General features: G+C 38.6%; 4 protein-coding genes across 11 annotated transcripts; 2 read left to right on the forward strand and 2 right to left on the reverse strand.

Moving 5' to 3' along the window:
* Window positions 1-3,384: 3,384 nt before the first annotated feature.
* On the forward strand, window positions 3,385-24,995 carry tyms (thymidylate synthetase). Its single transcript, XM_035519872.1, has 7 exons — window positions 3,385-3,741; window positions 16,808-16,881; window positions 19,014-19,188; window positions 19,527-19,628; window positions 19,805-19,980; window positions 24,480-24,551; window positions 24,632-24,995. The coding sequence occupies exons 1-7, from the start codon at window positions 3,516-3,518 to the stop codon at window positions 24,767-24,769; spliced, it is 963 nt and encodes a 320-aa protein (XP_035375765.1). The 5' UTR covers window positions 3,385-3,515; the 3' UTR covers window positions 24,770-24,995.
* Window positions 24,994-34,079, reverse strand: enosf1 (enolase superfamily member 1). Of its 3 annotated transcripts, none has more exons than XM_027013155.2 (15): window positions 33,933-34,079; window positions 33,584-33,686; window positions 33,200-33,315; window positions 33,028-33,114; window positions 32,801-32,827; window positions 32,615-32,687; window positions 32,460-32,498; window positions 32,131-32,213; window positions 31,574-31,696; window positions 31,320-31,454; window positions 30,973-31,014; window positions 30,754-30,883; window positions 30,501-30,600; window positions 30,140-30,221; window positions 24,994-25,279 (listed from the first exon to the last, which is right to left on the reverse strand). In XM_027013155.2, the coding sequence occupies exons 1-15, from the start codon at window positions 34,014-34,016 to the stop codon at window positions 25,160-25,162; spliced, it is 1,344 nt and encodes a 447-aa protein (XP_026868956.2). In that variant the 5' UTR covers window positions 34,017-34,079; the 3' UTR covers window positions 24,994-25,159. The 3 variants fall into 3 exon arrangements, with proteins under 3 accessions (XP_026868956.2, XP_026868955.2, XP_026868954.2); XM_027013154.2 differs by having other exon boundaries at window positions 31,559-31,696; XM_027013153.2 differs by having other exon boundaries at window positions 31,553-31,696.
* A 1,529-nt stretch (window positions 34,080-35,608) lies between these two features.
* On the reverse strand, window positions 35,609-52,397 carry LOC113579325 (tyrosine-protein kinase Yes). Of its 2 annotated transcripts, none has more exons than XM_027013164.2 (12): window positions 52,246-52,397; window positions 48,278-48,562; window positions 47,998-48,097; window positions 45,436-45,534; window positions 45,155-45,258; window positions 43,078-43,227; window positions 42,580-42,735; window positions 41,913-42,092; window positions 38,737-38,813; window positions 37,726-37,879; window positions 36,458-36,589; window positions 35,609-36,147 (listed from the first exon to the last, which is right to left on the reverse strand). In XM_027013164.2, exons 2-12 carry the CDS (start codon window positions 48,552-48,554, stop codon window positions 35,957-35,959), a joined length of 1,620 nt encoding a protein of 539 aa, XP_026868965.2. In that variant the 5' UTR covers window positions 48,555-48,562; window positions 52,246-52,397; the 3' UTR covers window positions 35,609-35,956. The 2 variants fall into 2 exon arrangements, with proteins under 2 accessions (XP_026868965.2, XP_026868964.2); XM_027013163.2 differs by lacking the exon at window positions 52,246-52,397 and adding an exon at window positions 48,702-48,747.
* Window positions 52,398-60,177: 7,780 nt separating this feature from the next.
* On the forward strand, window positions 60,178-65,276 carry adcyap1a (adenylate cyclase activating polypeptide 1a). Of its 5 annotated transcripts, XM_027013136.2 has the most exons (8): window positions 60,178-60,226; window positions 60,414-60,623; window positions 61,057-61,152; window positions 61,892-62,026; window positions 62,439-62,543; window positions 63,057-63,191; window positions 63,667-63,787; window positions 64,847-65,276. In XM_027013136.2, exons 3-8 carry the CDS (start codon window positions 61,061-61,063, stop codon window positions 64,853-64,855), a joined length of 597 nt encoding a protein of 198 aa, XP_026868937.1. In that variant the 5' UTR covers window positions 60,178-60,226; window positions 60,414-60,623; window positions 61,057-61,060; the 3' UTR covers window positions 64,856-65,276. The 5 variants fall into 5 exon arrangements, with proteins under 5 accessions (XP_026868937.1, XP_026868940.1, XP_026868938.1 ...); XM_027013137.2 differs by lacking the exon at window positions 60,178-60,226 and having other exon boundaries at window positions 60,289-60,619; XM_027013138.2 differs by lacking the exons at window positions 60,178-60,226; window positions 60,414-60,623 and adding an exon at window positions 60,665-60,835.
* The last annotated feature ends 6,486 nt before the right edge of the window (window positions 65,277-71,762 follow it).

Genomic DNA, 71,762 nt, shown 5'->3' on the forward strand with positions numbered 1-71,762 from the left:
CTGAGCGACAACTCATATTAGAGTGCGCATCTCTCATGTTCTTGTCATCATCAGACATGGATTGCGAGACATTCCATGGTGGGTATTTAAGTATATAATATAGGTTGCTATTTCATTTTGATATGCATTTTATATTTAAAATCTAATATGGATTAAAAAATTAATACAGGACAAGTGTAACATAATTAAACCGAGGGCAAATCCCAGATCGTGAAGTCTGTCGTGAAATGTGATGGTGAAGAACGTTCAAAAGATTGATGGGGCGTGAAATGGTACAATGGTCATCAAAATATTTAAATGAAGTCTAACCACTCTTCATATTTTAAAATAATTACTCACAGTAATCAATAATTTGAGTCAGAAAATTAATTAAATCATCTAGGCACAGTTCTAGGAACATTCGTGTTCCAGATTCGGCCAATGTTCTGATGTTTAACTCTGGTTTACCCATAGACTGTACATGTAAACCTTATTGAAAGCAGGTTATCTTCACAGTGAATGTTTCCGTACGAACTAACCTACACTTATTCCATGTTTTTGGCATGGAAAACCCAGAGTTACCAAGAATGATATCTCTGCAGACCAGAGCCAGCTCTAAATGGTCACTAGAACTCCAAATGGGCAGTACAACTCCAAATAGGTGGGACTGGATGCAAAAAGGTTGGACATTACACCAAGGGGCATAGCCAGCATGTGCTAGCATATCACGTTAGTGGATTATAGCGAACTTCAGCCTGTTCAGTGTGTTTGGCAGGCATCATACGAGTTGTAAGTAGTGAGTGAAATTGCATGTGGTTTAGCATAACTAACGACTAAACATCTAAAATAGTTTATTAATGTCAGCTGTGTATATAGTGTGTAAAGTACGATCAATATTCTGTTTTTTTTTTAGTTAACTGTGTTAATTTTAGGCTAGCAGTAATATTGATCTGGAATGTAGCTGATTTAGCACACTTGAAAATTGTACAAAGTTAGTTTTTAATGTTTGTTGTTGTTGTCATCTTTATGGGGATGTCTCGCATAATTTCTTATTAAAAGTCATGTCAAAGATCGACTCAAGCAGGTCACTACATGAATGTATTACAATCACACCTTCAGTGGAATATAGCCAAATGCCCATTTAGATATGTGTGTGTGTGCTTGCATGTACAACATCTTATTCTTTATCAGCTATCTCTTCAATAGGTTCTATGACTGTGCCACGGCAGCTCCTCTCCTCCTTCCTCCAATAACTCCTATGGTATGCATAGGTATGCTCTCGCGCTGACCTTGTTGGTGAATAGGAAATATTCATACTCCCGTGATAAAGTATGATCTAGACTGATCAAAATTTGACTCCTAAGGCACTAATTCGGATTTAGTATTTATTTCTCATTTTAATCTGGGTTATGACTGAGATGATCAAAATCTGATTATAACTCTGATTATAACTCTAATCTTTACTCTCCGATACAGAAGCCAGCATTTGCATATGCTATTGGTAGACAGAAATTGGATGCTGTTCTGTGGGCATATGACAGAGATTTACAATTACATTTATGACATTTAGCAGATGCTCTTATCCAGAGTGACTTACAAAAGTGCTTTGTCATTTTATCAAGTTCAAGTTCAAGTTTGGTTTATTCGTCACATACATAGCCATACACAGTATAACTCACAGTGAAATGGTGGAGAGTGCTCTGTCCAAACTGAGGAAAAGAAAACAGGGGTGCATAGAGAAATATAGATATTCTCTATATGTGAAATATATATATATGCAAGATAAATATATATATTCTATGTATGTACAAAATATATTAACAATGTACGTACAATATATGTATATTATGATTATATACACAATGTACAATGTATATGGTTGGGTATATATATACACAATCTACAGAATGTACAGATCCATTTCGTATAATAACATATCTACAGTTGTTGTGTAACAAGGTAATTGAATATAAATATATATATATATATATATACACAGATGTACAGATATACAGTTATGTTACATGGTGGTGGTGGTCCCCACAGTTTATCAGTTTCCCTGATTCAGGGCCAGAATGGCCTGTGGGAAGAAGCTCCTCTTCAGCCTCTCTGTCTTGGTCTTCAGGGAGCGAAAGCGCCTCCCTGACCTCAACAGAGAGAAGAGTCTATTGTTGGGATGGGTGGGGTCCTTCACAATTCTCCTGGCCTTGGTTTGGCACCGCTTGTAGTAGATGGTCTGCAGGTCAGGAAGTTCCGTGTGAGTGATGCGCTCTGCTGAACGCACTACCCTTTGGAGTGCTTGTCTGTCCTGCTTGGTGCTATTCCCAAACCAGACTGTGATGTTCCCTGTGAGGATGCTCTCGATAGTGCAGGTGTAGAAGTTCCGCAGTACTTTGGAGGGCAGTCTCTTAGGCGTCTGAGGTGGTAAAGACGCTGACGAGCCTTCTTTGCCAGGGAGTTGGTATGGCGGGACCAGGACAGGTCCTGCGAGATGTGAACACCAAGGTACCTGAAACTATCTACTCTCTCCACCGTGGTTCCACTGATCCTCACAGGTTGGTAGTGCCGCTCCTGCTTCTTGCTGCAATCCACGATCAGCTCCTTTGTCTTACTGACGTTTAGGAGGAGATTATTTTCCTGGCGCCAGTTTTCCAGGTGTTTAATCTCCTCCAGGTAGGCCCTCTCGTCGTTGTCCGAGATCAGACCCATGACAACGGTGTTGTCAGCAAACTTGACAATGATGGTGGAGCTGGAAGTGGCTGTGCAGTCGTAGGTGTACAGTGAGTAGAGCAGGGGGCTTAGGACACAACCCTGAGGAGCTCCAGTGCTGAGAGTGAGGGTGGATGAGGCGCAGTTGTCCACCCGTACTGACTGTGGTCTGTCTGTTAGGAAGTTGGAGATCCAGTCACACAGGGATGTATGCAGTCCTAGATCCCCCAACTTAGTAGTGAGTAGGGAGGGGATGATAGTGTTAAATGTTGAACTGTAGTCGACAAATAGCATTTTAACATAATTTCCCCTCCCTTCGTCCAGGTGAGTCAGTGTAATCATTGAATACATGCAAGTACAGTACAGAAAGTTAGCATTCAACATACCAGTGAACTAGAATACTGTAGAATACAGGGATCAGAGACACAGACACAGGGCACGGTGTCCCTCACCACACATCACCAGAGCTTTTGTTTCAGACTGTTCTCTATATCTTGATATACAATTTAAGAAATATTAATCTACATTATTTATTTATTTATTTTTTACTACATTGCTACATCTTTGTATTTAAAGCAGTTTATATTTGTTGTCTGTTTCTTGTTCTAATAACTGAGTAATTGTATCGTTGGTTTATGATGCCAACTCCGAGTTAACAGTTCCGGGTAACTCAATGGTCATGTGCCTCCCAGCTTATTGTAAACATCCACAACGACGAAAAACGCGCGAAAATGTCATTTCCGTATAGGAAAACACTCGGACGGAAATAAACTACGTTCTTCTAACAGAGAGATATTTGTAGCTATATTTTATATAGTTTTAACATAATGCCGTCAACATCCGAAATTCAAACGTGCGTGTCACGTAAGGCAAGAGAAGCCGAAGGAAAGGCGCTCCGTGAAGAGAAAAAAGTAACAGTCTCCTTGTTTATTGACGAGCACGGGTATCTGGACCAGATTGAATACATTTTGCAAAATGGGGTAAGAAGAGGAGACCGTACAGGAACAGGAGTAATCTCCGTGTTTGGTCTGCAGGCCAGATATAACCTCCGAGGTGAGTTCCTTGAACGTTGCACGGTCTTTTTCGGCTTTCTAGGTTAGACACGTTGTAGCGAAGCTAGCCAGTTAGTTTTGCTTTTTATTGTTCAGATCCTCTTTTGCAATGTGCAAGAGTGACCACGGCCACAGCATCTACACACAAGTTAGGTTACGCTGTCCACGCGGAGGGTTGAGTGCGCGCCTACGTAATACATGTTTTCATTTCTTTATTTTTGGTGTGTTAGTATGGAAGAATATCAGTACCAAATGAAAATATAATACGCAAAATTTCGATGTATTCCTACATTTGAATTTAAATATTACATTCATACATGCAAGTTTGAGCTCAAAATTCCAATTCAGTAATTCCATTTACTTTGGCGATTTGGTGGACTTCTTTTGACATTTAACATTTCTCAGTTTGAATTAACATATTTCATGTGATCATGCAACAAAATGATAAATAAATGTCATTCAGCTAATATGCATTTGCACTCATTGACATCGCATTTGAAATGTAATTTTCAAACTCACCATGCTAGAAAGATGGCAAAATTCAACTGTTAAAGGAGAAACATCACCTCTCCTGTGCTCAGTCTGCATCAAACACTTTGATAAAGTGCAAACCAAGGTTTGCCACCTCAGTCAGCTAAATAGATTGCACATCTTTCCACCTCAGACAGCCAATCAGGCTGGGACTACAGCATACTAAGTAGAACAGGTGTCTTGTTTTAAAACATGGAGGCTGAAGTGTTTATTACAGTAACTCACCGAGTAGTACATGAGGTGGATGTTTAAACTGACTTAACCATAGTCGCAAAAACGCAGTGTTGACGTTGTAAATAAATATATACATACATGCATGCATGCATACAGCGTATCTCCTTTTCAGCTTGAAAATGAAAGAGATTTGGAATAATCCGGAATACGACCATCATCTTCCACAAAAACATAAAGACCTCAGGTACATTTTTATACACCTGATACGGCACTCCATTAGGCCCTGATGCAGAAATCGCCTTTATATGACGTGCCACGTCTTGAACCTCCCTCCACTTTAGTGGTCTAACATCCATTTGTCACTCTTTCACCCACTGGTGGAATATGTAGTGGCAACTTTCATCTCTTTTGACTCATCATTATCTGTATATAAATACCCTCAAAATACTCCTCTAATTCCCTTTTACCAACTTTTAAACTCCTTGATTTCTCTTTAGTAAATAAGGTCTTTACATTATTGAAAGGATTCCTAACGAGGACTGCCCTAGCACGCCGCTCCTCCTTCTTCCTTTTCCTCAAGATCTCTGCTCTCCTCAGCACCACCAGCCTATCCAGTCACCATCTGACACTCCCCCATTGGGTTACACTTTAGGGGTCCTCACGATGCATGGGGCACTCCACCTATAAGCTGAGATCCAGTTCTGTCTGATTTTCACCTTTTAGATGGATTGCCCCATGCAGCAATAGGCATAGTGTATCTCCTTGGTATATACCACACTTTAAGAGCTAACGTGAACACAATTGCCAGATTAACATAGTGTTGTCCCCCCAGTGTTCCACTGAGTTCTGGATGAAGGCCCTTATGGTCTTATGGACTTTATACAGGCTAGGAATTTGATTAGCCAGATGTGTCGCATTGAGTCATATGTTTTCATGTAGAAAATCCAGACAACGGGTAGATTATTTTGTCTGGTCTTGCAATTTTGGTGGCCTGCTCTATGTGCCAGTAGGTGGTGCTTTAAGGCTAGGTGGTGTTAACAGTCCCCTTCTGGGCAGTGCTCATGTGCTTGCACAAAGGCTCATTTATCTTGGTGGCTAGTATTCCTGACAAGATGGTTCATGTTGTAGACAGGCAGGTTATTGGTCTGTAGTTGGATTGTGTTTGGCCTTGTCCTTTTGTTAGCCAACCCAGATGCAACCCAGTTCATTTGTTTTGCTAGTCGGCCATGCAGAGCTATTATTTTTTTTAGCCTGTAGATATGGATCATGTCAGAGCTACAGGCTGCCAAGTTCATTTTTCTGACCTGCTTTTGGACATCATCTATTGTAATGTTGTTTTCTTGCTTTAAAAGATTGTGGTTCTCTGCTTTGAGATCTCATAATCATTGAGCATTGTCATTGAGATGCTTCATTCTCCCTTATGATCTTCCAGTACTGTTCTGTTTCAGCTTTGGGTGGCTCCACAGTCAGTGTTCTGTTGCACTGCAACTGAGAATACACTTTGTATGGTTCAGTGAGAGAGGCATTTACTCTTTTGGCTGCTGCTTTTTTGTGTATATCTGCAGTCTATATACCAGTGTTGTTAACTTATGTTTATCAGGTTCTATAGCCTCACGTATGGGCTAACAATTGTATTTCTTCTGTAGCCAGGCTCTTTCTTTGACCTTTATGCCCTTCCTCCTGCCCTTCGTAAATGTATTGAGTTGTCTTTTAGCTTTGTTTTCAGTGTCTGGTTCCAGTAGGCACAGTGGGAGTGGCCTGTGGCTTGTATTTTGTAGCCTAGGTTCTCAAGCCTTAATCAAGCAGCGACATGTAACAGTCTGTTGGTTTGTTATACTTGTTGTTGTGTTTATTGCTGCATTCATATCTGCTAGCATATTGTCTCACGGTAGCTTGCTACTAAGCCGGGAGAGCCTACAGCAATGGCTGACAGTATGGCTGTCTAAATTGTTTCTCCATTGCTGTAGGTATTTTGTCTAGGCGGTAATATTTACCCTTCATTTAATCAATCACCAGTGATGAGGCATCATTTCACAATGATTAGGTGCTAGTTAACTAATTGCTTGTATGAGTGTGGATGATGGTCTTTTTCTTAACAATAGTCCCCTAATGCACTTCATGTAGCCTCTTTCATTGGGTATGCTGCCATAGTAGCATTCTATTAGATCCATGTTGTTCAACCTTGTTGATCTATGGTTTGTTCCAGTAGCTCAGTGAAAGGCATTTTGGAGTACGGGAAAGTGTTGTTTGAGAATATAATGGTGTGATCTGAAAACGGTTTGATCTGTTTATTTTATAGAGCTTCAGAAAGTGATATGCTTAAACAAATATACATTTTTAACTGGATTTTCCCATCCTATTACTCCAAATTATTTCATTTTTTCTAATGTAGGATCATATCATATGCATACAGGGCAAAGTGTTCTTCAAGAATATAATTGAATGTCTTGATGATAATGATTTTGATATGTAAATTTTTATAGAGGAGCGAGAGAGAGAGAAGTAGGTATTTCATAGTTCTTTCCAGTACTTCAAATTTCTACAGTAAAAATACTTGAAAGTCATATTATGAATACATGGGAAAGTGTTCCAGAATATTTTGGAATGATTTGTTAACAACCTGATTTATTTTATAGAACTTGGAAAAATATCTACCGAATAGACATTTTACAGGATCCCATAACTCTGAATTCCTACTGTAAAACGCTGTGATCTTGTGAGTAGGGCAGTGATGAGGGCAGTGGTGGCTCAGTGGTTAAGGTACTAGTAACTGGAAAGTTGCTGGTTCAAGCCCCACCACTGCCACCTTTCCACTGTTGGGCCCCTGAGCAAGGCCCTTAACCCTCAGTTGCTCAAGTTGTACTCAGTCATAATTTTAAGCGGCTTTGGATAAAAATGTCAGCTAAATGCCATAAATGTAAAATTATTATATTTGAATGTGTTCTCCAAAAATATAGTGGAGTAATTTGAGTATAATTGAGTTATGATTTTTTTTAAATGGAATTTTAAGATGTACCACAGTGAACTGATTGGCCATTTGCAAAATGTAACCATAGAATTTCTATACATTTTCACAGTAAAAACAAGAAAATCTTCAGCAACTAAGAAATTGATCTTTAGAAATATAGTGGATTTAACTGAAGAGAGATTTCTTTTTAACAGGGAAGGTTTGAATTTCCAACATATTTTAGACTTGGGTTTGTTTGCCCCCTTCCTGATTTTTTTTTTTTTTTTTTTTTTTTTTTTTTTTTTTTAATACATGTTTCACGCTTAATGTTTCAGATCATCAAACACATTTTGAATATTAGACAAAGATAACACAAGCCAACACAAAATGCAGTTTTTAAATGAAGGTTTTTATTATTAAGGGAAAAATCCAAACCTACATGGCCCTGTGTGGAAAAAGTGATTGCCCCCTAAACCTAATAACTGGTTGGGCCACCCTTAGCAGCAACAACTGCAATCAAGCGTTTGCGATAACTGGCAATGAGTCTTTTACAGTGCTGTGGAGGAATTTTGGCCCACTCATCTTTGCAGAATTGTTGTAATTCGGCCACATTGGAGGGTTTTCGAGCATGAACTGCCTTTTTAAGGTCCTGTCACAGCATCTCAATCGGATTCAGGTCAGGGCTTTGTGTAGGCCACTCAAGTCTTCATTTTGTTTTTCTTAAGCCATTCAGAGGTGGACTTGCTGGTGTGTTTTGGATCATTGTCCTGCTGCAGAACCCACGTGCGCTTCAGTCTGAGGTCACAAACAGATGGCCGGACATTCTCCGTCAGGATTTTTTGGTAGACAGCAGAATTCATGGTTCCATTCACCACAGCAAGTCTTCTAGGTCCTGAAGCAGCAAAACAGCCCCAGATCATCACACTACCACCACCCATATTTTATTGTTGGTATGGTGTTCCTTTTCTGAAATGCTGTTACTTTTATGCCAGATGTAATGGGACATACACCTTCCAAAAAGTTCAACTTTTGTCTCGTCAGTCCACAGAGTATTTTCCCAAAAGTCTTGGGGATCCTCAAGATGTTTTCTGGCAAAACTGAGATGAGCCTTTATGTTCATTTTGCTCAGCGGTGGTTTTTCGTCTTGGAACTCTGCCATGCAGGCCATTTTTGCACAGTCTCTTTCTTATGGTGGAGTCATGAACACTGACCTTAACTGAGGCAAGTGAGGCCTGCAGTTCTTTGGATGATGATGTGGGGTCTTTTGTGACCTCTTGGATGAGTCGTGGCTGTGCTCTTGGGGTAATTTTGGTCAGCCGGCCACTCCTGGGAAAGTTCACCACTGTTCCATGTTTTCGCCATTTGTGGATAATGTCTCTCACTGTGGTTCGCTGGAGTCCCAAAGCTTTAGAAATGGCTTTATAACCTTTTTCAGACTGATGACTTTTTCACCAAAAAAAACGGCCATGTAGGTTTGGATTTCTTTCCCCCCTTATTAATAAAAACCTTCATTTAAAAACTGCAATTTGTGTTTACTTGTGTTATCTTTGTCTAATATTTAAATTTGTTTGATGATCTGAAACATTTAAGCGTGACAAACATGCAAAAAAAAATATCAGGAAGGGGGCAAACACTTTTTCACACCACTGTATATTTTTGGTGTAAGATATTTTTAGTTAAGTTGTAATCAATCTTGCACTGAAAGTGAGAAACTTTCCTCCCTACCTCATTTCACAAACGGGCTACTATAATACAGGATGTGGCCGTGTAATCATACCTTTAGTTCAGATTGCGACTAAAGCTCACCAAGTGCATTGACATAACAGTGGTACGACAAGGAGGATGGCAGTAATACTGTGGATTTCCATGGGTACGGGAACAAAATTAAAAATAGTCCTGTGATTACAAAGGGAATGGGGATAAGCATTCCCGTGAAAACCTTATGAGAGGGGACTTCTACATAGTTTAATCCAAACATTTTTTTTTTTTATTGCATCCAGTAACTGACATAAGTGGCAATAATAAATGTACAGCAGCCGTATAGAAGACAATATTGAATGCAAAGAGGAATGTAAAACATAAAGGCTAGACAAGTGCCGATACAAAATTTTATCACGATAATTACCTGGCATTTTATCATGGTTTACGATCTCACAATATGGTAAAAATGAATCAGCCAAAGGGGAAAAAAAGAGTATGCTTGAAAAAACCCTAATTGTATTACTTCCTTTTGTACAGCACCACTGTGCTAGTAATGGCACAGCAGTTCTCATTTGTTTTCCAAAATCCCGGTTTTTCAGCTACTTGAATGGCCATCACTTTGGCAATAAAGTATGCTACTGATTGATTGAGATGGTATGCAGTGTTATTTAAACTTGACACATAACTAACAGCCACTGTCATGGTTACATTTAAAGATAGATAGTTGCTGGACATTTAACTTTTCTTAGTTAAACAGAAGTTTCACAAAAGTCCAATGACTTATGTTATCTTACTGTACTGTAATTACTATGTTTTTAAATAGGCTACAGGACAATGAACAGTAGCATTAGCTACAGTATACATACATCTTAACAATACACAGTGGCCTATCAGCATAGCATATGATATAAATCGTATCTGAGCAATTAGTGGTATAATGAGCTAATATAATGAGCTATGAATTTTCACAAACTAAGAACATGTTTTGGGGGAAGATAACAATCCACAGCTGACAATTTCATCAGTTTCTCCTCTGAACTACTGTTAGCCACTGTGCTAAAGTTTCTTGCCATACCACTGTTACCCACAGAAATATACTTAGCTAGCTAGCTTGCATGTTTCAGGTGAACTTGACAAGCATGGCACAAGGATCCACTATGATTTTTCCACCTACATCCACCACTGTTCATAAGGATTCATTCCTTCTTCATTTACCATTTACCAGTGTTTACAGTGAACTAATTGGAGATTAGCATGACATTATACAGGCTGCTTATTGCTCTTTTGCTGAAGTGCAGGGAGATTTTTAGTATTAAAAACCTAGCTAGCTAGCTATAGACTATAATATTACTAATGATAGTGCATACAGGACAGGGAAAATAGATGCACAGATGAATATTCCTTGCAATAAGCGCGTAACTACTAGCTAGCTGCATAATATTTCAAGCAGTAGAACACTCATCCTAGCCTGACCCATAGCCCAATACCCGTCAACCCCCATTGGGTTTGGTCATGTTGGATACCTCAGATTCCAGCTAGCCAGAACTTTTACACATAACATTATAATTGGAAAAATATAACTTTTAAACCATTGCCATGCTGTTCAAATGGGATTGCAAGGTTACCTTAAGTGCACTGCTTTGAGTGATTATCATGGAGTTGTGCCATCATCCTGCTTGTGTTGGCTAACTTTGCTGCATTCCACACATGGGAAATTGCTGCGATCACTTGTCTATTTTTTTTTTCCCCATACTTCTGATTTAAACTTTTCTGATAGGGGGAAAAGTTCTGCGATCACGCCTTCTTCCAACATGCGCTGACATCTCTCTCTCTCTCTCTCTCTGGGTCCATCCAAATGCTACACAGTGCGCGAAAGCAGTACACAAGTACAGGTAGAGTGTCTGAAAATGTAGTATTCATTAAACAATATGCGAAAAAAAAAACCAGATAACACACTTAATTGGGAGACATTTTGAAGTTAGCGACCACAGCACTCAGTCCCCTGACTCTACTGGAACAGCAGAGGCCTTCGAACAAAAAATGGTGGAAAGATTGGAGTCGGCTGTGTACAAATGTAAGTAAGACACAACCAGAAAAATAAAAATGTAAAATGAAGAACTAAGGACTACAATGTCTAAAAAAAAATATTGAGTTATTGATTAACTCTGGGATTAAACTATTAAAAACAAATTGTGGAAACATTTTAAGAACTGTAATGAAATATCTTTAAAAAAAAAAAAAAAGTGATTTTCAAGTACGGACACTACATACAACAGTTTTGATCAATTTTGCACCATTAGTATGATCTCAGTATAACCAGTGAACCAAGAGCAAAAGTTTCCACTTGATATCATCAGTGCTCATAGGAAACCTGTATGCAATAATGAACTGGGAGCCAGTGTAGGTTTATTAACTTGGAGTTATGTGTTCCCATGATCTACTGTGCATGAGAACTCTTGCCGCTGAACTCTGCACGTGTTGGAGCTTCTTGAGAACTTGCAGGGAGCCAAACAAGAACTTTTGGAACTGCAACTGAGTTGCAGTAATCCAGTCTACATTTAATAAAAGCATCAGTTAGTTTCATCTACAGAATTGGGGAGAGAGGGATACAGCCTGGAGATATTTTTAAGGTGGAAAAAGAATATGAGCCTCGAAACAGTGTAGAGTCCATGAAAACACCAAGGTTATGAACTTGAGTCACAGAGGACGTGATTAAACCCAGGATAGAGTGGGTTGACCTTTTTTTTTTTTTTTTTTTTTTTTTTTTTTTTTTTTTTTTTTTTTTGAGAGAGAGTATAAGGGGATGCTATGAGATTGGCTTCAGATTAAGTGCTATTTAGTTTGAGGAAATTCAAGACCATCCAGTTTTTAATGTTAACCAGGCAGCTAATCATTGAGTCAGGAGGCAGTGAATGGGCTTGGTGCAGATGTAGATTTGAGCATCATCAAACAAGTAGATTATGAAAAGAACTGAACTGTGGGACACCATGAAATATCTGACTTGAAGCTGCCTGCCAAGTATGACACTTTGTTGCCTGTAGGTGAGATATGATCTAAACCATGCAATTGCTGTGTTTGTGACACCAGATCAGGTAACTAACCTATGCAACAACATCATGAAAGACTGTATGAAACACTTCAGTAAGATCAAGGAGGACAAGGATGTTAACTAGACCAGCATTTGCTGCCAACAACAGATCATTCATGACCCTTACCAGAGCAGTTTCTGTGCTTTGATTTACTCTGAATCCAGACTGAAACGGCTCAGAAAGGTTGATGGGAAGTCAGATGATCGTGGAGTTGGGCAGACACTGCATGTTCCAGTATCTTACTGAGGAAAGGTTAATTGTTATTCTTAATTATTAAGATTATGGGGGTCAAGGTCTGACTTCTTCAGGAGTGGGGTAATAGCAGCTACTTTTAAGTTGGGAGGAACATAGTCTGAGCTAAGTGAGGAACTGATGATCGTGGTGATGAGTGGGCAAAGTGAGGGCTGAAAAGCTTTAATCTAAGATACAAGTAGTTGCTTTACAGCCATTAATAAGCCTGGCTACAAAACTCTCATTGACCTGGTGAAAATTGGAAAGATGGTTAACAAAAGGGGGTGAGGCAAAGTGAGATCTAAGGGGCCAGAAAGACATCTGAAAATTTGAGTAAATGTTGCTAACTTTCTTATTAAATAAAACCAAGAAGTCATTAAAGACGGCTGTTGAAGGGGTTAAAGAGAACCTGCAAGGAGGCTGCAGAAACTTAATTGTAGAGGGCTCTTGGATTACTGCAGCAGTTGGTAAATTTGGTGGAGGGAAAGTCTGCCTTTGCTTTTTGTAGAGCAATTTTGTAGAACAATTTGTTCTTTATAAGCAACTGCATGAACTGTCAGTTAGGTTTCTTACTAAGGCACTACAGTTGACAGCCTCTTGCTTTCATTAACCTGAGCGGTGATGTAAACCACGGAAGGTTGTTGGGTAAATGGACACACTTTGGGCCTTATATATAGAATGGTGAAGAACTGGTATGTGTCTCATCCACATACAGAAACCCAGGATGTCGCTTCATTCATTGCCCGGTTGCTATATAAGATGAACTTCGTGTTCATGTGTATGGCAGAGACAGGCAAAATGGACCAGTCAGCAGTTCTAAGGAGTTGTAGCAGTAAAGAATGGTCAACTGACCACTGGGTAGTAGAGGGAACAGCAATTTAAGCTTCATATGAGCAGTAGTGATGCAAGATGGTTTCCCATGAGCAGGAGCTGGATCAGTGCACAGACAACCCCGATCCTCAAGTATATACCTTCCTGTTCTTCAGTAATCTTGTTTCATGCACAGACCCAGGATACCAATCAAAAATATCTAGAAACTTTCCCTGGTGGTCATGGATTGCTTGCAGTGGAAAAGCTTCCTGTTGATGTAGCACAGTGCGTTGGTGGATGGGGGTTTCACGCAGGTGTGGCATGTGTCGATGGCACCAGCTGTCACTCTGAAAGATGCAGATCCAGCTAAGTAAGCAAACACTGCTCCTACCTCTTCTAGTTCATCCTCAGTAGGTAAGGTGAGGACCCTCATGATCCCACTGACAGTCTTACTTACTCTGTGCACAATGTTGTGCAAAGCTGATTTGGGTTTGGCAAAGGCTCGTGAGACCACGTGATGGGACGCTGCATGTGCCAGCCAGTACAGGAACACCAACACCTCAGTGACCCTGCTCCACCCATGGTCGGTCTCATGCCTTAATGTAGCAGTTAGTGGGGCAGTGGAAAAACTGAAATACAGCTGTGTTCAGATGACAATATGATGTCAAGTTTTGTGAATGCTGTGAATCAATGTATATAGTTTTGTTAATTTATGTTTACTATTATGTCTTTGCTTATGTTTTATCTAATTATATTTTTGTGGTTGTTCTTATCCAATTTATCTAAAAAATTATTTGAAAATAAATTGCTTTGCATGTCCTCACTCAGAAGCTATTCTTTAATCTTTCTAATGGAGTTATTAAATGTGACTGTCATTTTGGCATTTATTTTTACTGTATTACTGTCAGGGAACCAGCCCACATTTGCACCATATTTATTAGAATCAAGGATGCTGCACAATGGAAGTAAACAGTAGTACAAATGTAGCAGCATGCATACATTACCTGTGAGTATTTGTGCTGTTTTTACAGATGTTTGTCAAAAAAGCAAGCATGGATCAACTACTGGTGATTATGAATAAATTATATTTGTCACAGGACAAGAATGTGCAGGAAGAAAAATAAGGAAGCAAAGGCGAGTCTCCAACTGAAGAATTTAATTAAATTCAGTAATAAATATATTAAACAAGTGTTACAAATAAACAATGTTAATAAAACTAATAAAACTAACATTGAAATAGTCATGGAAATAACGCTACGTATAGGCTAATTGATAATGCAGTCAGCATACCATCATGGTTCATGTTGAAAAACTTGCTATTCTTTGGTTCCAGCTGGGAACGAACTTTAATTATTGTTGGTGGAAATGTGCTGAATGGTTCAAAAGTAGGGGTGCGTGCGTGCGTGCGCACGCACACATATGTGTTAATTGTACTGTTAAAGACATTAGTGGTACCTACATTTATTCCTTATAATTTGTCTGCTCCAAGCTACTGCTAGACACTGTTTAGGTGTGGAGTTGTGATACTTGAAAAAAGAACAGTGCCACAAAAAGAAAAATGGTACAGAAATGCTGGCTAATGGGGTTTTTAATGAATAGAGGGACTTTTAAGGTGGTGGTGCACCGTCATGTGTAAGACGGACTGCACATTCGTGTACTGAAAGAGTATACTGCTATTTTGGATGCAGCCTCTCCCTCTCACAGCGGCTTGGAAAGTGACACATGATCAGAGTGTCACACGTAAGTGCTTGTGAGAGGTTGTTCAAACAGGGCGGCTTTCTGTGTTTGGCACTACACAGCTTTTTAAACTGCAGTGATGGTATTTTGAAGTATCCACAATAATCTTACCATACAGCTTTAATATCGTGATCTACCATATTACTGTATATTGACACATGCCTAATATAGTCTAAGTTAGTAGAGGAAAAGATGCAAAAATATTTAAAGTTTTGTGGGCTTTGCAGTGTTTTCTGCACTTTAGAGTTTCAAAATACATTAGATAATTAGACAATTTAGATATATACTGAAAAAGAGTTTGGTTTTACAGTTTTGGTGGTATGGATATAGTATTTTGCTATAAATAAGAGAAGATTGATTATAAGCAGTTTTTCCTGGTCATTGGATGTTATTCCAGAAATTGCTCGATATGTTATTCCAAAAATGCTCGATATGCATTTTAAAATGAATTTTGGATTTTAAAAAAATCTGTGCATCCATTTTAATCCATCCCTGTCAAATTATAGGGTCAATGCCAGTGTTTTTTTTTTTTTTAAAGTATTAAAATATTTTATTTGAAAATTTAAACTTGGTTATCCTATATTTTGTTTACTTGCTAGGTAAAGGTGCCTTAGAATGGAAACTGTATTTACCTTGGCATAGTAGAGCAAGTAGTTAGCTAGTATAGTTAATGTTAGCTATTAGCAAGCCCCAAGTGACTAGCTAGCTTGCTAACTAAATAGTACGATGACCTCGCTTATTTACATGGAGGTTCATTTTGTTTTCCTGCCTGTGTTCCATTAGCTTCTCCATCACTGAAGTGGAATTGTCATTTGACAAGATATCTTGTCAATCTGTTACAGTTTTGTTTGAGAACTGAATTATCTTCAGATACAGGTTCAAACATACAGTGATTCACATCTCTGTTATCGATTTAATTTTGACCTATTGGCTGTGAGAGCCCTCAAGGTGCTTCATCATAAACCAGCCAATCAGAGCTCATTAATTATTCACAAGCTCACAAAAAAAGCTTCATTTTGTGGCTAAACCATAGTTGTAAATGGGAGTGCATAACTGCATTTGGAATTTTTCGCCTGACCAAAATCACATACCTTCTATGTAGCCATCAAAGAACAAGTTTAATGTTTAATGTCAAACTATTCTGCATGCTTCCCAGTTTAGTTTATGAAGCTCAGTCACACTTTTATTTTCAGTTGTATGATGCAGGAAATGCATTATTCATGCCCACATGTGGCCATCTGAAGAGGAGGTATGCGTTCACATCTGTCTTTGCTCCATACCAGCATAAATGCACCATTAATGGCTTTGCCGCTTATCGGATACGTATCAGATTCACTCCCAAATGTGCAAGTGAAACTGAAAATCGAGAATTGAAAATGACAGATTCATTGTGGCTTTTGCTGTTCACACTGCTGTCAAAATGAAAACGCCATCAAATCTTGTTGGAAAAAATGAATAATGCCAAAAGTCATTCCTGGACGTAATGCATGTCGTTGAGCATTAAATTATATATTTCCAAAGATTATATGACTATATCTAGTATTCTATCATCAGTTAAATGCGTTTTCAGTGTTGGCGGCACACACATTGCTTACATACATTTGATGCAGGAGTGCAGGTTTGAGCTAGTGTTTAAGAACTACATGTCTTTTTCAGAAATAGTGAGAAAATTCTAATGTATTTGTAAAGAAAGTGTTCCTGTATATTTGAGTGCTGTATCATGAGTAAACATGGGGTTCTAATGGTTATAAAACCAGCTCATGGGTGGGCTGTGGACAATTTCATCTTCATGTAGCTCTTTTTAATGTGTTGGTTCTAACACAATTATTTTTTGTAACCTTTTTCAGATCAGTTTCCTTTGCTAACAACGAAGAGGGTTTTCTGGAAAGGTATTTTGGAGGAGCTGCTGTGGTTCATAAAGGTAAGTAGCTAGCCAGCTAGTTAATTATGGTTACCCAACAAATATTTTTTATAAGCCTATTTGTAACACTTATGTTCCATTTAAATTAATTTAAATGTTATTTTAATGTGTAAATAAGTCAAATTTATCATCGTATAGTATTGTGAACAGTGGCACATTGAACAACAGTGCTCACAGAAATAAATGAGAAGAAACCCCAATGAGATGCTGAAGTCTGTGACAAGGGAGGCAAGGCAGGATGCAGAGACCAACCATGTTGCACACGTACACAGACATTTAGCACATGTAACAAAGTGAGCACCATGAAGCACACAGCTTATGTGGGGTCAAACACCAACAGGACTTTATATACATACACGGCAACAATGTAAAACTATGAACAGGTGTGATACATGGGAAGGGCATGGCCATGCATACGAACACACACTCACACAGACAGGGAGGCGTCTGTGAGGAGGGGGCTATGCCGTGGCAGAAACATTATTCATATTTAATACCTCAAATCTGCCTGGCAAAATGGTACCATGAGCAATAGATCCTAGACAAAAACAAGAAATAAAATTGCAGAGGGATTTTGAAAGTCGGACTGGATAAATGGCAAATCACCATGAGAGAACAAGTCTTAAGTAAAACTTAGTTTTAGTCCAATAATGATACAGTAACTTAGAACTACATGGCAATCTAGAATTTTGAGAAATAGTGCACAGAATTGAATGGGTATCCTCCTGAAAAGGAAACTTGGTTTTAGTCTTAAAATTAAACATATCTGTTTTAATTAGTCTTAAAAACTTTTCTTCTTTTTTCAAAATTATTCCATGGCCCAGCGATGCACAACTGAGTGTTTCCATACTGTTCCTCCGAAAGAAAGAAATGGACTGAATGGTCTGTCTATGCAAACTCAGATCTTTCACACTTTATAATAAAGACATTAATGGCTGACAAGACACAAAAATGCAAGTATATTGGTGGGTAGTTTTGAGGTATTAAATCATGTTGGCCAGATTTTAAAATAAGATTTCCATACAGGGGAATGCTTTTTATCTTGTGGATTTGCCTCCCCTAATATGATTAGTGCTTTTTCACTCCTCTTTGGAATTTGTGCATCTTGTTTGTTTAATTATTTTACCTGTGTGCTGAATGTGCACTACTGCCAATGTGCCAGTGTCATATAGTGCTACGTTTTAATAATTAGCACATGGATCAGAACACCTTTTTATTTTAATTACTAATTTTGTCAAAAAAAAATCCATGTAATAATATAATCAATAAATATATATGATCATTAGTTTAGTTTGTACAAGTAGGATTTTTTTTTATCAGCTCACAGTAATTGCACCTTCTAGAGGTGAAAGATCATACCTGCAGCATTATTTAAAATAGAATAGGAATTTTGAATAAGAAACAAATTTTAGCCCCATACTCCAACAAGTAGTAGCTCTGGATGCTGCTATGCCCTCTGAATCATGCACACATTTTACAAACTTTGGAATGAGTCTTTGAACAACAGCGGTGGGGAACCTTATCTGGGAAGGGCTGCAAGCATTTGTTCCAATCTGATTCCCTTTATTTTAATTCTTGGTGTGTCTTCAGTCAATTGATCAGTTGTACTGGGTGTGCTTTTTTTTGTGCCCAAATGGATATTTAGATTTATATTCATTTTAACCACAACTAATAATAAATATTTATTTAAGATGTACAAAAAAAAAACCTTCCATTGTTGGAAATGCAGTGGATTCAGACTATAGTAGTCATTACTTAGAATTAGAGGTTAACCTATAATTAAGTTGCATGCTTCTGCAACATGCATGAGCAACAATGAAAACATTGACGTAATTAGTGGCATGTAGTATGTCTCAAGTGAGACTAGTCCAGGAGGATGGGACACAGACTGGATTACAGTGATATTTATAAATCCTAACCATCAATAAATAGCAGCAATGTACCAGCTGTTGGAGTGGGAGCAGGCCTAAATTTTATTTAGTGTACATGGCTGGAATGGTGTTTTTCTGACAAGCATATATATTTTAGCGTTGAATGCGCAATCAGTATTGTACCAGTCCCTGCAGTGTAGCTATTGAATTGTTGATAAAATCTGGGTGACTGCCCTCTGACACTGGTGATATTACTTACAGGGTTCAACAAATGCCAAAGAGCTTTCGAAAAAAGGTGTGAAGATTTGGGATGCGAATGGCTCACGAGATTTCCTTGACAAGAATGGGTTCACAGAGCGTGAGGAGGGAGACTTGGGCCCAGTGTATGGTTTCCAGTGGAGACACTTTGGTGCTGAGTACAGTGACATGCATGCTGGTAAGCGTGATCTATGTAGAAACCCTCTGTTGAACACTACAAAAAAACCTAGAGTTCATCAATTGGGAATAAACAATTTAAGTCCAGGCTCTGCATGTGACCCTGCACAGCATACCGTGTTCTTAAATGTCCATGGGAATTCATTATTTATAAAATCTACAAATTGTGCAGCCCAGACACCATGCCTGGTGTAAAGAAATTACATGCACATTCACTGTTTGAACTCTTGCCTTTTAGCACAGCTTCTTCCAACAAGAGGCAATATTGCACAACACTGCCATCACTTCTTGAACATGTCTGCATGTTTGTTAGTTGTGATTGACCCATCTCATTGACAGATTATACTGGGCAGGGCGTTGACCAATTGCAGAAGGTCATTGACACCATCAAGACAAATCCAGAGGACAGGAGGATCATTATGTGTGCTTGGAATCCTAAAGGTACTGGGGAAAACATGCGCAATGCACACAAACTCAATACAATACATGAATTCTACACATGGTGAGTGTAACAACTGACAGACAATCCTGTCTTCATCTATGCAAGCAGTCTACTTTCCCCATGGTGTGATCAGGGCAGAGGGTATTTGAAAATGAACTTTCTTCCTTCTTTTCAGATTTGCCCCTGATGGCCCTGCCCCCTTGCCATGCTTTGTGTCAGTTCTACATCTCAGAGGGCGAGTTGTCATGCCAGTTATACCAGCGTTCAGGAGACATTGGTCTGGGTGTGCCATTCAACATTGCTAGCTACGCCTTGCTGACGTACATGATTGCCCACGTCACAGGGCTCAAGGTAAAATGCACATGAGCCTCAGAATATATCTGTATATATAATGGCCCCTTTTGACTGCCATTTTTGTATTCCTTTCTCATATTTTGGCATAATTCAATATCTATTTTTGACATCCTGTTTTTATTATATACATTTGTACTTTTATGATCCATCTCCCTAAAGTAGTTTGCAGTTATTAAACATACTTTTTTGGAACCAGTCACAATATACATTAACCCTGATATTACAAGGAACTCTAACCACCTCCCACTTTTAGCAATTAACATAATATTTTGGCAAAACTTCTAATGAATCCTGTATTTATAATGCATTATATGGCATATATAATGCTTTATAATGCCTGTCATAAGCCTGTATAATTACTCATTATTTATAGCTATGTGTTCAATGCCTTATGTAGCAAGAGTATATGACTTTATAAAAACTGGAGGTTTTATGAAGAAGTATAACAATTGTACATAAGAGCACTAGACATAGTATTATTGTAATGCACTATAACAGTTTCTGATCAATTTTATGTATCACAAGTTATACTGCATTATAACACGCACGCGTATATCACTGAAGATGATTCCAGGTGAGTGACTGCAGTGTCATCTAGTGAAGATGTAGAGAAAGCCAAAATTGTAGTAAACACAAGGTTTCCACAGAAACAGGGAGTGCATCTCATTTGCTTGCTCAGCTGATGAAGGACGTCTGTCTGAGACAAGTTGTATCAAGAGTATCAAGTTGTTTCTGTTCTTAAAATTTGAGAGACAGCAATTCATAAGAACAACATTAAGCAGCAGACACTGGGGCAACAAAGCTACTTCCCAACTTCGTCAAAAATGACTCTCCACTGACCATGATGACCATCAACTAAATGGAATGTCACTCAGAATGTCACTTTCGCCACAAGATGACATCATGTGACCTACAAAAGAATGACTAACAGCAGCTGGGCTGAAGTGCATGGTGAGGATGGCTCAAACCAGGCTCCTAGGGGCAGGGCTGAAGTTCTGCAAGGCTAGAAAAAAGCCCTTCATCAATGAGAAGCAAAGAAGAACCTGGCTGAGGTTTGGGACATAAGGATTGGACCGTACAGAACTGGAGTAATCATCTTCTGTACAGCTTGAGTCCAGTTTTAACTTGATGCATGGTCGTGACACGTGCATCAGCTTCAATGTTTTGCAAAGTTTTTATTAATATCTTTCCAGTAAGAGTGTTGAAATATATTTCAAACATTTCCTGAATCTGTAGAATATGCCCTATCAATTTTGTCAATAGTAGGCCTATGAGAGGTTAGAATATAGGTTAAGATAAGATGAACGTTATTTGCCTTAGACTGTGTGATTCGTATGTTTGTGTGTCACTCGGGTCTGATCCATCTAATCATTGTGATTTGATGAATTTGTGAGCCAATCTGTATGAAACTAACCAATAAACAATCATAAGATCATTAAGGATTTACCCTTTATGTCAGAAACATTTCTTTCCTTGTTCAATTGAAATCTAGCTAACTAGGTAAAATGTGCAAAACGTTTACAGCTGCTGAAAGTAGTGACTAAGATAACGGCTTTAGAGCCTGAGAGGTTTGATTCCTTTGATGAAGAAGATTCCGAAAATAAAAGATCGATGGCTAAATGAATGTTATTTTACAATATCACTATAATGGTGGACTTGGATAGAAACAGTCACATTTATCATTTATGTCTGCTACTAGCTAGCTAGGAAGCTAATTGCTGCTTCTTTACAAATTCATGAAATTGACTTCTAATTCAATAGTCATGAATTTTGTCAAAATTGACCACCCAGTAGTAAAAATTTACTCTGTTAAAGTTCGTCACAGCACAGCCTCTTTCTCCTAGGCTCCTCCCTGTGTCCGTGTTCCTGTGCGTGCGTCCATGTGTCTGTCTGTCTAGTGCCATGCCCCTACCATGTTCATTAGACCTGTCTATAGTTATGTTCCTTATTAGCACACACATTTAAACCATTTTTTTTGTTGTTGTTTGTTGTCGGTGTTTGAGCCGACGTTCTACAGGCTTAGTTGTGTAAAACTCTTCTTACTGTGGTTTGCTAGTTGTTGTACGGTAGTCTGTCAGTGTAGTGTTGTTTGCCATGTTTTCAGTTAGTCATAGTGTCAATAAATGTCTGTCATGTGAACCACGGCTTGCCTCTGCATCCTGCCTCGCTTCCCATTGGAGTTTATCTGTGAAAGCATGCTCGTATAGTATAGATGAATGGATATGTTTTGAATACTGAATGAACACTGTTCTGTGCAGCTTAGACATTTCTGCTTTTTTGCCATTTTTCGGTTAGTTTGCTCATTTTTCACTTGCACACATGAAGCTTAAAAGTCATTGTTCAGTCACATTTTATTTAAGTTCCTCTAACACTCGGTGAGTGTCATGTTTGCCCCTCCCTGGCATCATGGTTCCCATGGCAATGCCTCTGTGTTTCTTCCTGGTTTCCTGCTTTTTCTAATTGGATTTTCACTTGTTCTTTTTGATTACCCTCTTTGCCTGTTCCCTGTCTGTTTGGTTGCTTTGTGGACTGCTTTTTTGGAATTACGACCTTGGCTTATACTTTGGATTACTTCTGTCGAATTCCAGTGTTCTCTAATAAAGCAGCATTTGCCTTACTCTGAGCGCCTCTGTCTCTGCTTTACAGTGAGAGCCGGACCACACTTTTTACAGTAAACAATTGTACAAAATGTAATTTTAGATATTTATAACACATTTCTATATTGCTTGCTATATTTCACTGCTTTTGTGAATGAAGCACAAGTTGGTTAACAAGAGTAAATGTGTTTTCACATGAAATGATACATTTTCTAAAATTTCACCTCATATTTTTATCTTTATGGACATATTAATAGTTATATTTTCCTGTTTGTCTATTAAAGTAAATTTAAGAAAATAGGCAAAAATAGAGAAAGCCCTGAGACTTCAGTGGGTTAAGCCCAACTCCTATTCGACTAATGGTTAGATGAAGACCTAGAGAGCCACAGTGTTTTACACTGTGTTTGGTGGAGCAATGGTAATGTTCTGAGGTGCTTCAACAAGGCTGGTATTGTGCAGATTTGTCTTTTGTGAAGGAGACACGAGTCAAGCCATCGAGTCAAGATTAATAATCCTGGAAGAAAAATTGCTTACTTTTGATCTAACAACGTCCCATACTTTGAGGATTATTTTTCCAGCAGGAGCATGCCACACAGCTAGGTCTATCACAGTGTGGCTGGATATTGCCTAATTCAACAAGGTCCCTGGCAGATGCTGGGGGAACCAGGGCAATCTGATGAAAACTGGGCTACTGGAAGAAATACAAGACACTCATGGATGAATGCAGAATAGAGGACTGTTGGAATGCTACTACACAAGAAACCCCAGTGTGAGAGGTTATACTCAGAGGATGTGGGAACTACAGATGCTTTAAAACCCAACATCAGCAAGTGGCAACTGCTGTCACAACTAGACATTGATGAGGTACAACACACATGGATGAGGTACAACACACATGCTACAGCAAGGGGGAGCCAGGACAAAAATTGCTTGGTTTGGAGACGAGCAGGAAAATCAAATGAACTCCCATGTAAATAAGATAGGTCATCATACTATTTAGTTGGTGATGCTGGTTACTTGGAGCTTGCTAGTAGCCAATGTTACCTACACTAGCTACATGCTTTCGATCTCAGCAACAAAAGGTTGGTAGCTCACTATGAAAGATTCAATTTAAGATGATCTGGTTTCACCTGACAAGTGAATAAAATCACACAACGTGGCTACTTACAGGTTGGGGTTGTGAGACCAAGTGGGAACTGCCCCTCTCAGGTGTCAAACACTGAGCGAAGCCTGCTCAACATTGTCCAAGGTTTGAGACACTGTCCGGAGTCAAATGGGCAGCGCAAACCAATAACTGAACTAAAGTTGTCCAGGATCCTGTTAGAAATGAACTAGGCTCACTGACACTTTGGTTCCTTGGGAAGGGTATGAAAAGTGCTGATACCTCCTTCACAGCCTGTACTTGGTCTGCCATTTATGTTGTTGCTTTGTTGTCGTTGCTTTGTCACAATAACGGGAGAACTACTGAGGTTTTGGCTGAGCCATTCCATGTTTACATTGCCTGTGCCAGAATGTGGGCTGTTGTATGTAAAATTTGTATTGAAGGGGGAGACAACAGTGTTTGAGGTTCATGTAAATCTCATGTACTGAACTCTCCTTATTCAACTATGCCAAGGTAAATACAGTATCCCATTCTCTGGCACCTTTATGGTACACTCAATGTATTGGAAACACAGCACCTTATCTTACCTTAGTTAATATTATAGAGGTTTCAGGAATATCAGCTTTGACATTACTCGCACTTTAAGAATTCCATGTGCAGTTTTTTGTTTCTCATTACAAGACAAGCTAAAATGGCGGCACGTTCCATCACACAATCATGAGTACCGTTTTAACCCTGCTGCCTGGGTGTGGCCTACATTTGTTCATGACTTCTTTTTTTTCTCTCATTCTCTGCAGCCTGGTGATTTTGTCCATACTCTTGGTGATGCCCACATCTACCTCAATCACATTGAGCCTCTAAAGGAACAGGTGTGTTTTTTTTCTATTGAGGAAATGGGCTGTGGGTATGTAGGTGTGTATCTGTTAATTTACATTCTTGTTTGTCATAGCTTCAGAGAGAGCCTCGCCCTTTCCCGAAACTGAAGATATGTGGCACTGTGGATCGTATCGATGATTTCAAAGCTGAGCATTTTGAGATATGTGACTATAATCCTTACCCCACAATCAAGATGCAAATGGCTGTTTAAACAACACTGCCGCGTGGTTTCAGTGGATAAAGTAACAGGCTTCTGATATTTAAATATTCTATAATTCTCAATTTTACTGCAGCTTTAGAAAAATACCTGAGGTTAAAATATTTTTCAATCAGAAGTCAGGTGGAATATTGTCAATATTATAATCTATTGTTGTGTGAAATGTATTTTGTGTAAAATAGGAAGAAATAAAAATCATACCAACTTGGAAAAACCTGAACGTTCCTTGATTTCATTTATTATAGACTCTTTCAAATGGTTTTGAAATAAAGCAAGAGTCTTAAAGACTATTACAACTTCACTGTAATCTGATTTATATATTAAAGAGGGAAAGAAAGAAAACTTCACTGTTCGACGAAATGTCTGGTTAAGCAACAGTTACTCTTACTCTGAGAAGTTGTCTTGAGACCCTTTCTGCTTCAGAATGGATCTCCAAACATCTCCATGAGGAAACCCATACTTCTGAACAGACTCATCCAGCATCTCGCAGGAGAATCCAGGATCCTGAAGGGAGGCATAACACAGCCAGACATGTGCTGCTTATTGTAAGACCTGAATACACAAAGGCAGTTTCATGAGCTTTTTTTATTGACTTACATTTGTGTTCAAAATTATAGCAGTGTGTTTTTAAAATGTTAGTAAAGCTCAAAATTCTTATAGTAGCTTTTATTTTCATACACACAAATGCATTAACACCACTGCACATTCTACTCCAAATCAAAACATGAATTAAAATTAATCAAATGTATTACTTTACAGAAAGTGAAGAAAAGAGAATATTGGCATGTTAAAAAAATACCAGTGTCTGCATTTTTCTTTACAAACTCAAACATTTACTGTATAAACTGAAAAATGCTTGAATATTTAGCTTTTCTATGAATCACTAATATTTTGTATGAATCACTAAAGTAATATTTCTACCATAAACTGTTTGATTTTGGAATATTATTTTGACCACAACTGTATCATGCCTGAAAGACTTATTCAAGGATTGAATTAAACTGCAGTTTCTAACCACAAGACTTGTTTGTCTCAACCCAGTAATAATACTGTTGTGTAAACAGAGATGAACTTCTGTCCCCCCATACCTACGTTACGTAGTTACGTAGCATCGTTCCCTCCAAATCCAAATACTATCTTTACCCCATCCCCCTGTGGCCTAACAGTATCAAAATGTTATTTCCCATTGCATAAACAATTTACATAATTAACTTGTTTTTGTAACCATTAGAACTATAATAGTATGCTTACTCAAGCGACATAGTAGGATACAAATATAATACATTAGTGCAAAAAAAATAAATATGTCATTATACTTTATTTCTAAATTCAGTGGCAGTTCTTAGCAAGGAGGGCCGTTGCCTCTAATTACAAGCTTTGCCTCTCCGTTTCGAACCCTCAAATGAGTGAGCCCACTCTGAAGTATAGTCAGAGATAGGTAAAGCAGCCAAAAACTACTCAAGTAAAAGTACTGTTACTTTAAATTCTACTTGAGTAATTATTATTTTAAAGTAGCCATTTAAATTATTAAGTAAAAAAGTATCTTTAAAAATACTACTCAAGTAGTTCATTGGAACTAATTTAATAACACAAGGCAACAGTGTGTGTGTGTGTGTGTGTATCCCACAAACAAATATGAGGTCCTCATAGTTCTTTTTATACTGAATTAAAATTTAAAGCTATTTCTCAGGAATGGTTTTTAAGTGAATTTTACATGATATATATGTTATTACACTTAAAATATATACAATCCCTCTTAACATCCCTCTTTAGTGTCCAGTAATAATTTGCCAACCTAAAGGACCTCCACTTTCTTTTTTACCTCCTCGCTTCCATGGTTTCCCTGTCTTGTGTATTTTAGTTCCATTCCATAGTTTCGTTTTCTCCACCCCTTCTTTGGTTTTCCACACCTGCTCCTCATTTCTAGTCTTAAGTTCATGTATTTAAACCCTGATTAGTCTGATTCCTTGTGTTCTGGCTGGTCATTGAATGTCTTAATGAATGTAGGAATGTATGTATGCAAGCAGAGCAGATTTTTGTGAACCAAAGCCCGTGTGTTAAGTCCAGCCTTTGTATGTAATACTCTAGTCCTTGGTTGTTATTCCTAGTTGTTCGTGTATGCTAGCCTCTGTTATAGCCTGCTTCCCCTGTTTGTCTTCGTGTGGTTTTGTTTGTTTATCATGTATCCTCATACTCTCCACATTGGCTCAATGACCCTGGACCATTATAAGAACTCTGAATCTGGATTTGCCCCCTAATAAATCTCGCTCTTCTCTGCTCGTGTCCGCCTCCTTACCGCTCACCGTTACAGCAACCGATTAGTCAGACCAGCTGGCTAACTAGATATCTGGCATAACTGGCCGAACCACTGGTATGTTATTAGATTAAAACAGTTGTCTGGAATTTCTGGGACAGCACTAAAGTATTTTTCTTCTTAATTATCAAATAAGTCATTTGTAGTGTCTGTGATAGGATATGAAGCTGTATAGCACCTTTCTCAGTATCTAAAGACACTTTGCACAATCAACACACTGCACAACGCTTTTACATCCTGTCAACACTCCAGTGAGAAGCAGTAGCAAATTACAACATATTCTCAACCAGGAACCACCAATCCCCTGGGAGACTACATCCAGGAAGAGGAGAGGATAACAAAACAACATGCATCACTGGGCATGCATGCATACAGTTATTCACACATACCAGGACACTTTTTTTTTCCATAACCTCCATGTTTTTGGACTGTTGGAGAAAATCAGAGACCCCAGAGGAATCTCACACAGAAATAGGGAGATCATGGAAGCTTCACCCAGACAGGGACACAAACCTGAGACCTTAACACTGAGAGGCAACTATGCTAACCACCAAGCCACCGCAAATGTCAACAACTTCTTATCTTTTGGTTATGTACCAACTGCATTCAAAACTGCCAGGGTGGTAACAATCCTCAAGAAGGCCACACTTGACAGCTCCAATATTACCAATTACAGACTGGTCTCACTTCTCTCTTTCCCCTCAAAAGCCCTTGAATGAGCAGTTTACAATCGTCTCTGTTCCTCACCCAGAACCAGCTGCATGATCCCAATCAGTCTGGCTACAAACCGGCACATTCTACAGAAACAGCCCTCATATCAGTGATGGAGAAACTTCATGCTGCTAAAGCTGCCAAACTGTCATCTGTTTTGACTCTTCTAGACCTTTTGGCAGCCTTTGACACAGTAAACCACAACATTCTTCTCTCTGTTCTCTCCAGGCTTGGTGTAACTGACTCTGCATGGACATGGTTTCAGTCCTATCAGGTGACATGGAGAGGATCCACATCCAAACCATGTAGATTCTCCATCGGTGTTCCAGTATTAGGCCCTCTTCTCTTCTCTTCTCTTCGTATGCTCATTCTTTAGGTGATGTAATATCTTATCTTGCTTTCTCCTATCACTGCTATGCTGATGACATTCAATTATTTCTTTCTTTTCCATCCCTCTGACATGCAGGTCTCCAGACATATCTCAGCATGCTAGACTGACACTGCATCATGGATAACAGCCCACCACTTGAAGCCTAACCCCAGTAAAAGCCTAACCCGAGCTTCTGTACATCCCAGGTACTTGCAACCTTTACCATGACCTCTCAGTGTCCTTTGAGAACTCCCTTGTATCACCATCCGAAGCTGCCCGTAACCTGGGCATAACTTTGGACAACCAGTTTTCGTTCACAACTCATGTTTCAAATCTAATCCGGTCTTGCAAATGTCTCCTTACATATAAAGAATTTGGCCCTTTCTCTCGCAGGAAGCTCCCCACGTGCTTGTGCAGTCTCTTGTGATATCAAAGATAGACTACTGCAGCTTGGTACTTGCTGGTCTTCCTCTAAGTGCCATCAGATCTCTACAACTTGTCCAGAATGCAGCAGTACGATCAGTCTTCAATCTTCCAAAGTTCACAAGTTGCTCCGCTGCTGCGCTCCCTTCATTGGCTTCCAGTAGCTGCATGCATCAGATTTAAGATATCCCCTAAGAACTTGAATTCTGAGGCTCACACACTACTCACTGAACTGCAATCTTCATTCCTCACTCATTGAACTCTTTACACAACGCCACATTCGTAGCTGCTACCAATCACTGTTTTACAATAATACATTGCAGTATTAAACTTTACAACTGCTGTTCCTTGCCTCTTTGCATAATATGCTCTAACAACTGTAACTATTTAACTCTGTTTAGGTGCCTTAATGTTTAACTTTATTTATAGTTTGTTGTATATATAGTTTGTGGTTTAGTTTCCTAGACTTTCTTACTAGAAAGGTATGGAAGATATGCAAAGGAAGAATTTAAATGTGCAGTGTAACTGTTTAAACAGTGCATATGACAAACTCCTGAAATAAAAATGAAATAATAGAATACAACGCTACATTTCCATAGTCAACCTAACCTATGATTAACATATAATGCTCAATTCTGGACAATATGTTCACCCACTGCGATCAATACAAATTCCAGACTGCTTTTGGCATTATGCATTTTTTCCAAAATGTAATCTGTCACTTTTATTATGAATAAGTGACACAATGTGCGTCTTGGTGTTTGCTTTCTGTGTAGTACTAGATGAGGCAAGATTTGCTTGCAAATGAACACGTTTAAAAAAACCGCCTCAGTCATTCACAGCTGTCTTTAAGCACTTAAGTTCATGAATCCAGAGCATTGACAGCCAACAGAACAGTTGCACCTGGTGGTTGGCAGAAATAAAAGCAGCCATCAATTCTAAACTATGTAGCCCTGCAAACTATACAACTATACACTGATTTCATATTCCATAAAAAGATATAAAGATGACCATAATGCTTAGTCATTAAAGTGCTGCAATAAATGTATTTTTTTATAACTTCCCCTTTTAATGTAATAATGCAGTACAATAAACAATTGTGGCAATTGACCCTGGATCTAGGACCAATGGGAAAGTGACTCCCAGAATGCTGTGCACCTCACTGTGGACATTATGTAGTGAATTTTTTTAATGTGGTTGTTAAAATGGTTGATTTGTATGTATATTTTGGTTTAGTTTAACTGTGGTAAGAAATATCCACCACTCAACTAATATCTGGTCTGCAGTGTTTTTGAAAATGACCTATGATGAACACGGTATAAGGTTGCTGATAACATTGTGCAGTTGTGCATGGTCACAAGGGGGCGAGAACATCTGGAGACCTAAAGTGGCCAGTAAATGTAGTTGCAAGACTTTTTCTTACAAAATAACTGGCAGCTGTTGCAAATGCTCCTTTTAAAACATGTCACAAGACTCCATTAACAGATGGCTTGTTGCAGGCCTTTAACTGATGTCTAACCCCATGTATATTGTTCTGAAGACTTACCGTAGGAGGCATGTAATGGGCATTCTTGATTACTGTGGGGCTTCTGAAGTGCTCATGTAGGTGGTCCACATATTCGCACATCCTAGCACACAGAACATTACTTGCATTAGAAATTAAATGTAATACACTTAATTTCCTACCTACAACGTACAAGACGATACCCAATTAAAACCACATTCAAGAATTACTAAAGTAGTACTGTAACTACAGATCTAGATATAAAGACAATAAGGCATGGCACAGTAAAAATGTTACACTTCGAGGACTAAGAGGGGCAATATTTTAACATATTACTCATAGAAAGCACTGTTATCTTAAAAGGCTCATCAGGAAAGCAAAAACAAATGGCCTATATCCTGACCTGTTGTTCAGGCTGGCAGACAATGAGATGTAGTCAAACAGAATGAGGTGCTGAACAAGCTCACAAAGTCCTACACCACCAGCATGAGGACACACCGGAACTGCAGACCCATACAAATGTGCAAACATACACATACAGTCTCTTAGCAACCAAAACCCAACTAAGTCATGTTCCCAGTAAGAATATGTAGTTAGCCATAGTTTACTACAAACTTCAAAGCGCACACACACACACACACAAACACAGATCTCACCCTTGAACTTGGCAGCCATTAGCAAAATGGCAAGGTTCTCATTGACACTGCCCACACGACAGCTGTCGATCTGAACAAACTGTAGAGCTGAGGCCTGCAGAAACTGCTTAAACATCACCCTGTTATGGCACTGACACACACACACACACACATATACTGTCAGTCACCCTCACTGAACTTCATATTTCAGAATACAAGGGTTAAAGCATACAGGCTCACCTGTTCTCCTGTGGCAACTCCAATACCCAGAGGCACAAGAGCCTGAAAGAAAGATAAAGACTGTCCACATCATTTATGGCATTTGGCAGACACTTATCCAGAGTGACTTATAAAAGTTCTGTCATTTACTCATAGAATGTGTCCTAGCCAGTACAGTAGGTTAGAGTTCAATATACCATTGAACTAGAATGCTGTTCAAATATAGGTGATGCCTAGAAGTGTCTCTTAGACAATAAGTGCAATAACAAACAATACTCGACAAAATGTAACAGAGTACTTAGAACAACAGAAGCTATAACTGCAACCCTATGGGCAAAACCCATAATGCTGACACACTCCCTGATTACCTTTGAGATAGCAGCATGTCCAAGAATGTCATCGGGAGAAGTGGGCTCCTCGATCCATAGCGGGCGGAACTCTGCCAGTGTGGTTATCCAGGAAACTGCCTCACCAACATTCCAGCGCTGGTTGGCGTCAATCATCTAAGAGTAGTGATGTCAAAGGTCATTAAATTATTTCATCTCAATCACAGAAATTGCTGCAATGAAAGGAACCAAAGTTTGGTCCAGTGTGTAAGTACCAGTACCACCAATATAAGTACCAGCGTGTTCTCTGGGCCAATCATCTTCCGGATGAGGCTGCATCTGCGAATGTCATCCTGTAAATCTGCTCCTACCTTCACTTTAAACCTGGTCCATCCTTCGGCCAGTGCAGCAGAGCACAGCTACACATACACAACACATGGTTATGTATAGTATGGAAAAGAGGTACCAAGGAAAGTGGAGCCCCTCTTTTTGAAAACTACTGCAGGGCACTAAAGAAGGGTGCTCCTGAGGCCAAATATAGGCAAAAGCCAAACAACTGTATATTTCAGAATGAGGTTTGTACATATTTTAAGTGTAATGACAGCCTTATTTCTGAAAAATATATACTTATTGCAAAATTGTATTGATCTGTCATTTAAAAACCATTCCAGATACACCTTTTAAAAATATCAAAATACAGCATTAAAAAAGTACTACAAACACTATATATTTTAGCTGATGGGACAATAAATTTTGTTGCCCGGTGTAATCAATCTGCCTTATCATAATAGACTCACATTTTTTAATCTGCTTCATTCTTCATTAGGCAGTGGGCAAAAAAACAAACCCCTACCTGTGAGAGCTGTTCATCTGAATATCCAAGCCAGGCACAAGATGTGGTGTAGGCTGGATAGCCTTCCTTTAGCATCTGCTCCTCTACAAGGATTAGGTAAACATCCTCTTTCTCTGGACAATTTATTATACTTTTGAATCTCTCAATACATATATGTACTTTGGTACCACTACAATTACTGTCTAAATATCTGCAGCTCACTTTGAATAATTCTCTTGCATTTCAGTGACATGGTACTGTGATTCCTGCCACAGTATTGATGTGCATGATGACTAGCTTCTATTGGCTATCTGTATATCTACATCTAAATTACAATATCAGCTTCCCACCTCTCTCCTCTTTTCCTGCTTTGGCTTTCTCCAGTATATCTGTTGCCAGAGAGAGAGAGAGAGAGAGAGACAGACAAAGAGAGATGAAGAGAGTGATAGACACAGAGAGAGCTGATAGAGTTCTGGGTAAACATCATTTAATTGGCACACTTCACCTAATGCTTCCTGCTCAGTGAGAGCATCGGTGATGTATCTGAAATCTATACACCGAATGAGCTTCCTGGGGTCCTGAGGACACAAAAACACATTTGTTCATGACTCTCTATACCAATAAAGCTGCCTACCACACAAGACACAGTGTATTGATGACTCAATTTGGTTACATAGTCAAATGAGCTTACCATGTCAACCAGGAGTTTCCAGAGCGGCTGTAAAAATATTAAAATAAGGTTTACTAACTTATTTTACTATGTTTACTAAGTCTTGCATAACTTTACTAAGGAGGATAACGTCTACATGCAATATTTCTCTATATTTTCGGTACAAAAGGGAAAAAAAATGGACTTTGTTCAGACATGATGCACAGAAGTGACGTAACATTAAGGAGGAAATTTGTTTTGGGTTTCACCTTGCTCTCTGCACGTGCCCACATATCCCAGATAGCATTGAGAATGGCAGCAGTTGCCAGATGGATGACTCCTTTCTCTGGCCCAATCTATAATTCAGTTAACAACATTAAAGTTGAGGAATATTTGGTCTGTCAATGTGTTCACCCATCTGTAGTGTGTTTGGTTACTCACCCATCTCATTTGACCATCACTAGTTAGAAGTCTGTAGAAGGCACTAAAGTCAGTCACAATCTCCTCCAGGGTTTTTCCAATTACTAACGAGGACAAGGCTTCTACAGCACATACAACTACACAGAGAATGAGGCCGGGTGGGGGTTAATTCTAAAATTCCAACACAAAAGGGTGTCAGTTTTAACTTTCTACCTATACAAGTGCTTTGAGATAGCGCGATTAGAAATGCCATATTGTACCGCAAGGTAGCACATTCTTACAACAGCCAACGTATATTAGATGACTGTGCAATACACTACCGGAGTTTACCAGAATGCTTGTACATTTGGTGTCCACTGACAAACGCATATGCGCTTGGTGATTAACATGATTCAAGAAACCTACCGATTTCTGTTCCTCTTCCCACAGTGAAAGTCAGTCCGTAACCTTTTAGATCAGCGTCGGTCTCAACAACCACGTAAGCTACTGAATAGTCTGGATCGCTGTGCTGTGAAACAGTCACATGACAGTGCTCAGCCGTGCACACCATTTCTGTCACTGTAGTTTACTGAATAGCAGTTTAGTAATATGTTATGGGGCTCCATGGACTATCTCCACTGGCAGTAACCAAATATGTATTGCATCTGTATCTAAAATGCCTGTATTTAAACCGAAATTATTTTTGTTTCAGTCACCGACATCTGCAAAAATACAACAGCGTTAAACAAAAACTTATTTGCAGCATTATACCAACCATGGCGTCTGATCCATGTTGTTCTAAGGACGTAGGGAATCTCACGTCGTTCACTACCAATTTTACAATTTTGCTTTTAAACATTTTTTTATTAGTCTATCTGAGGAAGTAATGAGCCTCTGACACACGACTTCACTTCTGTCCCAAGACCACGCCCCCATAAAGTTGTAACTTATTGAGCTGTTGTTTCACTGTAAATGTTCTGCGGCATTATTTTCATAAAGAAATAATGTACTACTTCAGTAGTATGGATAATGTTCAGAAACATAAATAACTTATTTATTCTTATTATACAAACACCTAATAAAAATAGCAAATATATCCCTATATTTGTTAAATCCTGTTAATAAATAAATCTCTTAAACTCATATGAATTCACAATAATGCGAAAAGCAACCAAAACCAGCAACCAAGCCTACTCAAACAAACAAACAGAAAGTTAAGTAAGAACCTTAGGAAAACATTTTATTACATAGGCTAAACATCGTAATCCTTGCCTTTGATCCAATAACGTGTCATTAAGTGAGCGAGCAGCAGTAAATCAGTGTCTGTACTGACCCGCAAACCTGGCTACCTTTACAAAACTGACAAATACCTTTACCCAACAGTCTAATGACTATAGATTAGTCAGTTGTTTTCTTCAGTGGATGGGGACTCCATTCATCGACACACTACTAATAAGCAAAATTACAATTTAAACAATTAGGTAATAGTAAATATACTACAAGAAATCCATAACAAATATAACAAATTCAGTTAGGCCACTTTCAATGTCCAATTGCATGTACATTTTGTTAAATATTCAAAGATCCCACCCAATGGCCATGCATTCTGTTCTGTTAATTCTGATCTGTTCATTTTGTTCTATTCATTCTTTTAGTAAACTAGCCGCCAACTGTCTTTAAGCTTCTCTGATTGGTCACCTTATTAATTTCACCTATCTTACTGGTTGATTTTAGAGATGCAGTTATTTTAGAGATGCTGTGGCCTGTCTGTTGCCATGCACAGTCAGCATCCATAACACTGACATGGTAGTGGCATGATAAGGTAAGTTCAACCACTATGAGTCTATCATGTACAGAACTGTCACGGGCATTGCTGGGTTGTAAGTGGTCTGCCACCCCAAATGTTTTAGGCAGCAGGCCAGTAACAGAAACTATGTAAGACAAGAGATTGGCACATAGGTATTCCCATAAACACACCTAACAAATTAGTTGTGTGCATCACATATCTGAAGTTGACAATTCCTGGTATTGCTCAGTACAGTTCCTGCAGTGCTGAGAATGATCGGTGGTGATTCTGGCTATGCGCACCACTTTGTCATGCAGTTTGATTGGTCATTTCACAGATGGCACACCCTAATTGGTGTCGCAGTTTAGAAAATATTTGCTCATGATGAAATGAAAAAATGCCCAGAGGCAAGCCAGGAAAACAGTGGCTAGTGCAACTCATATTAAAGATTCTCAAGACACCCAGCAAGATGGAGGTGCAGAGCAGGCATGCAAGAAAAACATTTCTGTAGCAAAAGATACTACTGGACATACAAAACAAGTAGACGGAGTGACCTGCACTTGTCTGCAAGGAAAAAGCTTTATTATCTTAGCACCAAAATGCTCTATCCAGGTCATTAGCTATTCTCATGTAAAAACTATTCCTTTTTATCAGTGTGACACAAAAGCAGTTTATGATTCAAATATTATTGATGCCCCCATCAATCTAGGAATCCCAGCATTTTGCAGTGTGTGTGTGTGTGTGTGTGTGTGTGTGTGTGTGTGTGTGTGTGTGTGTGTGAGATCAGGTTAATGAGCATATCAAATTTTCCACAGTCTTCCTCTGACTCACAGAGGCTAAACTGTGATCACAGAGCCCCTGTTATAAATAATTCTCACAAATCCTTTTTAGATGGTTAGAGATGATATATTTGGGTACTGTTCCAAACCCACAAGCACTTTCTCAGGCCAGTTTGTTGGTTTCAATAAATCAGTTCTGTATGAATCCTTGTATGTGTGTATCACAGTTCCTCTTCAGGCTGTTGCATTGAAGTGATCTGCTAAATCCTCTAAAAAGGTCTTAATGTAGTGAAACGTGGGCCTCTGGTCTGGCTCCTTCTTCCAGCACTGCAGCATCAACTCATGCAAGGAGGCTGGGCATTCTGGAGGACAAGGCATACGATAGCCACAACACAACTGTTCCACTACCTCCCGATTCAGCATACCTGGTAAGAGGAGGCAGGGGTGTGCAGGGTGATGAGGAAAACGAAAAGTCCTTTCATATTGTGGTTTGATTGGGTGTGAGAAAATTAAGTGTGAGAAAGTATGAGGGAAAAAAAAAACCCAAGACAGGTGCTTAAGAGAGAGAGAGAGAGAGAGAGAGAGAGAGAGAGAGAGAGAGAGAGAGAGAGAGAGTGTGGGTGTGGTCATGGATGCAGGTGTGTGTGTAAGCGTGAGAGAGAAAGTCACAGACAGGAAGAGAAATTAGAAGGATGACCCTACCTTTGTGTCTGTTAGCTAGACTATTATACTAACCTGGATAAGGGACTCTTCCCCTGGTGATGATTTCAGTGAGTAGAACCCCAAAGGACCACACATCAGATTTGATACTAAACTTCCCATAAAGGGCAGCCTCAGGCGCAGTCCATTTTATTGGAAATTTGGCACCTATAGAGAGAGAACAGGACAAAATAAGGTATTTGGGAAGAAAACGGGCATTATTCATTTACAAGCCATTTTAACCAACTGAACTGGCCATGTTTCCATACGGCCAGCACAAGAAAGCATAAGCAGCTGTGTTCTGTGTGTGCCAGCTTTGTTGTGACAGCATCATTTTCACAGCAGTAGGAACTGCTCTCTTGGCCAATATACCTTCTAAAGTTCCTCCTCACCCCTGATTCACAGCCCACAAAAATATCCTGTTTCAGACTGCAGAAAAGAATATGAAGATTGCAAGCAAGCATTGTGCTATTAAAGATTAGGACAGCCTCTCCATAAGCAATTGCAGTAACAGTTAAAGTGGATATTTCATGTTAAACTTAATAGAATTAGGTTATACATACCATTACCTGATAAACAAATTGCAGTCCACTGTATTTCACATTGTATACATGTGTATTATAGTTAATGCAAAACATTATACATGCTGTTATAAATTACTGTTAAATATACAAAAATATATCAAAATATTTATTTGTTGTATTCTCTTTATCAATGAATACACTTTTGCTTTCATGTATTGTATTTTGACATTTCTTTTGGCTTGCTGGCATTATAAGTCTTCAGTGAGCAATATAATTCATGTAATAGACCTTATTTCTCTAACATGATTTATTTCAGTAAAATTGACTGGGCCTATGGAAGACCCGCACTGACTGTGAACATAATCACACTTTAGCTCGTGGTATACCTCTGCTTCAACCCAGCCACAGAGAGAGCAGTACTTAAAGCCATTAGATGTAAAGAGATATGATTTTAAGCCATTAGACAGAATGGTAGGACAATAGGAACAGAGAGAGAGCACGAGACAAATTTGTAGAAGTAACGAGACACAGTCAGGTCCTGCAGCGTAGGATTCAACTCATTGTTCCATACAAAGCAAGAAAATGCAGTATTCTTCAGATCACTGCCACTTTGAAAGCTGGGGTCAGACATTCTACAGCACCCCTGGAGGTTTGAGAGTTAAGGGCCTTGTACAAGTGCTCAACAGCAGCTACATAGCAGAAAAGGGAAGGGATTCAAACTGACAGCCTTCAGATTGATAGACCAAAGTCCAACCCACTAGGCTACCACTGTTAGCTTACCCTGCCTGGCAGTGTATTCATCATCCTCAATAAGTCTGGCCAAGCCAAAGTCAGCGATCTTACACACCATATTGTCAGAGACCAGGACGTTGGACGCCCTCAGGTCTCTGTGGATATAGTTCATCCTCTCAATAAAGGCCATCCCATCTGAGATCTGCTCAAGTGAAATATTCATTCACACACACACACACACACACACACACACACAATGCCTTTAATGCTTTGAAAGTCATCACATCTGATTTTATTTTAAAAGACTGACCCTCAAAGTTACTTAATTTAAAGTGATATTGATTTTATGTTAGAAAATGCAAAAAAAAAAAAAGGCTCCCAAACACAAAAATAAATGTTCTACAATGGCCAAATCAAAGTCCAGATCTAAATCCAATTGAGAATCTGTGACACTGTCTGAAAACCATGGTCCAGAAGTACCATCTAACTAACCTGAACAATCTGGAGAAAACCTGCCAGGAATAAAGTGTCTCTTCCAAATGGTGCAAAGCTGGTAGAAACTTGTCCCAGCACTAACTGCAAACTAGTTGTAAGTACTAGTCTGAAGGGTTTACCTATGTAACCAGTATTTTCCAGTTTTGTATTTATTTATTTTTTTATGAGTATATTGCTTTGCAATAAAATAATCTCTTATTGGAATAATCTGTGCAAGTGTCATTTGTAATTCAGATTAATCTGATGATTTAAATGGGTTGACGATATTTGCAAGGCACAATATTCCTGGAGAAATAGGCTACTTAAGAGAGAGAGGTCCTTCATCAGCTGTGTAAAGAGAAGCGGAATCCCTGGAATCCTCTTCTCATATATATATATATATATATATATATATATATATATATATATATATATATATATGGACTGACTGGTGTATCCTGAGAACCGCACTAAGAAGTGTTTGAATGTAAAAAATATTTACACAATATTGTGCTGTGGCAATATAGCTTTATGTGGGTTCAACATTATAAAAATTATTAAACTTAATTATCATAATGTAATAACCTCCATTGCCATGTCCACTAGCTTGTGAAGCTGAAGTGGTTTCCTTTGTTCCTGTGTGAGGACCATGAGAAGACTGCCTGAGAAAATAATGAACAATGTGTGACTGAGTAAACAATAAATACAAATGAATGAATATCACACAAATATGCTAATTGTTTTTAACTGAAATTTTGTGTGTATGTGGGTGGGTATGCATGCATATGCATGTTTTAAAGGAATACATTATTTTAGTTTACTCTGATTTTAGCTTGTTTCTAATCAAAGGTTGGGAGCCACATTACATCACAAGAGTAATGGCGAGTTAGTTTAGCCCTGATTTTCCATGTGCCAGTTTTGGAGGTCGCTTGGGGCTCCAAAATCATCGCTCAATTGCTATGTGTGAATTGTTCAAAGACAACATCTGAGAGAATTTTTGTGCCAGGAGTGGCATAAAGTTACCCAACAGCAATGTGAAAGACTGGTGGAAAGCATGCCAAGACGCATGAAAGCTGTGATTAAAAATCAGGATTATTCCACCAAATACTGTGTTCTTTATAAATGAAAATGAGCTTGTTTTCTTTGCATTATTTGTGGTCTGAAATTTCTGTAACTGTTTTGTTAATTTGACCATTAGTCATTTTCATAAAAAAACATATTCTAAAATACAATATACAATATAGAATAAAACAAAACTGCTCAGCCTGGTCAAGCATATACCCATCGAATGTAAAACTAGAGAAACTGATCATTTTTTAGTGGTCTCTTATCCTAAGCTATATATATATATATATATATATATATATATATATATATATAGACACACACACACACACACACACACACACACACATATGCACAGTCATGTAAAAACAGTACACCCTCTTTGAATTCTATAGTATCAGAACATTTAATTAGCAACACATAAATAATCTGGTCTTTAGCAGGTCTTATGATTCCATTCATTTGACAAAAATAAAGCCAAAATGGAGAAGCCATGTGTAAAAATTGAGTACACACCATGAATAAATAGCTTGTAGAACCAGCCTTAGCAGCAGTAACTTGAAGTCTCTTGACTTTCAAGTCTTTCATATCATTCTGGAGGAGTTTTGACCCACTTTTCTTTACAACATTGCTTCACCTCATTGAAGTTTGTTTGTGCGCATTTGTTTATGCACAGCTCTCTCTTAACGTCCTGCCACAGAATTCCAGTTGAGTTGAGGTGTGATTCCTAAATCCATGTTGGTATTGTAGTTGTAAATCCAAAAAGAAATGAAGATGAATCCAATAAGAAATGAAGTTACAGACTCAATAATTAGTTGAATAGAATAGCTGGTCCTGTTCTTTATTGCAGTTTAAAGATAGTGCTTGACGCACCTTCCAGAGAATGACTAACTAGTACACAAAAACTCAAGTTTTTATACGGTATTATTCTATTGCATATTAGTTTTCACCATTATTGCCAAACCATACATTATTCACCATATGCGAATTGAGATCCATTATTATGCAAGATGAAGTTTGACAAGATTACAACCCAGTGCTCATCCCGCAGCACATGACACCTAGCAACACGTGGCCCCTTGCAACACGCGGCACCTGTAAGATAAAGTTGTTTTTTAAAGTTGATGAACAAAGGCCCACTGAAATTCATAAAGGAGTCTTCAGTTCTCTTAACAAAGATGGTCTTACTTCACACCCTTCTGTACTGATAAAGTTGTATCCTAATGCTTACTACTGGAATAATCCAGAACAGTCTGCCTTATACATGCTCACACTCGTGGCCTTTGGAGAGGCCTGCAGAAAATCTCCTCTCTATACCCATATCACTTCATAAGGAATATAGAATCTCTTTTTACATTTCTAATTCAGTATTTAAACCTTTCTGCCTGCAAACACTTAAAAACCTCAGAGGTATTGACATTGACTGGACCACTGTAACATCTTGATTTTATTTTTTTCACCCATTGTGTTACAGATTTGCTGCTGTGCTTGGAATCATTGTCTTGTTGCATGACCCAATTTTGGCTAAGCTTTAACTGTTGTATACATGGCCTCACATTTGACTTTAGAATAATTTTGTATACAGAAGAGTTCATGGTCCACTCAAGGTACCCAGGTTCTGTGGCTGCAAAACAAGCCCAAATCATCAGCTCTCCACCACTATGCTTGACATCTGGTGTTTTTGCTGATGTACTGTGTTTGGTTTTTGCCAAACATGGCACTGTAAATTATGGTCAAACAACATGTATGAGCATATGTAGTTGTCTGTTCACTCTTACCTAACCAAACTTTGGTCTCGTCTGTACAAAGGCCATTGTTCCAGAAGGCTAGAGGTTTGTTCAGTTGCAACTTGGCAAACTTAAATTGTGCTGCCATGCTCTTTTGAGAAAGAAGAGGCTTCTTCCTGACAACCATCCCAAACAACCCATTCATGTTATGTCTTTTTCTAATTGTACCCTTATGAGCTTGAGCATTTAACATGCTAACTGAAGCCTGTAGAGTTTGACATGTAGCTCTTAGGCATTGCACAGTCTGACTTTTGGGTGAATTTGCTGGGACATCCTCCCCTGAAGAAACCACCTTGTGAATAATCTTTCAAACTGTAGAATGATGAACTTCAAATGATCTGTAAATGGACTTATAACCCTTCCCAGATTTATGGGCATCAACGATTGCTTCTGTAAGATCATTGCTGATGTCTTTCCTCCTTGGCATCATGATAACACATATATGAATGCTCCAGACCAGCAAATTTATAAAATGTCTGCTTTTCTAGACGTGGTCACACTTTCTAATAATCAGTTAACTATGGGCATTTGATTAACAGCACCTACTTACACTCTTGTAAGGGTGTGTGTACTTTTTTACACACCGATTCTGCATTTTGGCTTAGTTTTTGTTGAATAAATAATGACACTGTGTAATTTGTCATGTGTTGTTGTACATCTGAGGTTGTATTTATCTATTTGTAAGACCTGCTAAGGAACAGATGATAGAATTCAAAGACGGTGAACTTTGTTTTCCACATGAACCATGTGAAAATCATGAACCATGAACCATGAAATGACATCTGCTGAAACCTCTTTTTTAATGAACCATTATTCTCACCAAACCAGTCTGACAGTTTTCTGAGTTTGTTTAGCAAAAAGTCTAGAACAAATCCAATGTTGTATGTGTGTGTAAGTGCCAGGGTATACCTTTGCTCATGTACTCCATCACTATGTAAATAGGTTCCACTGATACTACAGCATAGAGTTGCACTAGTTTATCATGACGAAGCTTCTTCATGATCTGAGCTTCTTGGAGAAAAGATGCTGGAAACATCGTGCCTGGCTTCAGGGTCTTCACTGCTACTTTAGTGGTCCTCATCCATGTGCCTTATCAAAAACAGCAAGCAAAGGCAAGAACCTGATGTAACATGTTGAAGCAATCATTGCCTTGTTGAAACCTTGTAAACAGCAATATCAAAAATGTAGTTATCATACTGACTGGTCCCTTGAGTCATCTACAGCAAATGGTTTTCAAACCAAAATGTTTACATTTATTGGTTAGTATTACTACAAGGCCTAAACCGTTTACTCTTTCTCACTGACAAAAGTTTTTTTAATTTATAATGCATTCATTCATTTACTCTTCCTGTTCCTTACCGCAAAAACTGCATTTACTTACTGTCCCTCAGAATACAGCACAATGTGCCTTCTCAGAATTTATATACATTCTGTCACAGCCCAGACTTGGATGAAATACTGCCCATTGCATCACCAAGCACTTCATGAATTATTCATAAATGCTAATGTTGCTTTTAATAAATGGAAGCTGTTGGCCAGTCTGTGTGAATGTGTGTATGCATGTCTTCACTCTTACCTAACCAAACTTCTCCAAAGCAGCCCTGACCTAGTTTAACCTCCAGAGAGAGAGAGTCTCTGGTTATCTCCCATGTATCTTTACCCAAGCCCTGTGTGTGAGGCTGTATCGTCTGACACACTCCCGTCAGCCTGTGGCATAGCCCATGCGCGTGAGCTAGGGAAGAGAGAAAGTCGAAGGGAGAGAGATTTTACTCTTTTCGTATTATTTGGCATCAGACAGACAGATCTTTGTAACATATCTGCATTGCCATAATTTATGTGCTCAAATACAGTTTAATATGCATTGTGTTAAGTTTAGTTTAAGCCAGTGACACTGGCTGACACTGGAAAAACGTCACTGGGGTTCGATGACAATTACAAAACTGTACTAAAACAACACTGTCTTAATGTTAGCTGATAAGAAGTTTATCATTAGACAGTTTGGGATAGTTAGGCTGTGTTTAGTCAGCCGGTTGAAATGCAGAAAAATACACGCACAGAGAGGGAGGTATTTTACCTGAATAATGGTTGATAAGGTTTTGGAGTGTACTGAATTGAGTCCGTGCTGTGATGTAATATCCTCCACTCTCCAGGGATTTAATTCTGTAGTGTTTCACTGTGTCTCCCTGACCCTCTTCCCAGATACGCACAGACAAAGAAAATTCACCTGTGGAGTTGGGAGATGCAGGCTTCAAGCATTTAGATTGCCTTACATTAGTATTGTGCACCTCCCAAACCTTTTCACATTTTTTATGCTACAACCTGGCATTTAAATTAACTTTATTATATTAAATCATGAATTATATGTCATGAGTCTACACTTAACAGTCCAAGTGTCTTGCCTCCTTCTAACCCTAGTACTCTAACACTCCATTTCTCCTGCCTGCTCTCATTCACATACTATACCAAAATCCAGCAGAGACCACATGACTCAGGAATTCCCAGAATCAACCATAATCCACTTCCTTGTTTAATGTCACCAGATCCTGTACACACTGCAGATCTCCATACTATCCTGTTCAATCTGATCTTTATGAAGTATTGCCAAAGTTTACCTATGTGTCCTGAATGGTATTCTTTTTTCTGCCTTTGCCATGTTGCGCTGATCTGTTTTGCTACCTGTGTGGTTTTTGTCTTTTCCATCTTTGTACTCTCTGCCACTTGGATTCTTTTCTTTGGCTTCTACACCTGGACAGGTTTCCCGATTATGTTTTGGCTTTTCCTGTGTGTATAGTATGCCTTATATCCTGTAGTCAACCTGTACCTGTGATTTGACTTTGATTTTGGAATTCACCCTGTGAATAAAACCATCTCATTCATTCTTAACAAGCTTATAGCCAATTTCTGTTGTGTTACACCATGATACTGAATTATGAGGAAAATTATTAGTCAAAAACTTTCACAAAGAAAAAATCTGGTATGTAATTATTCACATATAAAAAAAACTAAACTGCTTGCATAACTATTCAACTCCATTGTTGTAAAAATGTCTAAATAAGTTCTGGTGCAACCAACTGCCACCAGATGTCCCCTAATTATGTGATGAGTCCACCTATGTGCAGTTAAAGTGTCATATGATATTATAAATACACTTTGTCCTGGGAGGTACAAGAGTTTAGATCATATCTGCACAAATATCAAGACTAAGGAGACAAGTGCAGAGAATAATGAAGAGGGTCTGGGTATAAAAATTGTATTGAGCACCATTATATCCATTATTAAGAAATGCAAAAAATATGTCATAATAACTTTGCTTAGACAAGAAGATCTAGCACTAAGGAAACGATTATGGAGGGCAATAATCAGAGACGCCAGAGGTGAAGGAGCTATAAATCTGCACTTGAGATGGGAAAAGGAGAGTGCAGGACAATTATTTCCCAGATAATCCAAAATGCTGGGCTTTAAGGATTAGTGATAAGAAGATATCTTTTTTGAAAGGAAAAAACTAATTGGAACTCATTGGAAAACACTCACGGTGGTGGCATCATCATGCTGTTGGGGTGTTTTGCATCTGTAAGGTTAGAGATGAAGGCAAGATGGATAGAGCTAAATGGAAGGCAACCTTCAAGAAAACATGTTCTGGTCTGCAAGAGACATGTGACTAGGATGGCAAATAACCTACCAACAAGACAATCCTAAGCATACTTCCAAAACTAGCAAGAACCTAATTGTATTAGAGTAGCCAAGTAAAAGTCTATACCGCAATCTGACTGACAACCTATGACAATATTTGAATATTGTTGTTCATCAGTGGTCTCCAGCCAATCTGACAGACATTGACCAATTTTGCCAGAAGGAATTGATGAAAAGATCAGGATCCAGGTGTGCAAAGCAGAAGTGTGTGAAGCATATCCTAGAAGATTTGGAACTCTAAATGATCCAGGGTTAATATATACTCATGAAATTAACAGATTTAACCCTTAAGTCATTTTTTTTTTCATATTCAAATTGTTGAGGCAGTCATATGATAAACAATCAAATTGAAGCACAAAACAATGTGAAAAAGTTCAGGGGGTTGAAAATTTATACATAGCACTGACTGCAGGTGTGTTGGACCCATCTTTGTGTGTGCCCTTCATCTATTTATCCATTACCTTCAGTGCTCTCACTCTCCCTCACTAAAAATGCACCTTGCTGGAGCCCTGGTTGAAGGAGGAGCTTTTCTGCATCCTTACGTCCCATCTTCCCAAAGAACCACCTTATTCACCAAAACATATTTTATATTAAAAACCATATCTAAAAGTTTTGAATTGTGAGGGCTATTTGACTGAACAAAAGGCCAATATATCACAGTGTCCTGAAAATATAAGTAGAGAATTATGCAATAGTGTGTAAACCATTAAAGTATAAGAATAAGCATGTGAAAGTCTCTCACTCCTCAGCCTGAATGGAGCCAGATGGAGCCATATAGTTGCTGGGGATGTAGCCTTCTTCACCAGTCCTTAAAGAACAAGCCTTCCACCAGTCGCCATCACTGAGAGAGAGAGAGAGAGAGAGAGAGAGAGAGAGAGAGAGAGAGAGAGAGAGAGAGAGAGAGAGAGAGAGAGAGAGAGAGAGAGAGAGTGAGAGAGAGAGAGAGAGAGAGAGAGAGAGAGAGAGAGAGAGAGAGAAATCAGGAATCATCAAATCATGAAGAAATCATGGCTGCCCAGAGAGCAGAGACTCTGCCAGGACTTCAACAATGACACTGTAGACAGAACTGCACTTTCTCACTGAACGTGAAACATTTCACAAATTACATCAAATTTACTTTACAAAATTTGAGACGCTACACCCCAGCTTTAATTGTCCATACTGAACAATACCGAACAATTATTGAATATGATCATGCCAATAAAACTTACTGAGTTGAAAAAAATTGAATTGAGAGGAAGAGTCAATGAGTGAGTGAGAGAGAGGGTGCAATTTCATTTGCATGTACTCAAATCAACCACCCCTCACAGCATATTGACTATAAAATTCACCCAGCATAGATCAACTCAGTCGCAACTTCACAGATGATAAGGTAAATTGCACTGAAGTGCACAAGTTTTATATATATATATAATTTATATATAATTTATATATATATATATATATATATATATACACACACACACACACACACACACACACACACACACACACATACACACACACACACAGCTCTAGAAAGAAATAAGAGACCACTCCAATTTTTTCTTAAATCAGCATCTCCACATGTACAGCAGCCATTCCATTCAGGTGTTTGTTGAATTCCTTCACAGACACGCCTGATTCTACTTAATGAGATGCTGAATAGGTGATCACATTAACAAAATCCTATTCTAACGAGCAATAGTATAAAAACCACTGCTGCTGTCATCACTATTCTCTTGTTATAGAACCAGCTGGATGGGAAAAGCAGTGCTAGGACTACCCAAAAAGTAAGTGCAGTAAAATACATCTACAAACCATGACAAAAGAGTTGAAAAAGAAGGTTCTTAATGTGGAAAAGAAAGGTTCAATTGTAGCTTTAATGGCAGGGGATACAGTGAGCTTCAGGTTACTTCCATCTCGAAAATTTAAAAAACTGCAGTTCATAAGAACAAGGTCAAGAAGCAAACACATGGGACAACAGCTACAGAGTGGCAGAGATCGAAAACGACTGTCTACCGACCGTGATGATCACCACCTCATTCGAATGTCACTTAACAATCATAAGATGACGTCAAGTGACTTACAAAAATAATGGCATGCAGCAGCTGGGGTGAATTGCACAGCGAGGATGGTCCAAAACAGTCTTCTGGAGGCAGGGTTGAACTCGTGCAAAGCTAGAAAAAAAGCCCTTCATCAATGAGAAGCAAAGAAGAGCCAGACTGGAGTTTGCGAAAGACTGTAAGGATTGGACCATAGAGGACTGGAGTAAAGTCATCTTCTCTGGTGAGTGCAATTTTCAGCTTTGTCCAACACCTGGTCATGTAATGGTTAGACAGAGACCTGGAGAGGCCTACAAGCCAGAGTGTCTCACACCCACTGTGAAATTTGGTGCAGGATCGATGTTGATCTGGGGGTGTTTCAGCAAGGCTGGAATTGGGCAGATTTGTCTTTGTGAAGGACACATGAATCAAGCCACTTACAAAACTGTGCTGGAAGAAAATTTGCTTCCTTCTGCTCTGACAATGTTCCCCAACTCTGATGATTGCTTTTTTCAACAGGACAATGCTCCATGTCACATAGCCAGGTCAATCAAAGTGTGAATGAGGGACCACCAGATCAAGACTCTATCATGGCCAGCCCAATCTCCAGACCTGAACCCCACTGAAAACCTCTGGAATGTGATCAAGAGGAAGATGGATGGTCACAAGCCATCAAACAAAGCCAAGCTCCTGGAATTTCTGTGCCAGGAGTGGCGTAAAATTACCCAGCAGCAATGTGAAACACTGGTGGAAAGCATGCCAAGACATATGAAAGCTGTGCTTAAAAATCAGGGTTATTCCACCAAATATTGATTTCTTGCCTCATCCCATGTTGAAATATCAGTACTGTGTTGTTTATAAATGAAATATGAGCTTATTTTCTTTGCATTATTTGTTGTCTGAAACTGTTTTGTTATTTTGACCATTAGTCATTTTCATAAAAAAACATGCTCCAAAATACAATATTTTTATCTGGAATTTGGAAGAAATGTTGCCTGTAGTTTATAGAATAAAACAAAACTGCTCAGCCTGGACAAACACATACCCATCAATTGTAAAACTAGAGAAACTGATAATTTTGTAGTGGTCTCTTTTTTCCCAGAGCTTTGCAGTGTGTGTGTGTGTATATACATATACACACACACACACACACACCTGTGAATTTATTGATTCTATTGTCTTGTTTTTCCCAGGGTACTTAAATGTAAAGATTATTTACCAGTCACTGACTTGACCTTTAACACAGCAGTGCTCACACTTAAGCACTCAAACACACTCACGTGTTGTTAATGATCTGAAATCGCTCTCCTTTTTTCATTGACAGGTCCTCTGTTGTTCTGGATACATAATCATACAGTGCGACAAACAAACTGACTCCACCTAAGATGGAGCAAACAGAAAACGGTGAATGGGAGTACTTTAAAAGCCCTTTTTATTTAACATTCTCATGACATCATGGGCACAAATGTTTCTCTTACTAGTATACCTCTCACAATAATCCACCTCTCATTACAGTTAAATGTATGAGTTCTTCTCCATGTGAAGGAGTACATGTCTCACCCGTTATGGTCAAAGGTACAGTACTGCCCCATGCTGGATTGGAGGAAGCATCTTCAAAAGGTGTCACATTTTCTGCACCAGCAAAAGGCATGAGTGTGCAGGTGTCTGTGACGATATTTGCATCACTAGGTAGACTTTTGTGCTGAACCTGGTTCTGGCTGGTGTTTGTGGGCTCAGGTCCATACTGTCCCTTTTGGTCTGCACATTGGGCAGGAGAGGAGGAACCCTCAGTTTTCTCTGCTGGGGCTTTATCCTCTTTACTCTGTGAATACCCCATAACAAAACCTGTAACACACACATGCACACACAGCAACACGTTATCACACTTACATATGCTCATCTACACGATAGAGACTGATTTAGCAGAACTGCTACTTGAACATTCAAAAAACATTCAGACAACTGAGCTAAAAGCCCATCTTACCCCAGTGCTTCAGAGACAGAGTGCAATAAGAAACGTATATGGCTAAAAGCAGAAGCAGCTTTAATAAAACATTTCTGGGTCCAAAGAGCTGTGAGAAAGAGAAATGGCACAACACTTTGTGGTACATTGTGAAGACAGTGAAGCATGGTGACGCAAGCATCATGATATGGAAATCTTTCTCTTACTGTGGTGTTGGGTGTATTTATTGCATACTAGAGATCATGGATCAGTTTGAATACATCAAAACACTTGAAGAGGTCATATTGCCTCATGCCGAAGAGGAAATGCCCTTGAAATGGATGTGACAATGACCCCAAACACACCAATAAGCGTTCGACATCTTGGTTCCAGACCAACAATATTAACATTATGGAGTCACCAGCCCAATCTCTGGACCTTAATCCAATAGAACACTTGTGGGGCGACATCAAAAATGCTGTTTCTGAGGCAAAACCAAAAAATGCAGAGGAACTGTTGAATTTAGTTTAATCATTCTGGGCTGGAATTCCTGTTCACAGGTGCCAGAAGTTGGTCGACTCTATGCAACACAGATGTGAAGCAGTTCTCAGAAACAGTGGTTATACAACGAATTATTGGTTTAGTAATTCACAGGAAAGCTAAATATTCAAGAATTTTTCAGTTTATACAGTAAATGTTTGAGTTTGTTACAAAAAATGCAGACACTGCTATTTTTTTGAAAAGCCTAATATTCCCTTTTTACTTTCTGTAAAGTAATAACAAATTTGATTACTTTTAATTCATGTTTTGATTTGGAATAAAATGTTCAGTGTTCTCAATCCATTTATGTATATGAAAATAAAAGCTATTATAAGAATTTTGACCTTTACTCACTTTTTTAAACACACTACTATTACTTTGAATACAACTGTACGATATACTCCTACCAGTACTCTACTCTGAATTCCTTTTGAATATCAAAGAAAAGAGAGAAATAAGATACATGATTGTTTATTATTTTAGATCGCATGAGATTTTGTGACTTACACTAAACACACAAATGCACCTACCCAGCCGATTTCACAACCAAGCAATTGTTAAGAATTACCTGACTCACCCCTCACCCATCAAGATGTTTATCTTAGCAATCTCTGATGCAGAAAAAGGAGAGCGAGGCCTATGTAAATGTAGAATTCACCTCCAGGCAGAATTTAAAACAAACTGAAAGTACTAGAGAAAGAAGACAGTGTAAAATGTATTGTAGACCATAAGAATTTTTGGTAAGCATATGTTTGCACATGCATATCTATTTTATGAAAATAGTCATACGATATGCTAAGAAAGTAGGAGGAGGCAGGACAAGCATGCCAAACAGGTTTATTGGAGTATACCCTTGTATCCCTGTAGGAGGCAGGAGTCAAAACAATGGTAGACAATAGCATATCCATATTCATAAACAACAACACAGACCCAGATTGAGAAAACCAGAACCAACCAATTAGAAACATGGAGATATAAGATAACTAGGAGCAAGAAACTAAGTAACCAAAAAGTAAACCACAAAGAAACTAAAAGAAACCACAAAACCAGTATTGCATGTGGAAACCACAAGACTTCACAAAGAGTTGAAGGGAAAATTTCAAGCATGTCTGACTTCACAGGTGTTGTTAATGATGACAAGTAGGAGCTGCAAAACAAAAGCAGAATTCCTGCCAAGCAGCGATCCCTCTGAGAGGAACCAGTGCAACTCAAACCAGTTATAATTAGCACAGAACCTGTTTTGAGGAGGTGCAGTAGTGTTATACTCACGGGGCAGGTGTGGCCAAGATGTTTCATTTGCAAAAACAAACTGTTTTTTGCTAAATTGGGTCTAACTAATTGCAAAATAATTGAAACTATAAATGTGTGGCATTATCTAGCCAATTACCTATGTTGCTGTTTGCAATTAGACCACACAGAGGCTGTAACACAAAGCGAATGATATGTGGATGCAAACTTTATTATCAGGGTCATATAGACAATCCTGGGTCAATGAGCCAATACAAAAAGATCCAGGATACATGATAACAGAAAGCAAAACATGAAAACCAAAAGGATAAATGGATAGGCTAACAGATAACACGCAACACAGACTACAACAAACGACAGATGCTAAATCCAAACTGAGAGAATACAACAGGGAAAGAACAAGTACAAGGCAAGACAAGAACAAGGCAAGCTAGAACAAAAAAATGATCGGCTAAAATACTAAGAAAAACGGAGTATAAATGCACAGGAAGTGAAAACCAAACAAGGGGTGGAACAAACTGAACCAGGAAGCAAGGAAAAACATGAGACAGGGTTGCAGAACGTAGTACTCTCATCAGAAATGACATAACATTCCATTATGAAGGGGGCATATCTTGAAAAGCAGAACTTAATGGGGGTTCTTCATGCTTCTGCTGTACCACTCACTCAAGAAGAACCAATAAAAAAAGAGGGAAAAAGAAGAAAGAAAAAAGAAAGTCCTTGTTAAATTGTGCTGTAATCCTGCTATTAATGTTTTTAATGTGTACCAGTAATATAATTACAGACTTTTTTTCCTGTACATGTAACTTTTTTATTATTCTGGGACAAACTAATTCAACTTTTGGTTAATTTGCAAAACACTGTGCTTTTATGTCCTTATCTTCAGTGATCACTGAATCAGCAAACAGTTCTAACTTGATTTTATCTACCAGAAAGCCCAAGGTCTGACAACTGAACTTCAATTCAAAACCATTTCATCATTTATCAAAAAAAAAAAATAAAAATAAAAAATAAAAATTATATATATATATATATATATATATATATATATATATATATATATATATATATATATATACTGATGCTTGAGAGATTTTAGCTGGTAGTTAGATAGTAAGTAGTGTGCTTAATTAAAATAGACATGATCTCTGCACCTATGCACATGTACACCCACATAAAAAGTAGCCATTCCCTACACATGCTGAGTTTAACATAGCCACAGTTAACGTGTGTGAAAATAGAAGTGAACATGGTAACACAGATGGATGCTGGTAGTGGCATTAAGAAAAAAATGTGGTAGGCTTATTACTTTAACAAAACTAGGCCCTGGGGGATAGTTGGTGGAAATCCTGCATTCTAGTGCTAAAAGAAAAGAAATATCTCAGTTTGGAAGAACTACATAATGTGTGAATATATTTATATAATTGACATTTATATGTTGTATGCGTCTGTGCTGAGATATGTCTATATTACAAGTACAAACCATTTTCTGTGAGCGCATGACTGCTGTAAGTAGCATACATAGCTCAAAACGACTGAAACGGATGGTTATTAGAGACCCTTATCACATAAAATACAGGTCTGTTTAACTCAGTGTGGTGACAATGTAGACACACACACAAACTTTCGTCCTCTAACACAAATATATTTAATGTAGTCACAGTTCGTTTTCAACGCATTCGAAATATTTTAAAGTGACAGCTTTTTCTCTGTGAAGTTGTCAGTACACATACACACATGTTTACAAACACAATTTAACAAATTGTTAAAACCAAACAAACAAAAAAACGAACTTAACCTTTGAGAAACACCGATAATTCAAGCACGTCCTTGTCCTTCTTCTTGACTCGAATGCCCCTTCATTCCAAAGTCGATTTCATTTAATCTCCCAACACAACGCATCTAAATCCATTAGCTAACTTATTATTATCCAGGGGGAACTGTACGCTCTTTAAACAGGCGTCAAACGTGGAACACAGTCCAGCTGACGCGTGCACCAATGTAAATCTGTAGCTTCTATTCTCTCTTTTCTCCCCCTGTTACACCTGCACCCAAACTTTATAATATGCTGAACGTTGAACGTAGCAGGGCAAAAAAAAAATGTTTCACCCACGGTGGAACAAATACGTGTTTTTGTTGTGGATATTCTTGTTATTTGTGATGCTGTTGTAATGGATTCATAGACTGACACAAGCCTTTCTGGCTTGATGCCACATAAACAAATCAAATGCTGCCCTCGAGCGGCATTTGCGTTATACTGCAATCTTCCGAAGACACTGAACTTATCGATATGTATTTTCTTCTTTTTAAATTGAATAAACGTAAGATCAGAATGTCGCGGTCACGTATATACCAAAGAGTACACAATTACAATAGCAAAATACAAACATAAACATAAATCATAAATACGACGGAGAAGGTCAAGATAAAAAGGTTATGAATGGCTTTTAAATGTTCGTATTTTAGTTATTTGAAGTCACAAAATTTGTAATATTGTCCATGTATTCATCAATCAAACCTCAAATGCAAAAGGAGACAACATGGATTAAATGAGTCTGAATAAACACAAGGGTATCTGACCAGAACCTTTCTGTGTTGGTACTGTTTGATGGTATTTTTACAAAAGAATTCAATTTCTAATTGTACCTTTGGAGGAACTTTGGAAAGGTAACTTTTAGGAAGCTGTTAGGAAGCAAGTACATAAGAGGTAAATCATATTTTATATCATGCCAAAATAGTAACTTTATCTTTTGTTAACAAGGCTTTAATTTTGTTATGTTGCTTCTCTGTTGAAAAACATACGCCAACAACAGTTAATGATAAATCAATGAAGTGATCCAGTGACAACAATAACACCCCTCTCTGTAATTTCAAGGGCTAGAAAATTTGACCACATCAGTCATTTTCTTTTAGTTCTGCACTGACTCTCAGTTAAATTTCAGATAAATTTAAAAATTCTCTTGTTGACATAAAACGTTAAATGGTCTGGCCCCACAGTGTTTGAACTATTATAACCCACCTCACTTACTGCAGGGTTCCTCTTAGTTCCTAGAATTAGTAAAATTATTGCAAGGATAGAGCCTTCTCCTATAAAGCCTCTCGGTTACGGAAGAGCCTTTCAGCTTTAATATAGACTCAGACACACAGTTTTTAAACCTAGGCAGTTTAACCTTTACTTATTTATTCAAACTTTTATTTAGCCTTCTGTATATAAAGTTGCAAAACCTGAGGTCCATTTTCACAGTTTTCTGATAATCTGAGATGTTGATGCTGTTGTCCAGGCACGTGTTCACTCAGATTTCTGACAATTATATGGGTGGAATGCAATGTCTCAGAGAGCCCTCAGAACTGTGGTCACCTTTCTACACAGAGTTATATAGTATATTATCAGTTATTTTCAGTGAAACCTTATTGATCTCTATGGAGAGAAATTAATAAGAAAGCCTAGATACCTCTTATACCTTTCAAAGTAGGAATCTTTCTTTAAGAGAGCATGTTTGTTTCTCTGTAACTACAAGCAGTCTCTTTTGTGCTGCAAGTGAAAAGGATAAAGTCTTATACCTCACATTCAACTCACAAATGTCCTTCAAACATCCCCAGTATAAAATGATGAGTAACCTATTTTACAAATGAACCCTTATATATTTACGCCACATCATTTAGTCTTATCTCATTGCTAGTATTACTTAATATGAATATGCAGACTATCTACTTTAATTTTTTACCTTTTGTGTTTGGGGGGGAGTGTGTGACACTTCATAGAGAATAGAACAGATACTATTGAAAGTTACTTTATCGGGGGAGAACTAAGAAAGTAATTAGTTTAATGCCCCTCATCAATACCACAGTAAGGCAGAAAACCTAGAAACCTGTGTAACCTCTGCCTGAGAAGCAAAATAAAAGTAAAAACACCCTTGTGAAAACTGATTTAAGAGCCAGAAACTCCTCTTGGAGCAATCTCAACTCAGAAAATATCACTTGCCATGGGTTCTGCAGTGACATCCAGATTGACTGAGGGAACAAATGTATTGAATCTGATTAGTGGTCCATACCTAGAATGTTAGAAAAGAATCTGACTTTCATGGCTGCTTGATTTCTTGGGGGAAAAAAATCTACTTATATTTAAAGTATGTTCTGTCTTGTCCAGAGCGACTTCAGTGCTGTGGTATATCAAAGTTGTGTTAAAGTTGCATGGATTGAAGGTGTGTCTCTTAAAAGGCCCCAGTGAAGCAAAGCAGTTGGTTTGCCTGAGTTCTGAGACCATCTGAGCTTCCAGAACTGCCTTCACAGGAAAGACTGAGATGAGTCAGAAGAAAGTGAAGATAAACAGAGATACAGAGAGAGAAAAAAAAACAGAGACCGAGAGATAAGGGGGAAGAGAGAAAAAGAAAGCGAGCGAGAGAGAGAGAGAGAGAGAGAGAGAGCAAGGAGGAAGAGATGAATGGAATCAGCTTCTTGAAAATTACACGGGAAACACACTGAACAATGATTTTCCAGTAAAGAATGATATTACACTTTCAGTTTACTGTAAAAGCCCATTACACTCCCATGTTTACTGAGTAGTTTATTGTGGAATCACACACATGCACGTGCGTGCGCACACACACACACACACACACACACACACACACACACACACACACACAAATTTAATTAAATTAGCTGATGTACACAGTGTGCATATGTGCACATGAACCACTGTGTACCACACTATGACAGGTTATTGCTCCAGAGCAGAGATGTTTTTTATGACTGTGACAGCCTGAAGCAGATTGTAGGCAGCCTTCAATAAACAATATGCAGCAATAAAGGATATATAGCAAGAAGTAAAGAAAAAGAGAGAGAATGGAGGACCTTTATTAATACTGCTTTATGTTTTATGTAAATAATGTTACTATTATTTATTTCCATACTGTTGCATATTACTATTATTTTGTTTAAAGAGACAGGTCAGATTTATATTTTTGTTCTTTGGAAAGTCATGACAATAAAGCTAATTTGAAGAGAGAGCGAGAGCGAGAGAGAGAGAGAGAGAGAGAGAGAGAGAGAGAGAGATTCAGAAACTTTTTGGAGGGGTAGTCTCAGAAGTTGAGAAATTTTGTCAAAGTCATTCAAAAGTGCATGCTGTTCTCTCTGTATTTCTGTGTGCGTGTGTGTGTGTATGTGTACTTGTGTTTATGGAGAAGGTACTTTGTTTGCTGACAAAGAGTCAAGCCATAAAACCTCATTCTCCTTTCCTTGTATTATATCTGCATTCAGCACTACTGTGATTTGATTGCATGTACATGACACATTGACTGCTATGTCATACCACATGAAGGCTATCTTAAAAATGATTTGGATAATTTAACTTTGTCTTTTGTGCACATTGCAAGGACAGCTTCTGTCCTAGTTCTCCATACCTGTGGGTCCCCGAGGATCCCACTAGGAGAGAACAGCAGTCCTTTTCTGCTCTCAACATTCACTTTAACATTCACTTAACATTCTCAGTACCACTTTACTGAAGGGCACTGATTAGAAAGCTACATGACACCTACATAAGACCTTCATAATCTGCTTAAACATCTTAAAATGATTGTCAACTTTAATATGAATTTTGCTGACATAAGAACTATGTAAAATGATACAAGCGTAATAACTCAGCACATTATGACAACTGACTCTGTTTTTTGGGTTTTTTTGTCAGGGTGATATAATACCGATATGCTCAGCTTGCCAAATGAAGCTTTTGGTAAAATTAAACAAATGTGAGGACTTCAAAAAGATGCTCTGGAGTATCTCATGTACTGTTGTAATGACACAAAAAAACTGCTGTTTTTGCATATTTTAGCAAAGTTTTGTACATTTTGATATTTGACATTGTTTTTGACATTTAACTCACTATTTAGAAATCCTTGGGGAATGAAGAAAGATATGCTGGCACAATGTAAGACATGGAAACAATTGCCCCCTAACTTTTTTTTGTTTGCAATTTTTACCCATTGATTTAAAATGTTATACTAGGTGAATGAGAACAACTGTTCTCTGTCAACCTTTCAAGTAAACAAAAATCGATGTTTACTGAACAAAGTGGTTGATATGTTGAATCTACAAGTCAAGCAACAATGTTACCAAGCCATGGGCAATGTTTTTGTTAGTTTTTACCTAGCTATAAGTTAATGATTGACCAATATTTTACCAGTCACTCCTCAGTAAGGAATAATGAAACAATCTACACGTCAGCTGTTAATAACAACATCTAAAAATGTGAATATCAATATTTCTTTGAAACACATTAGCTAGTTAGGCATTTAGCTAATAGACTTTGATCATTTCAAGCGGTATCTAGTTAGCTAACTAATCTAAAATTTTTCCTTATTTCTTTTATGTTTAGCTAATTTACTTTTATGCATCAGATGCATGAATATTTGTGCATGACCCAAATGTAATACTGTTTCCCTTTTCAAATATGTACATATGCTGTAAAATATGTAATATGTTGGTGCTAGCATACATGCTAATTGCATTTAGCATTACCTAACATTACCCAAGTTAGCTAGCAAGCTGTTAACAGATTGATCATTCTAAAATTAGTAATCGATACAACAGCATACTATCCTATTTTCATTCTTGTGGTTTAATATTGCCTTAATTCTGACCTGGAAGAAAAAAGAATTTGCTGAACTATTCTGTATACCGCAAACAAAGTCACATGAAATATGAAGGTTCTTCCCATTTGTGAATGATTTTCCTTCATCATTGCATGCTGGGATGCAGTATACCACAAAAATAACTCTGGTCGCATAAGGGGAATATTTGGCCAGAATAGTGCATCAACATGAAAATTTTGTTTACCTGATGCATTAATCCAAAGTAACTTACAAGTATGACTGAGTATAACTTGAGGGTTAAGGGCCTTACTCAGGGGCCCAATATTGGCAGTGGTGGGGCTTGAACCAGCAACCTTCCAATTTAAGTGCCTTAACCACTAAGCTACCACTGTCGCTGATATCAAATATCTAACATTTAACATTAGCAAGCTAGCTAAGTGACTTTACATGAAGCATCTTAACCATAGTTTCAAGATGACATACTTAATAACTGCCTATTACTTTTAGCTAATTAGAGCATATCATTCACATCAGTAAATTTAATGTGACATAATGAACAATATTTTAAAACTCAGCCTGAATTAAAGTTTGACTCCAAGCTTATCATGTATTGCTCCTTTAAGGGATAGAGAAAATCTACATAACTTTGTTATTACAGTGTCATGTGATTGCATAAGGATTCAGGAAAATCTCATAAATGGCCAAATGGAGTCCACTTTACTTAGGGACTAGAGAAAATATACATACCTGTTATTGCAGTGTCATGGCAAGGCATAAGGATTCATAAAAATCATAAACAGCCAATGGAACTCGCTTTACTTAAATTAAATTAGTATGGCATTGCAGAAGGATTTATAAAAGCTTTATAAACTGCCAAATGGAACTATCCGATTTAACCTTACTGGCAACTTTAGTTAGCATAATCTATTCCCTCTAATAAAAACAAGTTATACAAGTTTAGTGTTATAAATATTTTATACCACAACTGAAAATACAATCATGCAATGTTTTTATAGACACTTAATTCAAATGTATTTAATAAGATTTGTTAAGTTTAGAGTTACAGACCAGCTGCTACTGTTTGTGTTAATGGCCAAGTAAAATACACAGAAATATGTCATTACAGGGTAATGTCTGTTCATTTAAATAGCTGTTACACAACAGGTTTTCATGTCATTGTTACAATACAGAGCACTTTTTAAATCCTCACTTTTTTTTCCATTTTTCTAGCTGCCTCACTTATCAAGCTGTATTATATCACCAGCATTATGTCATCCTGTCATACCAAAAAAAAATTAAAAAATCAGTTGTCGCCATCCAGTGTTATGCCACATTTTAATGTTGCCAAAAGTCTGTGTCACTTGATATAGTTAAGTCAACTTGACATAAAAGTTACTAAAAGCTTTGGTGACAGCAGGTGCTTGTTGCAATAAGCATTTCTACATTTTATGTACGTTTAAGTAAGTTGACATGAATGGCTTATAGGCGTCATGTAACCGTTTAAGCAGTGAACTTCAGTAAAGTGTCACCACTTTCTCTTCAGAAAAGGTGCATGCTGAACTCTGCCCTTCTGTGTGTGTGTGTGTGTGTGTGTGTGTGTGTGTGTGTGTGTGTGTGAGAGAGAGAGAGAGAGAGAGAGAGAGAGAGAGAGAGAGAGAGAGAGAGAGAAAGAGAGAGAGAGAGAGAGAGAGAGAGAGAGAGAGAGAGAGAGAGAGAGAGAATACTATTCTTTCATAACATAACTCAATATAGTGTATTACTACTCATTAATGACCTAAATAGCTCATATTCCTGAAATTCTAATTTCAGGTTGCATCTACAAACTCTCTGAGAGGTCTCTGTTGTAAACATCCTTTTGTGTTAAAAAAAAGTAATAAAAATTATGGTGTAAGTTTAGACTTATCAGATGCATGACAGGATTCTGTGCCACTTACCGCTTTGGGGTCACTTTGCCGGCCGGATATTGGCAGTACTTGCAGTATTAGATTTAGGTTATTTGCCGGTGTGGTTTTGTTTCGGGGAAGTGTGTGTGTGTGCGTACAACGTTCTGCAGGAACACAGCCAGAACGAGACCTTACGGCAAGCCTCCTGGAGAAGACATCGTGATATTACAATATGTTTAAATCGTTAGACGTTAGACAGCTAACGAAGAGAAATTTACAATGTTCCGATTGTCATTAATAACGCTCTCTCTGGGTTCTTAATGTCGAGGGGCACCATACGTACCATATGCCACTGTCACGGGAAAAAACAAACAAACAAAAAACCCCATAAATAAATCTCTGCAGTAATATAATGTATTTGTTAGTCTAAAACACATGATGGCGCAAGTTGTCTAGTAATTTGAGGTTCCTTTATGAAGGATACGAAACGATCGTTTTTGGATTTGTTACTAGAACTTTCAGCTCCTTGTGTCTCAGAAAAAGTATTCCTAAATATTAACCACATGACGAACGATCACCCAGACCTGGATAATTCATTCACAGAAGTCTCAGGGCGAGTGCCGGACATGCGCAGAATTTGAATTAAATCTTTTCGCCTGCTAAAATGCTGTTTTTTACTTTTTTCCTTTATTTGTTACAATTTTCTTTGATTTCTTTATTTGTTTGAGCATAATGATTCAGGCTAGATAAGAAAACAAAAAGTACGACCTAATTAATACAACAAAATGAAAAACTAATAAATATACATATATATAAAACCGGAAACGTCTGAAAAATGCGGTCTGATGAATGTCACTTTGTCATCCACGTTTTTCCCGCAATGTGGCCTTTGATTTTTAAAAAGACAATGCATGAAACGCGAAAAACATCAAGGACGTATTTGAATAATAATTCGTATCATTCTCAAATGACTGGGGAACGACATTTTCGCGACTGTCAGTGGGGAGATTTCAGCACCCGCCACTGGGACAGCTCCGGAAAGAGGCATATAAGTGTTACATCGGACAGGCAAGCAATTCCCTGGCGCCAAGTTAAGAATGAGTCATATGGCAAGTATCTAAAACTGTCCAGGCGTGGCGACCTCACCGTCTAAATCGTAAAACAGATTACGCTGACAAATTGTCACCTGTGGTGTCAATCGAGCGTTTTCCTTTCTTCTGCATGAAGAGCCCCAAGTAAAGCTTAACGACGTGAGCTGGTTCGTGACGAGGGAAGGAGCGTCGTTTTGCCCACTGTCAGGAAAGAGGTCAGTGACGTCGACAGCATCCCTAAGGTGCAGAGTGAAAAGGGCTCGCCTCGTGATGGAAGAATAAAACTCGCGGTGCCGCCGCGAGAATAAGACATGGGGGCAGATGATCTTGCGACTTCTAACAGCGTTCTCAACGAGGATATCTAAGAAAACCACTTTGGTGTGTTGTGTTGTTTTTGAACAGAAACGCAAGGACAGACTACGACCAAGTCGACTAAGTCAAGTTTAGCGTAAGAGGAAAAGACGGACAGTAGAGGTCTGAAAGCACGCACGAGAGAGAGAGAGAGAGAGAGAGAGAGAGAGAGAGAGAGAGAGAGCGAGAGAGCGCGATCGTATCTCATCCTTGTAATCGCAACCTCAATCCGGACTGCATCCAGTTCCTCCGCTGCTGTAGGTATGTCACTTACGCCTAACTTCTTAGCTCATATGGAACAGCTCAAAGGACATACTAAATAGGAAGCATCTGAGGAGTTTGAGGAGAATGTTTCGTTTGAATAATTCAGTTCATATTTACACTTTTTATATGTACTTTAAGATCGGGAGCTTGATTACTGGGAAAAGTTGTAGACTTTTACCTTTCGAATGAACAAAGAAATCCTCTGAAAGGTTGGTTTCTCCATGATTCTGTGAGTGGTGGAACCCGTGACACCTGCTGCGTTCCAGCTTCATGGAAAAACTAAGTTTTAAACTTTTGAACGCTTCTCTTAATCAGATACAGTTTTAAAATAATTTTAAAAAAGAGCTCTAAATCAAACTTCAGTTTGTGCGATACAGAAAAGTTCATGTACTTTAGTTTAACGTTTGTAAGGCATCTCTCTCTCCCGCAGAATTATGTCGAGCAGCAAAGCGACTCTAGCCTTCCTCATCTACGGGCTCCTTGTGCACTGCAGCGTGTGTTCTCCAATAACCTACCCAAACGTCAGGTACGAAACCCGTGTCTACCGGACCCGCGAGTGAACTCTATTGCAATTTTACTACAGCTAGGCGGCTACGTTTCAGGATAGATAAAAAACGAAAGGATGGAAACACAGATAGAATTATTTCACAGACATGGTTAATTATCGTAAGCTCACAAACATTCGTTCTGGTGACGATGAACTCGCAGCAAAAATTAAGCGACATTAACTAATAGCGTAGGCTATTCTATTTAAAAAAACGTTTGTTTGTTTTTTTTTCTAATCCTGTCCGTGATGCTCCGTCCTTTGTCTTGATGACTGTATAAGCAAATAAGGGAATTAATAATTAAATGATATAACACATTAATTAAAATTATTTTCCAAAACATTGCTAAGAATTTAACAAGATATCGTGCAATTAATTAAAGTAAGAAATTTGAACAGGTTGTTTTAATGCGTGATAATGGAGTACTTACGAACACATATTTGAAGACCTTTCTTTTGTGAAAAACTTTTTTATTTACAGTATTTTTGGAGAGTAATTAATGAAATAAATAGTATTTATTTTTATAAATTTTTATATTTATATATTTTATTGTATTTGCTTGGTTTTTAAACGAAACTAATTTGTTTTTCTATTGGAGAGTCAGTTTTTACTGTCAGTTATGGTTAGTTCTGTATGATCAAAAGTTCTAAACTAAAAATCAAAGGCCGAAACATATCTGTTAACAACTCGCAGAAACCTCTAATGACTACTTTACTTCAGGTTGGAGAATGCGGGCTACGACGAAGAAGGTAATTCGTTACCAGATTTGGCCTTTGACAGTGACCAGGTTGCTCTTCGAGGCTCTCCGTCAGTCGTGGATGATGTCTTCACGTTATATTATCCACCAGAGAAAAGGTGAAGCTTCCCTCCATGCCCTCTTTGTTTCGGTCATCTAGACATTCTTCCACTCATCCGTGTGTGGAATCTTTCTGTCGATGTATCGTTCATCTTTGTGATGCATATGTTCTGTGTCTTGTGCTTTCTTTAAGACCTACAGTTTGCAGTAGGTCGAGATAAGATTAGCTGAACATAATATGCAGATCCTTATGGGAACAAAATAGATCAACTTAGTATGAAAAGATCAAAGCAAGTGAGTTTAGACAGTATATTTCGAATCGAATTACCTGAAAACTGTTAGGCTTGCGTGAAACATTCGAAATTGTGTTCGGCCCTATTTGGGGCAATGCATGACACATTGTCGTCCGAAATGTTGCCCCGCCGTGCTGGGTGTGTGAAAATGTCTGTGTTTGGCGTTTTGTCACCCCAGAACGGAAAGGCATGCAGATGGGATGTTTAACAAAGCCTACAGGAAAGCGCTGGGTCAGTTATCAGCTCGGAAATACCTGCATTCTCTGATGGCTAAACGCGTAGGGTAAGCGCTCTCTCTCTCTCTCTCTCTCTATCCCCCCACCCGCCCCTCTCTCTCTACTCATATTCTCTTCCCCGCTTTCTGAAAACAACCGCCCCATTTTTTAATATCATGATTTGATACCTGATTTAGTGCGTGTTCTTTGTTCACCATTCTGTTTCGTGTTACTTATGTCGCCTGTTTGTGAGTGGTCCCAAGGACTAAATAATCTGTATATGTCTACTACAAATATATCTAATAGAATGAAAAGTACATTGAATAATACATTGAAAGTATGTATGATATGTTTTATCATTAATTTTGTTAAGAAGTGCTGCATAACCCTATCGAGAAAGTGAACTGCCATCTCAGTTATTTCTCTCATTTAGGGTAGACAGACACGAAAGAAACAGCTTAAGCAAGCGTTATGTTGATATGAATGAGTTTCAGAAGATTGCATGAAGAGCATTAAACTCCTGCGTTTGCGCAGCAGGGGTCTAAACACCACGCGCTCGTGGTTTTCTCTCTCGTGCGCAGAGGAGGAAGCACAATGGAGGACGACACAGAGCCGTTATCCAAGCGCCACTCGGACGGGGTCTTCACGGACAGCTACAGTCGTTATCGGAAGCAAATGGCCGTGAAGAAGTATCTGGCCGCGGTCCTTGGCAAAAGGTATAGACAGAGACTTAGAACCAAAGGACGACGGCTCGCCTATTTGTAGCGCTTTTAAAATACAAACATCTAACGATCTTGTATGTACAGCCCCAAATCATTCAGAATGTTGAGATAATGAGTCGATCGCGCCTGTGTTCTTTAAACATGTATTTATGTATGAAGTAAAGAAATTAAAATGAATATTTTGATAATAATACTGTTTTTCTTTTGTACTGAAGCACTTGAAAACGCACAGATCTACTTTGTGGACCAAACGTTTAGTTTGACCAAATAATAGTCTATATTTACCTATTTATTTTTAGACATTACGAAAGTGAGTGTGCATTGCTCCGGATACCTTGACTTAAATATATCAGCCAACATGAACATGAGTAAATAAACTGCCATGAAGACGTTCGTTGCATTGAATTTTACCTTCCTTCGATACTTCTGAACTTGTAATTAAGAGTGTAGTGTTTTTCATTTACAACAGCCCTGAAGACATAGATTTGGCACAATTTCTACAAGACATAGACATTGGGGAGCTCCCGGATGGGGATGAGTTTGAGGCATATTTGTGGAACTGGCTGAGGCAGTTCCCTCCCGATCTCCTGGTGAGTCCCCTTCCACCGCTGCCGTCCAGCCCTTTTTTTCGGAGGGGTGCCTTCCGCCCCTCCCTCTTTCTCCCGTGAAGTTCCCCCTCCTTTCTCGTCATCTATCGCTTGAATCTCACAAGCCAAACCTTTCCCTCACCTGTCCGCCCCGCTCTTCGACTCTCCACCAACCATGACGTCTATCTCATGTCAGCAGGTTTGTCGCAAAATATTTCTCGGGTTCCACGTCGTGGACAATCAAGTAGGGTCACCCTCCAGTACACAGTCAGAGCATTAGAACAGAGGCCTAGCCACACTGCTGCTCCTGCAAAAGTCTACCCAAACTCCTCATCTGTCATCCTTCTGAGCTGTACTTTTTTTCCACTCCTCTATCCATGAGGCTGGGACTCCAGCCTATGAATGTCTGTGTATACATGTGTTTGTGTGTGTGCACACACGTTTTCCTTAAGAAACCATATAATAATTATAAGGATCGAATTGCAGATTAAACTACCTCTGAAGTCTGCCTTTGTTAATGCCAGAGATCTACATTCTCTGTGCTCACCCCACTTGTGTATTTTCCTTCTTCTATGGTCTGTCAAGTTGGTAATGCTGTGGAGGGATGTAATTTGCGACCTGGAGTTCTAGGCACCTCTCTCTTGTCTCCTTAGTTATGAATATTATTGGGATACTGGAAGTTCATTAGAAGGATCATACTTTCATTCAGTCATAGGTGATACAAATGAACGTGAGGATTAAAGTATGTTAAGAAAAGATAAAGTAAATCCTGAGGAAGAGTTGGAAGAAAAATATCTGATTCAGTAACAAATATCAAGAAACACAGAGTGAGTGAGAGAGAGAAAACCTATCAAATATACAGATATAATAAATAAACAAACAAAAACAAACAAATAAACAAATGAAATAAAGACCCTAACATCTTAAAACACACAGCTGTGGTGTGTGTGCGCATGTGTCTGTCTGCCTGTATGTATTTGTGGGAGAGAGTGGCAGAGTATGTGAGAGAGAGAAGGTGTGAGCGTGAGATCAATCTGTGTTTAATTATGCGTTCTCCTGCAGGCTTTGTGACACAGGAGGGCAGCCTGCAGCTCGGGTGCCTTTGCTTCGACTTTAAAAATGGCCACCAATCTCAGATGGCACGTTAGTGGCCCTCCAATGCTGCACATCACCTGCTCACACTCCCCCCACTCCCTCCATTTCACTGGATCACATTACATTTATTCAAATGTCACCTGGTCCCACCCTAATTTTTTCCACTTCCTCTGCCATTTCCTGTTGTGTTTAAGCTTCATCACAACATCATGTGTGATTGGTAGCTGAGTAGAAATCATTGAACACTCACACTCCTGAAACTCATGCTGTGTGTTTAAAGTTTAACATCGCCTGAAGCCTTACTTTAAATGAATCTTAAATAAGCAAATCTATTTCTTGTGTAGATGAATAGGTTATAATAACACACGGGAACCGCAAAAGAGTTCACCAACAAAAATGTAAAAAAAAAAAATTTTAAAAAAGTGTTGTAAGATTTGTATGAATAAATTTTTGTAAACAACACAATATTGTCTAAGTTTTTAAACTTATTCAAAGAAATTCACAATTTGAAGTTTGAACTTTAAATCTTGCCAAACGTACTTATTGATCATCCAGTCATACAGTGGATGATCTCATAAACAAAAGCAAATAAATAAAGACACCAATGACCACAGGATCAGGATCATAAAGAACATAAAGAACATAGCTCAGTAAACAGGAGAGCATAAGGGGCAGAATTTGTATATTCACACCTTCCATGTTCAATGTAAACCATGGAACACGCACCAGAACCAAACAAAAATGGGATGTCTCAGGTGGTTCAAATATGAATACAAAAAGATTACCGATAAGAGAAAACTCAAGCCAAGGGTAAAAAATTAATGTGAGTTAAAAACATCAAGAGTAACTGAAATTTTGGAAAAGTCTGTAGAAAACGTGTAAGTAGGCTCTGGAAGGATAAAGGTAGTACACAGGTTGATAGACTCTTGATAGGTCTCCAGGAGTGGTAGTGATAGGTAAACTGCTTATGAGCTGGCTGACAAGGAGAGTATAACAAGGATGAAGTCAAATTATTTCAGTTTAGGCTTATCTAAAGTAGACCTAAAAGCAGGTGAACACAGCAACACAAGATACCTTACAATGATGAATGAGTCCAGGTCTCTGGACCATGCAATGCCTGAGCCTTCCCTACTCACAAATCCAAGCCAGAGGAGCAACTATGTTTTAGTTTGTGTGTGTGTGTGTGCATTTGGGGGGGGGGGGGGGGGGGGGTGAGAGAGAAAAAGATAGAGACCAAAAGAGAAACAGAGAGCGGCAGGAGGTGAGAGGTGTTGTCTCCTACAGATCTATGACTTCTTCAGGTGTGTTATGTGGTACAGAGACTATGGGAGTTCAGGAAAACCTTTTAGTGTCTGTCAGAGAGGATCAGAGTTAATAGGCCTTACATCACTACATCACAGTAGGGAGAAAATACTGACCTTTACACACACACACCCACACACCCATATGCACACCTTTGTGCATGCTTATATTCACAATGAACATCTAATTAATCAATCTAGTGGTTAATTTAGTTTACAACCTCAGAATCAAGGAAGAAGTGAATTTTAGTTTAGTAATTTCAAAACAACAAAATTTGAAATATAATTTAATATTTATATATTACATTTACAGTCACTAGGTTTACACAGCAACAGTAACCCTTCATCGGCTTTCATATACCAGTTCCCCTATAAACACACACATGCATGTGCCCACATTTTTATCCAACCAAACTCAATCAGCCCATGTTGCCAGGCAACGAATCCCAGGAGGATGCAGTGTCGGCGGGTGTGGCAGTGATGGACGATCCGGTTATGACCTGACTGGATCGAGCCATATGAAACTTCACCCATAAAGAACTGGTACAGGACAAACGTTTGTCAGATCAGTGCAGATCTGTCCTCTTCAGTCTCTCATTTCTACTTGTTTATATGCATTGCTCCACACATTGCATGTTAAATGTGATTTTCTTCTCACTTCAACCAAAGTAGTAGGTTTGACCTATACGTACATTAATAAAGTGCATTTCATTGTGGCTCATTATTAGTGCTGAACTCAACAGTCTTTGTCCATGGTCTTTATAGATGGTGTGGCAGTAGGACTTTTTTAGGTAATGCAGCATACTTTAGAATTTTCTAATGCTACATTTGGTAAGCTAAAAACAACAGCTCATATTTGTCAAATTAATCAAAATAGTTATGCTGATCATTTTATTTGCTTTATACCCTTATTAATGCATTCATATACAGGGTTGAGCTGAAACCTGATCAGGAGTCTCACTCAGGGGAGCTTGATAAAATGAATCATTCCTGATCCTTATGAGCCAGTCTGATTTAACTTTTGCATGGAATTCATGAGGGCTTTAATTTCCTTAGATACAACAAATTATCATCCCAGAGAAAATTAAAAAAAATAATAATATACCTTGGGAGGCTAAGTAATAAAACAAAGTTTCACTTAACCACAATGAATCTCAGTTATAGGCCATGCAAGAAATGTCTTTGATCCATCTTGTCAAACCTTGGCATGTGTCTGTTTTTTATTCTTTTATTATCAGAAAGAATATTCTAATCTAAACACATTCTCTTAAGATTTTCCATTTGTTAACACTCTCCCAGTGGTTGTGAAAGCTGAGAGGAGAATGCCAAGTAGTGTAAGGTGGTTAGTGAAATCAGACTCCTGGCCATCCGGTATGCTCCGTAACATCTGCAAAGAGGAAGGGTGCCTAGATTCTTCACTGTGTTAGAATGCGGATCAGTGTGTCCTCGGAGACCCCCAGGCACACAGAGGGACACAGGGCACTGTTGAGCCGGAAGGGCTAGAGTGGTGCTGAATGGGGAAGCTTGGCAAAGTGACTGATGAAGACCTGCATGTGCCGCTGTCCAGTTTGCACTGACAGGGTCTGGGATGCTGCCCTAGGTTCAGATTTTGATCATGCAGCGGCTTCAGTGACACAACAGGACCCTAACATGGATGGTAAAAGAAAAACGATATATTTTTTCAAAAGTGTGGTTGTGGGAAACTTGCAGGGGAGAAGGTCAAGCTCTGTGGTTCAGATGTGTGTTTGGGCTTGTGTGGAGGGACATTCATATCACACAATGTGTGTAGATGCACTTGAAAACATGAACTTGTAAGTTAGATTTCTGAGTGCATAAGGACACTACCCTTCAATATACATACATATGATTAGTTGTGCATAACTGACTTGTAATGCATTGTGTTGAATTGTGTTCAACTTGCATGCACATGTTCACACTCATGGATACAAGACACTTCCTGCTAGCTGTGAATTTATACAGTCACAGCTAGCAGTAACTCAGTACCTTATCTTGTGGGGGGCTGGGGTGTTAGTTCTCCCTGGAGACCATCTATAAAAGCAGTTAATCCTTAAGACAAAATGGACACAACAGCTATTCCTATTTCCTACTCTTCAAGTTTTCTATATTAAAAAAAAAATGTTTAGGAACCTGCAATGATGTGTCTCAGATCGCAGAGGAAGAAGCCCCGAGAGGTCAGCTGTAGCTCGTCCTGTCTGTCATTGATCTATGGTTAAAAGGGCCAGAGTAAAGAGCCCTTTCTCTTATGTTGACAAACCTTTGGCATCAGGTAATGGACCCTGCATCCTTTCGTGTTACTTGTCAGATATATAGTAAAACTGGCGTGAAACAGGACCACCTAATGGATCCAGAGTCTTAGGCATCTTGTAATGACATATTAATGACTGTAGTTAATTAATCATTCATATTCATTACTGAACAATATGGCTCAAGATTAATAAATGCATAATAAACCGGGATTATATTATTTATTTCAATATATTATTTTAAGACCCCAATAAGGGCAAATGCTCACTTAGTTTTGTGCACATCCATCCTTGTTCTACCACTAAGTACGAGTCCCACTCAGATCTGGTCCCATCATGGTTATGACATTTAATCCATTATGATTTACTGAAAGACTGATTCTGTCTTTCAGGAAATGACGTTAAAAGGTGTGTATGCAGAAATAACAAACACAAGATTAACAACCATACTTTACAGATTATCAAATTGCACTTTCTCCTGCTTATTAAATAAACATTTCTCTTTGCCATGCTGTGTGGGCACAAAAGAACAGAGTACAACTGTGGTGAGTTCTAAGAGCAATCATGATCTGTGAGAGACAGAGTGAGATGGAGACATAGCCAGAAACATTGAGACATGGAAAAAGGTCTTCATAGGCCTTTGCATCAGCCCACCAGGACATTCATTTTTTAATTCAAAAGACTGAAGAAAAGACCAAAACAATACCCCCCCACCCCCACCCCTTACCCTCTTGCTCTTTCTAACCTCCTATGTCTAATCACCAGTTTAATGAGAGCCTAAATGTTTAATGCTTATAGCCATGACTCCTAATGAGTATGTGTGGGCATCTGTGTTGGGGTTGTATTTGTGTATGTGTGTGTGTGTGAGAGAAATGAAGACAGTCAGCCATCTGTCCAAGAGAACCTGCTTTCTGTTCATCATATTGACTGATGATAAAAGCAGTGGACTTCAAAGAGTCATCAGGGTTCTTTGATGCAGTATGTATTAGTCAAATGGGCATCGGTTAAATGTGCCTTTAAGTCTTGATTTCAGTTCTAATGCTATTTCCACTTAATTTCTTCCCTCATTCTATAAATAATTTATGTGTATCATTGTGCAGGACAAAAATAGAAGCTGCTTAAAGCCAGCAGCTTTTCTTTGTTGTCCCATCCTTTGTTATAGATGATCTCAACCACCATATGGTGTTAGTGTCACACTCAGACTAACACAGCAACTCAAAAGAGGGTGTGTGTACGGACACGCGCACATGCGCACGCACACACACTCCTTAAACAAGCAGTGGTTTTTAATTCCTATTTTTAATTGTTTTTCATCATATGAAACATGGCCAGATGTAATTAAGGAGAAGACTGTGTGAGCACACATCAGGGGGTGATGCAGATTGCAGGATGTAGATGAGAATTTGAGTGTAGCCTGACATAACCTGACCCCAGCTGTATAGTGTTCTTCGTGTATGTGTGTCTGTCTCTATTTTAAACCTGTCACTGGAGTGTTAAAATGAATGAGATAAATATGGTATAAATGAATTCAAGTGGAACTCGCTTGGTTCATACTAAAGCAATTTGCACTTGATTATCACAGCACAGCAGGTTTCAGACTAGCAGACTGTCAGACTGTTAAGTACCTCAAAATAGCATTAAAGTCTGATTACATTACATCAGTCTATGCACTTCGGTTACAGGAGCTGGTAGAGGTCAGATATTCAAGTAGCTCAGCAACATCTACAACTGAATGGTTGATCACTACTGCAGATATCAGGCATACATAGCTGTACACCTTTACAAGATCAGTCCACCGTGAGCCTTTGGGACAACATACCTCATAATGCTGGCTGGACATGATTGGTCAGCATGATTGGCTACAGTGAAGGGCAGAGTTTACTGCTGAAACAAAACCATTGTGCATAGTGGACATCGTGAGGACTACAAAGTCTGACAAAAGAACACGTCTGCTAAAGCATGCATTCAAAACACTGGAGCTTTTTAAACAAAGGAAAAAACAAAATGATGCGCAAGGGTTACATACATGCTGAAATAGTTCTAAAGAGAAAAAAAACAAGTGATTCATGTTTTGTTTTTGTTTTTAGTAACTGCCAGCATCTGCTTTCTTTACCCCAGAAATAAATATAACTTCTCAGCTCCTTTGTGGCTAAGTGGAAGTAGACTGATGAGTTCTTTTTTTAATGATTTTTTGCCATGTTTACAAGTCTGAGTTCATCATCTGGCTGTGTGGACAGTTAAAGAGCTCAAAAATGCTGAAGTACAGTAGAAAAAGAAGAGAGTTTGGGAGAGCTAGAAAGCGAGAGTGAAAGAAAGAGATTGGTAGAGAGAGCGAGAGAGAGCGCAAGAGGGAGAGAGAGAGAGCTTGATAAAGAGAGAAATGCCAAGCAAAGGGTAACAGGAAAATGAGAAACGATGCCACCATTTATTCACACCCATGCATCTGATTCAGATAGGGTGTGCATATGACGTCAGGTAGAGTGAGAGACTGTTTGCTCATGCATGTGTGTTTGCAGTTTGTCAAAGGGCCCAAGGAGAGTGTGATGTCACAGCTGTCAGACTCCTGTTGAACTTTATTGGTTCAGCCCAGGTTACATAGCACAACAGCTGCCACACACACACACAGCTCTCTCTTTTTCTTCCTCTCTGTCTCCCTTCTTCTCTTGTCCCTGGGGACTTTGGTCCAGATGGAGCCTCTCCACTGCTCACTAATTACACTGCTCCCTTGTGCTTATCAAATTCTGTTAATTCTCTCTCTCTCACACACACACACACACACACACACACACACACACACACACACACACACACACACACACACACACACACACACAGAGAGAGTTGTCATTCAAAGCAGGATTTACAGTGTCAAATGCAGAAGACACATTTTTAAAATTCATCATTTAAAATCCCAATCACAGCCCACCAACTCATTCTGATGTGAATGGCCATTTTGGACAAACTGGGAACCAGTTTGTCAATATCAGTTCCATATGAATTCAACATTTAATAGCAATTGCACAGGTCCAGCTATAGCGGTTGGTTCTGTTGTCCCATACTCAGTGATATGATAAACAATATATGCTGAAATTAAATAAATAAATAAAGTTTGCATATGTCAGGAACAAAAGCTGCAAGAAGTGGTTATGCTGGAGAGCATAATTTCCTGGTCTAGTAGATTGTAATATTCCTGGTGTGTAATATTGTGTTATTTTGTATTACCGTGGTGTTTCTTTTTCTGTTTATGGGCTGCTATCTTGGGAGAAGCACCAGAAAAACCCTTCCCAGTTATCACTATACATATGGGTGGGGCATTGG

The sequence above is a fragment of the Electrophorus electricus genome, chromosome 19 (assembly GCF_013358815.1).
Source record: "Electrophorus electricus isolate fEleEle1 chromosome 19, fEleEle1.pri, whole genome shotgun sequence".
NCBI lineage: Eukaryota > Metazoa > Chordata > Actinopteri > Gymnotiformes > Gymnotidae > Electrophorus > Electrophorus electricus.

Excerpts from the sequence above, each read along its gene's own strand:
- tyms (XM_035519872.1), top strand. The coding sequence starts at position 3,516 with ATGCCGTCAACATCCGAAATTCAAACGTGCGTGTCACGTAAGGCAAGA. Across the intron at positions 16,882-19,013 it reads AGCTGCTGTGGTTCATAAAG|GGTTCAACAAATGCCAAAGA; the intron begins GTAAGTAGCTAG and ends TATTACTTACAG. Across the intron at positions 19,629-19,804 it reads GTGTGCTTGGAATCCTAAAG|ATTTGCCCCTGATGGCCCTG; the intron begins GTACTGGGGAAA and ends CCTTCTTTTCAG.
- enosf1 (XM_027013153.2), bottom strand. The coding sequence starts at position 34,016 with ATGTTTAAAAGCAAAATTGTAAAATTGGTAGTGAACGACGTGAGATTC. Across the intron at positions 32,828-33,027 it reads GGGCACGTGCAGAGAGCAAG|CCGCTCTGGAAACTCCTGGT; the intron begins GTGAAACCCAAA and ends ATATTTTTACAG. Across the intron at positions 30,884-30,972 it reads GAGTTGCCACAGGAGAACAG|TGCCATAACAGGGTGATGTT; the intron begins GTGAGCCTGTAT and ends TGTGTGTGTCAG.
- LOC113579325 (XM_027013164.2), bottom strand. The coding sequence starts at position 48,554 with ATGGGGTATTCACAGAGTAAAGAGGATAAAGCCCCAGCAGAGAAAACT. Across the intron at positions 42,093-42,579 it reads CTTTGGAGAAGTTTGGTTAG|GCACATGGATGAGGACCACT; the intron begins GTAAGAGTGAAG and ends GTTTTTGATAAG. Across the intron at positions 37,880-38,736 it reads TAGTGGACATGGCAATGGAG|ATCTCAGATGGGATGGCCTT; the intron begins GTTATTACATTA and ends TCACTTGAGCAG.
- adcyap1a (XM_027013136.2), top strand. The coding sequence starts at position 61,061 with ATGTCGAGCAGCAAAGCGACTCTAGCCTTCCTCATCTACGGGCTCCTT. Across the intron at positions 61,153-61,891 it reads ATAACCTACCCAAACGTCAG|GTTGGAGAATGCGGGCTACG; the intron begins GTACGAAACCCG and ends ACTTTACTTCAG. Across the intron at positions 63,192-63,666 it reads GCCGCGGTCCTTGGCAAAAG|CCCTGAAGACATAGATTTGG; the intron begins GTATAGACAGAG and ends CATTTACAACAG.